The following is a 63,501-nucleotide window of genomic DNA, read 5'->3' as shown; positions in this document are numbered from 1 at the left end:
CTACCTTTTTTCGAATACCGTTTTATTATCTATTGAATAACGGCACGTAGTAGCTGGGCTAAATTATATATTGTCTGTGATTTTTTTTGTTTTTCTTGCTTCAGAGAATTGTATTGCGATTCATTGGACAGGTAGCTTGTCGTTATATATTTTCTATGGATTCTGGTTTCTTGGTACATTAATCGGGTTTTTATCTTTATTTAAATAGTTTCTTTGGCTTCATTTTCAAACTAGTCACCTGAAAATAATTGATGTGACTTGATCTATGCAATTTTAGACTCAATCTATGCCGTGTCAAATGTGCCCTATATTGCTCTCCACTGGGTAACTGTCTTCCAAAAGTTTTTAAGTACCTATATATGAAAACTATATCACAACTTCATTTATAATTTTAAAATCGATATTAATTTTCGCATTTTGGAGCAAAATACGAGTAGGAACATTATAGTAGTATGATAAAAGTAGGTAAGTAACTAGGTGTACATATTGTAAAGAAAAGAACACATTTTTTTAACTTAGCCTATATATTTTAAATTAAAGCCTGTGCATCAATATCTGGGTAGGTATATGTATTTTTTTACACGTAGATAATTTCAACTCACTGCCAGATCTACTTGCCTTCAGAATCGGTTAGAAAATATAACTACATAAATTAGTAAAAAAAATAACATTAGGTAAATAAATAAAGTTTATTGGGAACATTTGAGAATAGATTTGTGGGAACTGAAGTTTTAATTTCCGAATGCGGGCCATATATCAGCGGGGATGTAGGACCCGCCTGCCGAATGTACGCAATGCCGTGGCACGGTGCCCGGGATAAAGAGTGGGTCACTGGCCTGCGTACTCGACACATACCTACATGCACGGCTTAATACATAGTTTTACCCTACAACGGAAGATAATGTCGTGTTTCCGACAACGTGATGTAGAGGAAGATAATGTCGTGTTTATCAGTCTATATATATTTGTACTCGTACCTATATGTAAATATGTTTGTACACTTTGTTCCTAAGTGGCACTCTAGAGATCAAATGCGTGGGCTAATTTTGATGACTCTTTGTCTTGATTGTCAGAGTGTCACTAAAAACACCACAATAACAACTAAACAATATGGTGAATCAGGCTATAATTTTGTTAAAAAATAGGTAAATAAGTTCACGTGCTATGTCGAGAATATGTAGTTAAGCATCATTATTCATTTTGATTGACCGTTACCACCTAACCTATACCATATAAATAGGAACAAAATATTTAAGGTAGACGTCCACAGGGCCGCATCGCACGCATCGGACGCATCGCACGCATCGGTAGCCAGAGGCGTATTTACAAAGTTCACGTGCTATGTCGAGAATATGTAGTTAAGCATCATTATTCATTTTGATTGACCGTTACCACCTAACCTATACCATATAAATAGGAACAAAATATTTAAGGTAGACGTCCACAGGGCCGCATCGCACGCATCGGACGCATCGCACGCATCGGTAGCCAGAGGCGTATTTACAAAGTTCACGTGCTATGTCGAGAATATGTAGTTAAGCATCATTATTCATTTTGATTGACCGTTACCACCTAACCTATACCATATAAATAGGAACAAAATATTTAAGGTAGACGTCCACAGGGCCGCATCGCACGCATCGGACGCATCGCACGCATCGGTAGCCAGAGGCGTATTTACAAATTTGGCGCCCCGGGCCATTTTGATTTGCCGCCCCACTTCATCAGTGACGATAAAGTATTTTATTTAAGAAAAAAAAAACCTGCAACAAGTATCTTTGGGATGTGAAATAAAAAAAAAACTAAACATTTACCATTTACTCACATAGGCATTTACATTGTTTTCCTATGTACAAATTGGTTGACAAAATCATCAATGACGCTGTCGTAATTTAAAACGTTTGTCAGCTCAGCTTCTATATTAAGAAGAACTAAGCTATTCAGGCGCTATTCGCTGATAGTGGAACGTAGATAATTTTTTATTCTTTTGAGTGCAGAAAGGTGACGTCATCGTCACTAATGTCACCTTTCTGCTACAGTTTTATATGGGCCGTTTTTGTCACTCAATGACGATGCAACCTCATTATATTTGCCTGATCTGATCGGTGACCGGTGGGTACTGGTGGGTTTTGGCCATTGAGAATCAATGCATCATTGGCAGTCAGGCTGGATATAGCTAAGGAGTTCGGTCGGGTCTTGGCATCGAGTCTGCTCGAGGGACTATGTTATACAAATGGATCGCTAGCTTTTTTTCCGGTAGACGCACATGAGCCGTATAGTAGACGGAAGCTGCTCCGATAGTGTGGACATTACCGCTGGCGTTGCACTAGGTTCTGTGCTGTCATGATAATCATTGCTATGCAGACGACAGTAGTAGGGATGCGTATTACACAGGCCGTACCATTATCCCTCATTCTGTGGTGCTGGAAAGTCATGAAAAGTATTGTATTGAGAGCACTCTATCTGTACTGAGTTTCGGCATGGGATCGGAACAATTTAGTGAGATTCAATACCACGAAGACACAAAGAACCGCCCAATGTGACTACATGGGTCACAAATAATGTATACGTACGTGAGTGAAAACGCGAGCGTAGCGAGCGCGAAATTTTTTCGAGAAAATAGTAGGTAAATTTTTAGGGTTCCGTACTTCAAAAGGAAAAAAACGGAACCCATATAGGATCACTTTGTTGTCCGTCCGGCCGTCTGTCTGTCTCAATATAAAGGGTCTTGACATGACAGAGGGCGGCAAAATCGACAAATAATGCTTGTTATTTAAATTTTACAAATCAATAGGGGAGCGACAAAATTCTGGTCGACCCTATCTGAACAGCAAATAAAATATTTTTTTGACCCAAATTTGCCGCCCCCTACTCAGCCTAGTGGTAAATCCGGCACTGCGCCGTACGAATACTTTTTGAACGAAAATGTTGCTTAATTTAGGTACTTGTTGGTACATATTTTAAGCAATTGGTGGGGTTTGAAGCGTTCGTTTGTTTATTAATTTAAATGTCAATTAAAATATAATAAAAAATATAGCTAAGTTTGATTATAAAAGGCGCCCAAAAAACCGCGAGGCGGCTTCGATAGAAAGTCCACTGATCGATCCGTTAAAGTTAGTTAGCAACTATAGACACTTTTTTCCTAGGTAAGTACTTTGTTTCACTGTCGTGTTTTTTTTTTATAAATGTACGTACCTACTACTGTTGGCTACTGTTCTTGAATTCATCATTAACGCATTCACTGCAACGTTTTCGTAGCGCTACACGCGTAGCCTATTCTAGGGTTTTCCCGCTTTATAGAGGAAAACTAAAGAACACAGCGCCTCCCGAACGGGTTCCCGGCATTCAAAGTGTAGCAAGCGCTTCGATTAATTTAGCAAATATTTCATTGTAGGTCTAGCCTGTTTCTGACGTGAAATCATAGTGAAGCGCATGTCAGAGTTTTCCATACAAATTCAGCTTCAAGATTCAGCTGTAATATTGTATTAAATATTTTCACCAAGCAACAGAACTGAGTGCAAAACTTGTACCTACCTATCTTTTGATATGGCTGAAGATTATTTTACTTTAAGAGACTAACCTAATATGAAATTACTATTAAATTTTATATTTGTTAGGTACGTAAGTAATTGTTGTTTTAGAAACTAAATTAGAATTTACCAAATCCACAATCTCAATCAATCAATATTGTGAATATATTCATACAGTTAAGTATTGTAGACGGTAGGTACAGTCAGCAGCAGAAGTTGCTAGGCGGGCGAGGTGTTCAAAATTACCTTGACACTCTCTTATTCTCTTAAGAATAAAGTCGCGTCAAGATCATTTTGAACACCTGGCCCGCTTAGCAACTTCTGCTGCTGACTGTACATTTTCTAGCAGAAAAAAACATTTCCTGCATAATAATACGTACCTATACTCGCAACAGACATGTAAAATTTTATTGAATCGTAACCATATCGTTGCATAAAACAACAATGTTATGTTTTGAATTCCTCGCGTTAACATCTCAGGTACGAATAAAACACACGTTTCAGCTACATCTTACATGGAACAAAAGCTCGAGACAACCCATATAAACTTGTTGATTATTCATTCCATTATTCAAATAAAGTTCATGCTTCTGTCAAAATACTTCCTGCACTTAGGCTCTTGTGGTTTGTTCGAGTTGAACACCTGGAGGGTTTAATTCGAAAAGTCGGTCTAAGCCGGTTCTACGTACAGTAGGCAACTACATTTAATTGAGAGTTGAAGTTGTATGCTTACTCGTTACAATTGTAGGTATTTGATTAGGACTAATTTCTTATTTCATCTCTTTAGGAATTTCAGCAAATATCCGTCATGCCAAAGCACTCTATTACTTTAGCTTTGAAGCTAGCATTTAGATCATATAGACAAAGCCTAGGTTGGTTTGTTACTTTGGCATACTGACCTATTATTTTACTACCTATCTGAAAACTAAAAACAGGATTTCACAGGAGGAGAAAAAAAGGAAGTCTCGAGAAGAATTTTTAGTTTTTTGCTAATTCATGTTGTTTAGTGTAATCTAGCCAGCTTATTATGCAGTGTGTGAACTAACGTGGAAGTTTGCAGGTAATTATTTGAATTTGAATTTGAATGAAGAATTTTATTAATCTTGAAACCGGTATTTGTAAAGTCCAGCTATCACTTTACTAAAAGCAACTACCGAGCAACGTCACGAGCACATTTTTGACATCATCATAAATTTGATTAAAGCTATTTATTAGAAGAAGAAGACCTAAAAACAGATTCTAAGATAATTATGTAAGTAATCCTACTGATCAAATTCCATTAGACTGGTTGGGCTTGGCGCCGACGCGACGCACCCTAACTGTCGGTTTGATACATAGCGCATTGCATTGCGTCGCTGCAACAGAACTTTATCACCTAGTTCTTCCCAGAAATTGCACAGCCAACGACATGAATTATATGTTATGATGTTGTATATTGTAGTAGGTAGAAAATGTTTAAATATAGGTAGCGGTATTTATTTTTAGAAAAAGGTAACCTAACCTAATATTAAGCTAATTTTACGGTTTAGCCTAGGTCTTCATTTTCCAACACTACTGCAAGAGCAGCAGTCAAGATTTTTTTTATTGAAAAACTACCTAATGCCAATACTTTCACTGTCTCAATTGGTAAGTTGTTTTATTGTCTGTGTCTCACACCGATACATATTGACTTGAAGGCGCTAACAAGAAATAAGTGATAAAAAAATACAAAATCACTACTTATGGTGTGGTGTGTCCACAATAAGTAAGTACGCGAATGTGTAGGTTAGTAGATAGTTGAGTTGAGATCGAAGCGCCGGTCAACCAAAAACGACTTTTTTCCCATTTTACACAGCTAAAATACTCTCTAATTGTTCGCGCCCCTTTTCATTCATTATCATTCACATTCATCCATATCGCTCACTCTTTCTTTCATTAATATACTCGACCTCATTTCTCATGTCACTCGCCTTTTGCCGACCTCCTTTTAACCGCCAATAAATAAAAACGTAATAGAATTCAAATTTAAGTCAGTTCTGGCAGTCATAAAATATACGTCAATAGTAAAAATACGTTTTCGCGAGTTTTTGAATATAAACAGAACATAAAAGGTGAAATATAAGTGGAAATAGAAGGAGAAGGAAACGAACCGTACAACACATTATTTTGGCGGCCGCCAAAACCCACCGAAGATTACATCCAGGTAAGGTCGGCCCCATTACTCCCACAATCGTAATCACACATAGCCATAGCCCCCTCCTACTTTCGGGTTGCGCTACTTCAAGGTCCTTCGAAATTTATATTCCGCCCCATTTTCTGGTCTTCGAACCGGATTCTATTCTCTTCTTTTCCCGTTTCTCACCTTATACATTCATTGCGAATCGTTCTCCTCCCGCACCGCCCTTATAAATATTACCTAAATTATTCTTTATTTACGCTCCCGCAGTTTAGGTATTTATTTATTTGAGTATTATTTTTCACCGCGCCGCCCTTATAAACTAGTTACCTAAACATAATTTATTAACCGCACCCGCAATTTAGGTATACTTATGTTTATAAGAGTGTATCCTTATATAGGAACATAAATTGTTTTACCGCATATTTAACCCGTCTCCTGCACTATGGCGAAAGATACAAAAAATATCGAAAGCGTCGACAGCGCGTATTATGAAGATGAATTGTTGATGCTTGAAGCAAAACGCAACATCTTCTTTGAACTCGTCCAGAGCATTTACAATAAGTCGCTAGTTGTTGATACAGATGTAGCGAGTCGCGAGAGTTTCCTCGACGCTGCTGACAATATCGACGAACTTCGCTCGGAGTTCAAAGAGGTTGTTAATGAGTATAATCGCACGTTGCTAAGGGCTAAGGAGGCTGCTGTACCTAATTATCAGCCGATTATAGCCTTCGAAGATTTGTACTGCCGCATCAGGAGAGCGGTTAAGCGGCTGCAACCAGCCGCACCGCCGGCCTCTTCGCTGCCTTCTATAGTGGAGAGAGCCAGACCTTCTTTGCCAACGATGGAACTGATAGCGTTCGATGGAGACATACGTAACTGGCCGCTGTTCTACGCTAGTTTTAAATCTAGAGTGCACGACAATCTGTCGCTTACCAACGAAGAGAAGCTTTTCTACCTTATTGGGAAATTGTCACCAAAAGCTCAAGCTGTCTTCGCGGGTATAACTCCGGGCGCTGAAAATTATCAGCTTATCCTCGATAGTTTAATTGACAGATTTCAAGACAAGCGCACTCTTGCCTCGACCTACATGGATCAAATGCTCAATTTAAAGGTTAATTCTAACTTTCAGACATTCATCGATAAATTTGTCACAGCTGCGAATGCGCTTAAAGCGCTTAAGCTTGATGACTTAAGCGACTTTATGCTTCTGCATATAGCATTAAAAAAGTTAGACCAGGAATCTCTACGAGCATTTGAAATGCTACACCGCAATACGAAGTTGCCTACCTTTCGTGATCTGTCAGATTTTATGAAGAGTCAGTTTAGGATTTGTCAAAATGTGCAACCATGTACCGCCGTCTCCGCCGCCGTAAATCCATCGCGCGAAAAAGGTGTTAAGTCGTCTCAACCGCGTTGTGCCGCACCAAAACTACAAAGTTATGTTGCTTGCGCGAGCACTACTAAATGTTTGTGTGACAATATTGTCCATGAACATTTATTTAAATGTCCGTCCCTCAACAACTTAACGCCTTCCGAACGCTTCAAACGCGCTAAAGAGCTTAAGGCATGTGTTAACTGCCTTAGTATCAAACACCGCACCCGCGAGTGCAATTCCGAGGTGAAATGTCGAGTTTGCCATCAAAAGCATCATACTCTGTTGCATTTTGACAACGTCAAGGATGAAAAAGCTACGACGTCTGATGTGTCAAATACATCTGCGAGCGCCGCGGCTAAGTCGTCTTCACCGCCGGAGAGCACATCTTGCAACACGTCTATCGTGACTCAAGCACTAGCGGCCTCTAACAATAAGATGTCAAATCAAAACTCAATATCTTCGTGTGATACGGTTTTGCTGTCCACCGCAAAGGTTATCGTTCGCGATAATAAGGGTGGTACACAAGTCATCAAATGTTTACTTGACACCGCGTCACAAAGTAACTTCATTACTGAGGAGTGTTGTAAGCGATTAGGTCTGAATTTTAATAAAAGACCAAGCGCTGTATTTGGCATTGGAAAAACTAAAAAAATTGTTAAGGGTAACGCAGATATTAAAATATTTTCGCGGTTTGACGAAAACGTCAACTTTGACGTTTCGAGTCTTGTGGTAGATCGCATTACCGACGACTTGCCGTCAGTGCCCGTGGACATGTCGACCCTCACGCATGTTCATGGACTTCCTCTGGCTGACGACACGTTGGATACGCCCGTCGCAATTGATGTCCTGGTGGGTGCAACTATATTCCCGCATTTGTTGCTACCGCACATTGTCAAAAGCGACGTGGACCATATGCCACCGGCTATTCAGACGGTATTGGGGTATATTTTGATGGGTTCGGTCCCTGCTCTACAGGCACCGCGTAAATATACTTCGGCATGTTGTACTTCCGTTCAGGACTCCATGGACCACCTCCTCAAAAGGTTCTGGGAGCTTGAGGAAGTATCCGCTCCGCCCGCTCAAAGTCAAGATGACCTTGAATGCGAAGATTACTTTCGTGCTACCACCACGCGCAACGCTAGTGGCAGATATACTGTCGCATTGCCTTTCCGAGATGACGTATTCAAGCTCGGAGAGTCGCATTCTGCTGCTAAGAGGCGCTTTCTTTGCCTTGAAAGGAAGCTAGAATTATCGAGTATGTTACGTGCCGCCTATGACGATATCATTCGGGAATACGTCAGTAAGGGTTACATATCGGAGGTAACTAACTCCATGAACGCCTCACCAGCTATCGCGTACATAATTCCTCATATGGCTGTCGTGCGCGAGGACAAGGCAACGACCAAAGTGCGCATGGTCCTGGACTCGAGTAGCAAGACAAGCACAGGCCTGTCGCTGAATGATGTATTACACTCAGGGCCCAACCTTCAAGGGGATTTGTTTTCAATCCTTCTGAACTTTCGCTTATTCAGAATAGCGCTTTCGGCCGATTGCCGTCAAATGTTTTTGCAGATTGGTGTTCGCGAAGCGGACCGCCAGTTTCAGCGAATCTTGTATAGATTCCGCCCGGCAGATCCCATTACCACGTACGAATTTCATCGTGTGTGTTTTGGCATGAAGTCGAGTCCCTATCACGCGCTCCGCGTCGTCCGTCAGCTGATTGCAGACGACGGACATAAGTATCCCAAGGCCGCAGCGATTGCGTCCTCCTGTACTTACATGGATGACGTATGTTTTAGCATTATGTCAGATGACTCGCTACAGCAGGATGAGTCTGTTGCTATTAACGCGGCTAAGGAGCTGATTGATCTATTCAAATGCGGTCAATTTGATCTTGTGAAATGGACCTGCAATTCAGACGCCGTGCTACGCGAAATACCTGCTTCGCACCGGGCTTCCGTAGACATTGAAATCGACCCAGGGATCTCCCAAAAGGTTCTGGGCTTATGTTGGAATAAATCTGGTGATTATTTCCATTTCAAAGTGACAGAGCCAGACTCAACGTGCACTAAAAGGACGATCTTGTCCGCAGTGGCACGTCTATGGGATAACGTGGGCTTAGTAGCTCCAGTTGTCTTATATGCAAAACTCCTCATCCAGGAGCTTTGGTTGATCAAATGCGACTGGGATGAGACTCCCCCGCCCCATATTGTGGATTTATGGGAACGATTCTGTTCAGAGTTGCCAAAACTAAATGAAATCCACATACCGCGCCATCTTGGAGTAGTACAGGGTTGTACTATAAACCTTTTAGGCTTCGGTGATGCATCCGAGCGTGCATATGGAGGTGTAGTATACCTTCAGGTTCTAAAGGGAGACGAAGTGACAACTCGGCTGGTGTGTTCCAAGTCGAAGGTCAGTCCCCTTAAAACAGTATCCGTTGCGAGATTGGAATTGTGTGCTGCAGTCCTCCTGGCGAAGCTCATGCGGAAGGTGCAAGATAACTTCGAACCTCGTTATACGATCAACGAGATCTACGCGTTTACTGACTCGAAGGTTGCCCTCTGCTGGATTCAGTCATCACCACACCGCTGGCAAACGTTTGTTGCCAACCGGGTAGTTAAGATTATTGAAACTATTCCGGCCAACTGCTTCCATCATGTGGCGGGCTTGGAAAATCCCGCGGATTGCCTGTCCCGTGGACTGACGCCTGCAAAGCTAGTGGATCATCCTTTGTGGTTCACGGGACCAGCTTGGGCTAACAAGCATCCATCAGAGTGGCCTTTAAGGGAACTCGATCGAGAGTCCATCGGTGAAGTGCCGGAGCTTAAGCCTCTTGCACACGCTACAACTACGGATGTGTCAGAGTCACCACTTTATTCGCTCGCTCAGCGGATATCATCGTGGTCACGATTATTGCGCATCATCGTATACGTGTACCGCATTCTAAAACCGAAACCGCGATCCACGGCACTTACTCGGTCTGACCTAGAGTTCGCTGAAGGCAAAATTCTTTCATCGTTACAAAGTCAACACTTCAGTGACGATATTGATAAAATTAAAAGCAAGAAGTGTTGTTCGCCTGCCTTACAAAAGCTTAAACCGTTCATGGATAAAGACGGTCTGATTCGTGTTGGAGGCCGACTGTCAAATGCTGACTTGGAATATACACAGAAACACCCAATTGTGCTTCCCCGACGTGATCATGTAGTTAATCTGATTGTTGATTACTTCCACAGAAAGCATTTGCATGCCGGTCCTGAGGCATTGATGTCTATACTTAGGCTTCAGTATTGGATACTATCGGCTCGTCGTGTCATTCGTGACCGCGTTGCCAAATGCAACACGTGTTTCCGAGCGAATCCACAATCGTCTTTCCCGCTCATGGCAGACTTGCCGAGCTGTCGCGTGAATCAGGTAGATAAACCTTTTACGCATACGGGGTGTGATTATGCAGGCCCCTTGCAGTACACACCTACTCATGGCAGAGGAGTCAAGAGTCGCAAGGCTTGGTTATGTATTTTCACTTGCCTCACGACGCGCTGCCTTCATATCGAGATAGCGATGGAATTGAGTACTGCTAACTTCTTGGCCGCTTTAAAGCGCTTCTTGGCGCGGCGTGGCCCCGTCCAATGCATGTATTCGGACAATGGGACTAATTTTACCGGCGCCAACTCTTATATGCGAGACCTCTACAAGTTTTTGGACGATCATCGTCCACATCTTGAAATAGAGCTCGCGGAGAACCGCATCGATTGGAAGTTTATTCCTCCCGCTTCTCCACACTTTGGAGGCGCATGGGAAAGTATGGTGAAAATAGTCAAAAATCACCTTTTCAAGGTAATCGGTACGCAAATACTGTCATACGAGGAACTTCTGACTACGCTTGCGCAGATAGAGGCTCTGGTAAATTCACGACCACTGACAGCCCTGAGCAGTGATCCCGCTGAGCCGTCGGCTCTCACTCCGGCTCATTTTCTCAACACTGCTCCGCTGTTGTCTTTACCTGTTCCATTGGTGGAGTCAGGCAATTTACGTGACCGACATGCCCTCCTGGATAAAATAGTGCAGTCTTTCTGGCAGCGATGGCGTGCCGAGTATCTCCATCAGTTGCAGTCTCGAGCTAAATGGACCACGCCATCAGTTCCCATCGTAATTGGCACAGTGGTTGTTATAAAGGTAGATAATGCGCCGCCATTTTCATGGCCTTTAGGCGTTGTGGAGGCAGTGCATCCTTCTAAGGACGGCTCAACCCGCGTTGTCACTGTCAGAACAAATAAAGGAAGTTTTGTCCGTCCTGTCGTGCGATTGTGCCCACTGCCTAACCAATAATATGTGTATAGTATAATTCGTTAGGATAATACTTTTCTTTTAGTTTATTATTTCGCTATTGTTGTGAATGGTCGTTTAGTTTGATGAGAAGGGTTATCTCTGACTTTATTTAGTTTTGTTTCCTTTAAAGGAACCCTTTAAAGCCGGGGGGGAATGTTCGCGCCCCTTTTCATTCATTATCATTCACATTCATCCATATCGCTCACTCTTTCTTTCATTAATATACTCGACCTCATTTCTCATGTCACTCGCCTTTTGCCGACCTCCTTTTAACCGCCAATAAATAAAAACGTAATAGAATTCAAATTTAAGTCAGTTCTGGCAGTCATAAAATATACGTCAATAGTAAAAATACGTTTTCGCGAGTTTTTGAATATAAACAGAACATAAAAGGTGAAATATAAGTGGAAATAGAAGGAGAAGGAAACGAACCGTACAACACATTATTTTGGCGGCCGCCAAAACCCACCGAAGATTACATCCAGGTAAGGTCGGCCCCATTACTCCCACAATCGTAATCACACATAGCCATAGCCCCCTCCTACTTTCGGGTTGCGCTACTTCAAGGTCCTTCGAAATTTATATTCCGCCCCACTAATATTTTTACTCCCAAATCCAGTGGCAGATTTGTACTGTTGGCCGCCCTGGGCCCCGGGCCCTGTAGTAACTATTAGCCGCCCCTTTCTCAGCATGCATCACATAGACTGCCGCGTTGCTGCCGCCCCTAATGTCTTGCCGCCCTAGGCCCGGCCCTACAGGGGCCTATATCCACCACTGCTCAAATCTAAACAGGCCAAATCTTACCTACTTCAGATTTTATTTCTAATATACGTATTTACAAGTGCCATAATAGTTCCGGAGGTCGTGGGTTCAAACCCCGGCTCGTACCAATGAGTTTTTCGGAACTTATACGAGGGCTGATCCGAAAGTTGTTAGTTGCTCCGGCTCTACTCATGCGATAGCAATATGATTTATACCATTGTGAGGAATATTTCAATGCTACTTATGTCCATGATTTTATTTAAACTGATGCGTTTTTATTTTTATATTATATATTTTTTACTGAAAGCTCTTTTGTATGGAGTTATAAATTACTAAGAAAAAAAGGTCATTTTTTTCACAATTAAATGATTTTCGTATTGAAATCTTTAAAAATCGGACTTATATTTACCCGGGTCTAATTATTCGGTTCCTTCTGCCATTTTCGATATATAATTGATAAATAATGTTATATGATAAAGCACATTTTTGAATTAGTATCTGAAATTAAGTACTACTTTTGATGAAATGAGTAATTTTTACTGACACCTATTAAGTCATAATTACGTTTAATCAATCAAAATGATTTATACCTAAAAAAATTAATATGATTTTAAACCAATAATGTTTATTAAATGTTACCACATAATGGAGTCTCAATTACTGATCATCGTGGGTGATGGTTAGTCTTCGGCACGTCGAAATAAAAAAATAAAAACTATGCGTTTTCTAAAAATGAATTGACGTCACCTCTTTACGTAGGTACTGAAATATCCCTCACAATGGTATAAATCATATTGCAATCGCATGAGTAGAGCCGGAGCTGCTAACAACTTTCGGATCAGCCCTCGTATGTAAGAAATATCATTTGATATTTACCAGTCGCTTTTCGGTCAAGGAAAACATCATGAGGAAACCGGACTAATCCCAATAAGATCTAGTTTACCCTCCGGGTTAGAAGGTCAGATGGCAGTCGCTTCCGTAAAAACTAGTAACTACGCCAATTCTCGGGATTAGTTGCCAAGCGGACCCCAGGCTCCCATGAGCCGTGGCAGAATGCTGGGATAACGCAAGGACTCTGATGATGATGATACGTATTTACAAGTGTGCGAAACAGGTTGATATAAAAAAAAACCTTATCCACACATCAATCATTCAGATACATACCTACAAAAAATATACTGTAGGTAAATTCGGTTCGGTCTCTCTTAAATTTGGTTAGGTAATGTGAAAAAAATATCCCTCAATAGAACCTTTTCGGGTGACTTCCATCAAAGTAAAGTAAAGTAAACATACATTCCCTCGTACTTGTGTAACCTATTGTAAAAATTAATAAACGTAATAAATTTATACACCTGCCCGAATAAAACTGCTTCTCATACAGGTGAATTATATTTTTAAGTCCGTCTACCTCAGCCTTTTCAGTAAGTATTTAAGCTTTTTCAAAAAGTTAAAACCCGTTAAGTTTGACTGATATTAGCGACACGTCATAATAATTATAGTTTGTCAAAGGACTGTCTCATTTCAATCATAGACAGAGAGAAATATACTATCTTTGTCTTATACTAGTACTAGCACCCAAAAGAAAAGGACGAGTATAGTTTTCCTGGTTGTTACTGACTGACAAATTGGTTTAACCAACTATAGGTAGGCACAGATATATGTACCTATAGGTTTTAAATTTTTAAACATGTAGTTAAGTACATAACTACCTATCTTAGAATTTTGTATGGTTTTGGATGTTGGTTATTATTAGGTGTTTTATATTTTGTGTAATTATTTATATTTTATTAATTATATTTGGATGGCTTTAATTTTATAAATTATAATATAATAAAATTGTCCCAACAATGATGTCACTAAAATCAGTAATTCCTTTTGGATTTGTTGTAGTCGAATTTAGTAGAATTTCGTCACAGAATTTATATTGCACATAGTCCGCACAGATTGGACTAGCTCAAAAATGTATTATAACAGATTATTTACAGTTTGCAAGAAATGTTGGTCCTTCGAGCCGGATATTTCTCGCCCGCCTCGGGGCATTATGCATGCATTCATGTATCTGATGCATCTGGCCGCAACGCTAAAGTGAAAAGCTCCAAATCTGGGGAATGTATTCCAAGAAATGTGTAGTAAAAGGAAGAAAGGGGAACTTTAAAGAGGTAACGTGTTTTGTACGTAACATCTCTATATTTTGATGGAAGGCAATTTTGATCCATAGGTAGTGAATATTGAGTTTCCTATCTCAAGCACTCTTGTCGTCATTTGATTAGAAGTTAGAAGGCTAAAGAATACATCATTTTTTTAGGCAGAGTGTTTGTTAGGGTTCCGTAGTCAACTAGCTTAATAGATTTAGGTAGATTAGCAGTGTTTGTTAAGGTTCCGTGGTCAGTTCTAGCTTAATAGATAAATAAGCACCAAACTATAATGTGCGTCCATTAAATTTCGCACTATTTTTAGCGGAATTTGTGATATTTTAAAGTCTCATAATATTTTGATATCTTTTTAACCTCCTTTGGTTTATTACACTTTTAATACCTATCTACGCTACGCGGCAAAAGTTTTAGTACGACTTTATTACTTAGGTACTTACCTACTCGTAAGTGATGTTCAACCAAGTTCTATTTAGGTTGGAATATTAAAACCTACTTGTTTTTGAAATAAACGTGTTTTCCTAAAATTATAACGGGCAAATGGCTCAATTTTGTAGCTGTTAAATTAATGAGTCATAAAGAGGTGTAATGTTCAGACAGACTTTATGACGGGAATTTATAAAAGATTTGGAATTTCCTGACCCGAATACCGTAAATTATGATGAAATGTGTAATAAATTACACTTGTGCCCAATTTATAACCAAAGCACTTTTACCGACGTGGGGACATAAAATGGGATTATTTTCACAGGCATAATAAACCCAATACATTGATATACGTATGTAGGGCACCATGGTATAATAATATACTCCGCCTGGTACTCCATTCCCGTCTTTTCTAGGTCACCTAACTGACACGGGCCTACGTCATCATGCGACAGCGCTATATGATAATATGCGATAGCGCTATATATAGCGGCCATGTTGTTGTGACGTAGGCCCGTGTCACTCTGGGAATGGAAGACCATGTTTTATTAGACTATGGTAGGGCACATGGTTACCTACCTGTTAAAAATAAAATAATACTTAAAAGTGTAGGTAGATATGAGTGACGGATTGAACGACAGCAACGCAAATAACGCAATACCATAGTCTAATAAAACATGGTCTTCCATTCCCAGAGTGACACGGGCCTACGTCACAACAACATGGCCGCTATATATAGCGCTATCGCATATTATCATATAGCGCTGTCGCATGATGACGTAGGCCCGTGTCAGTTAGGTGACCTAGAAAAGACGGGAATGGAGTACCAGGCGGAGTATATTATTATACCATGCGCAATACAATACCGGAACTTCGACAGCAACAATAACGCTACTGCGGTCGTACTCCGAATGTCACATTTAATGTTAAATTCATATTGCGACCGGTATGTCTACCTACATATTTCTGCTAGCTGCATATAAATACTTATTATACACAGCAAAACGTCCATAATTCAGGAACAAATATTTGTGATAAACACACAGATAAGTGCCCTTGCCAGTATTCGAACCCGGGACTTCCTGCTTTGCAGGCAGGGTCACTACCGACTAGGCTAGTAGACCGTTGAGTATATGAAACGAACGTCGTACGGCAGAATTCAACACACATTATTTTTTATTTGAGCTTATTAATTTTATTTTCACCGTATCTAATGTTGAATAATATGTTATTATGCCGACAAAAAATTCTCTTCTGATTTTATCAAGACCTAGGTACCAAAAATCCATCCTCTCTGTCTCCGTAAAATCTAATGGTTACATCTGCAAACTGCCTATTTAATATTCCTAATTAAATTCTCTGCCAGCAGTTAACGCACCCACCCCAAAAAAGGTAATTTATATAAAACCGTAAATTTTCGCGGTTAAGTAAGTTATATTATGTAATAAAGTGAATTATTTATAGCACTATTAAACTCTGACAAGATTGCGGGATACAAAGTATCCGTATAGAGGATCGTGGGTTATTATGGGGCTTGGAACGTAGCTTAAATAGCTATACCTATGTACAGAGAGTTCCATAAAGTTTAAGAATAACGGCTTAAATAGTGTGCTATTACCTACATCACGTGAAAAGTTACCTACCTTTTTACAATACAACACAATACCATTAATTTATCTCATATAAGCTTAGTTTACCAATTCGCTTACACGGTAAAATAGAAGATAAGAGACATATTAACAATTATAATATTTTTTTTTACTTCATCTCACTCAGTCTGTTTTATTCTTCCATACCATCGTGCCGTCCCGTTTGTAATGAAAATTCTATAATATCCAAAAGTATGCGCGAGCGCTGCAAAGAATTTTCAGCTGATTCGAGGACCTCTAAAATTCGTGGACCTGTAATAGTTATTTGTTTTACAAGGGGGCAAAGTTGTTGTTTAACCGCTCGTCCTAATATTGATACCCGAGCAAGCGAAAGATTCTAAAATTGAACCACGAGCGTAGCGAGTGGTTCGAAAAATGGAATCTTGAGCGTTGCGAGTGTTTCAAAGCACGAGGGTTAAACAAAATTTGTCCCCGAGTGAAACACAAAAATTTTCACCACACCAACCAGAAGGAAATATTAAATCTAAAATATCAAACAAAATCAAACCAAATCAAATTCAAATGAATGTGATAAATATTTATCATCCAAAATCATCATTTAAAAGTCAATTCTACCAGCAAACATAAGAAAACAACTCAAAATTTGCATTTGATTAATTTTGCCTCACATGTGAATATTGTGAATTACTGATAGCAAAGTGTATCCGTTTTTGAAGTGCAAAGTGTAAGCCTTTCCGAGATGGTGTGGTGAAAATAAACTTACCTGTTTCTAAGCAGATAATCGCCGCATAAACAGAACTTTTTGTTCTACCTCGATTCACATACCCGTGTATGGTCGTTAACACAAACGACTATTGGAGACGCTCCGTAACAAATCCTAGTTTACGACGTGGCGCCCTTTTTCTGTTGGTCCGTAAAACACCCGTAGAAACTTCTGGAAACTTCGCTAGTTTCTACCAGTACCCGATGGTTCTTTGCTGCAAATTAAAACTTGAGTTCAAATAATGAAGAAGTATAATTAATTGCTTCCTTCGTTCTAATTTTTGTTTAACTCGCACTTTTTAACGACTAGATAGAAGTTACGAGAGATGAGTGCAAACAAACTTGCTTTTTTTCAAGTTGGTACTAAGAATAAGTACCTATATATACCTACATTTGAAATTGAAATGAAATGTACTTAACATGAGCTTATTAAAAACTATAGCTTTTGCCCGCAACCACCCGCAACTTTGCGTGGAATAGCGATGGATATACTACCCTATGTTAGGCCTCAAACGATCTCGGTAGGTACCTACGAAATTTGTTCTAGTCGGTTTTAACCGGTTTAAGTCTTACTTTCGCATTTATAGTACATATTAGTAGAGATTCTCATAGTTTTCCCAGTTAGGTACATCCGGGCATCCTTACCAAAGCAGCTAACAGTTCATTTGACTACTTAGATCAATCCTTTCTACAAAGAAGTGATTCAGTCCTCAAGTTAGTCCTTAGTTAAAAATGAAATGAGATTTTTCTTACCTAAGTAACTCAGATACGTCTACACCTAACCACTATTTCCGGATTGCTATTGGTAATAAATATTTACACCCTCAAAAAGTATGTCTATGTCTACCTAGGAAGGGAAACCTGGTCCAGTAGGTAAGTATCGCACTCCAAATTCGAGCATGAATTATTCAAGTTTTATTAATCTCTTCAAAAGCTTGTAAGCAAAAAGAAAACTTTAGCAATTAAAAGTTAAAAGTATAACCCCTTCCCCCTCTGTGGTTTGATATTAATTCTACAAGTTATGTAGGTACTAATTCATTCCTAAGTGAACACTAGAATCAGTTGGAGATCGATTTGTATGAATACTTAAAAGTAGAGTTTGACGAACATGAAATTAATTTCTACAAATGATTTCGTAATGTTACAAATGCGCCACTGGGTATTTCTGAAATCACCTAGTTGGATATGCACCTTCAGAAATCCGATTACAAACACGGTAACGTTTCCAGAAAACGTTCTCGTTGTTAAGTATATATCTGAGCAGTATTCAGATTTTAAAATCTGTATGTATAATTATACGATCGATGGGGCATTTCAACAATACAGACTGCCTATCTATGACCTGACTTTGCAGGTTTATAATAATTAAATAATTATGGCGACATTTAGAGGTGTCATTCCTCTTACAATTTTTACATTCAGTGGCACACTGCGATCATATATAACCATGGATACCGCCTTTAGGAACATTACCGTTCAAATTCTCGGGCCAAATTAGCACACATACACAATTACGCCTACATTCAAATAAGACGACGCGTTTACAGAGCCTGTAATCAAAGCTGGTAAACAAAATAAGAGTCATCTTTATTACACTAATGGTACATAGCTAAGTGTAGGTGAAATGCATATAATGTCAATAACTACCAATCAGCGACATTAATCCGCTAATAACCTTCTTGCTGTACGTACTGGCCGCTGATATTTCGCGGTTCATATTTGATTAGAATATGACTTGGACAGGGATAGGTTTATGCCATACAGTGAAGAACCAGTCAAATAATTCACGTATAATAATTTAATGCAGATTAAAAGATAACTAGTTAAAATGTTGTTATGACATGACAGACTAACTCAACATAAGTAAATATGTCATTGTTGTATAAATGTATTCCGCTATAATAAGTATTTTGTATATTTTATTATCAATCTGCATGGCTGTGCGAAGTCACGTTCAGGTATAGTCTGTCCGTTTTTCTAAGATCAAGTACGCCATAGTAAATGTATGGCGAACTTGATCTTAGAAATCGGACTGGCTATACAGTCTGCAAAATTTACATGGGTACACGAATCGGGTCAAAAATATTTGAACAGGCGGAGTCACAATAAATCCCCACTTTCAGTTCAGAATATTTTATATGTATATAGCCGGTCAAGCAAGTTTGTCAGTAGAAAAAGGTGCAAAATTAAAATTTTGTACAAGACCACAGCCACATAATATTTTAAACTTTCGCGTTTTGAACACATATTAACTCACATTATACGAAACGAAACTGATTTACGTCGGTAAATCAAGGTAATTGAATATAATTCGCGTTAGACCCGTCTATAATGTGAGTTAATATGTTTGCCGCTCTTTTCTACTGACGGAAATGGCTTGAGAGAGAACCTACATATATGTGACAGTAGAGGGTGGATTCAAATGATCAACATTTTCAGATAATGTGTGTATTTGTTAAATTAATTCAGTGAAAGCATGATAGGAAAAATGTATCTACATATAGGAGACCGGGTATGATTATCTCACGGGTTATATCTCATGAATAGAACATATTCTAGATATCTTGCCAGGCATCCACTCAATTTCATGTCTCTCTAATTGGACAGCTTTTTTCCATAGTTCTCTGCGAATAGCATCTTGTGGGAATCTGAATGGAAAGTAATGTAAAATGACAATACCAAATTTGATTATTAATTTGAAATAACTAGGTAGTTTTTTTATAGCTCCATCTCATGAAATAAAAAAGGAAAATACAAATCTGTAAGAAGGAATTTATTATTACATTTATAATTATATACAAAATACCTAAACCAAACACAAGTTAATAAAATAGTCTACTTCATTTAGCATAACACCATCCCTATTATCCTCGCAATTTAAAAAGTCGTATGTTGTTATGAAAGTCGTATGCAGTTGTTACGTTTTAGCTTAGCACGGTAGTATTGAAAACAAATCGTCATGATTTTTCCAAATTCTACTGAAGTTATCTGTTTACTACAAGTGAAAAGTGATTCCACTGTCCTTGGTATGTACTAAAATAACTTCTGCACCACTTCACGACACATGAATATATTTTTAATTACAAAAAAACGTTGTTTTTATAAATCAATTTAGCCATTTGTCACTGACTGTCATCTCGGTGGTACTGAGATTGCCAATCGAGCAGTTTGTAAGTACCGCCTATCGCGGGGTAGTTTGCGTTGGGTCATAATTGAGCGGACAGAATACTTCCATGTATAGCATTTCGCTGGTGGCACACCGTCCAGCAGAAGTTATTTAAATTATAGCGTTCCGATTTTCACCTTTCGAATACGGAACCGAAAAAACCGGCCAAGTGCGAGTCGGACTCGCGCACGAAGGGTTCCGTGCCATTACGCAAAAAACGGCAAAAAAATCACGTTTGAGGTATGGGAGCCCTTGCACTTAAATATTTATTTTATTGTTTTTAGTATTTGTTGCTATAGCGGCAACAGAATTACACCAAATTTCAACTGTCTAGCTATCACGATTCATGAGATACAGCCTGGTGACAGACAGACGGACGGACTGACGGACAGACAGACGGACAGCGGAGTCTTAGTAATAGAGTCCCGTTTTTACCCTTTGGGTACGGAATCCTAAAAACCAAGTAAAATACCTACTGCACCACTCGTCGAGATTATAAATCTCTGTAACTGCGGGTCCAGCCAGCCCCTCCTACATTAATCAGGTACGTTTTGCTTCATAATTAGGCACTTAAATGTATCTTCTTTAACATAAACCAAGCATTAACGGCGTTTTATAAGACATTAAGCAAATTTCCACAGTTATCTTTCTTTCTGGAAGAAAAATAGGTCACCGCTAAAAGGACGGTACAGTCGAGGACATAAATATGTATACATTTTTTCACCTTATTTCAATGGGTTAAGGCATTGGTCTAATAAAACATGGTCTTCTATTCCCAGAGTGACACGGGCCTACGTCACAATAACATTGCCACTTTATTTCAACATAACATGTTACATGGGTACATTATACCTATGGTTAATAAGTTAAAATATTTCTTTATAATTATATAATTTTCATTTATATGTATTTTATCTTAGATTTTACAATAACACGTCATTTTTAATTATTCGTTAGCATTATCTTCCGATTCACGAAAGGAATTTCAGACGTTCGGGTAATTCTGTTTACATTACTGGCAGCACAGGATAGCGCTGTCACATTTGACAATTCGGATCTAGATAACTTCATGCCCTGACCGTCATCCTTGTCGAACGCGTGTTAATTGTTATTTCCTTCTCGCTCAGTGTCAGCAGTCGCAGTGTTTTCCAAACTTTTCACATCGTAAGCTTGGTAATTAATGTGTAACTGTGAATTAGTTTTTCAAACGTTTGTCTTGTATAGATAAATAAAGTTTAATTCAATACATTAGATTTGTTTTATTTTACTATGTTTCTACATGAATAACTTAAAATTAATGCAGTTAAAATAATTTTCACCGTTGGTTAAAATTCTCCCACATTTTAAAGTTTGAGAACCTGTAAACAGCATGATGACGTCGGCCCGTGTCAGTTAGGTCATACGCGAATCTCGGAATAGAGTACCAGGCGGAGTATATTATTATACCATGGGTTAAGGTGAAGAAATGTATACATATTTATGTCCTCGACTGTACCTACTATGTATTTTAAATAAGAAAGTGTCAAAAACGTATTTACAACGAAAAGTAGAATGTTATACTTACCTACCTATACTCTATCCCCCTTATTCATAAACGTTTACTAAAGTTGACAAGCCGATAATAATCGTTTGTCCCTTTTCGACGTATTGGTATGATGGAAAGGGACAAACGATTATTATCGGCTTGTCAACTTTAGTAAACGTTTATGAATAAGGGGGTATATCTTTAGGTATTTAAATAAAAGTAAACAAAATCTACCCTCAAATGGCTCCTTAAGCCAGTTGAGGGTAGATGAAAACATTACACGATTAAATAATGTAGGTTAAAGGCAGGTCGTTCAGTAACTGATCCAGGCGGTTTTGTAATTGGTCGGTTAACCAATAAAACTACCCGAAAATTTACAAATTGTTTGTTTACTTTTATTTAAACACCTAAAGCTACAGACTATAGGCACTATAGTTACGCCACCAACAAGGAAAATTCATAATCAACTACTCGGGTTATTCCCACTAGTTACCACCAAGTTTTTACCAGTGGTAACTACTGGGAATTTTTTTCCCACCTTTTACCACTGGTAACTACTGGGAATAAAAATTCCCAGTAGTTACCACCAACTCGGGTTAGTGGTAACTACTGGGAATTTTTATTCCCAGTAGTTACCACCAAAACTTTGTTAGTGTTAAATACTAATAAAAACAGTAGGTATGAATAGTATAAATAGAGTTATTTTGAATTACCTAATAAAATCACTTGAAAAATCATCTAAATGGATTATTAAATTTATCCTTAAGTACATATATTATAGTTTTTGTACTAGTACCGGTTAAACTGTTTCAATATTTTTGGCACTTTTAAGGGAGTTTACTAAAACACTAATCGACTTATAATTATTTATTAAATTACTCTATATATTTATACTACACTATTTATAGTGATTTTATTAGTATTTACCTCTAACAGAATTTTGGTGGTAATACTGGGAATAAAAATTCCCAGTAGTTACCACTAATCCGAGTTGGTGGTAACTACTGGGAATTTTTATTCCCAGTAGTTACCAGTGGTAAAAGGTGGGAAAAAATATCCCAGTAGTTACCACTGGTAACAACTTGGTGGTAACTAGTGGGAATAACCCAACTACTCATGTCTGTCGAAAGCTGACCTTGCCACACATCTATAGTCTGTATCTATAGTCTAGGTCTTAAAGTTCGCCGAATGTATTATTTTATCGAGTATATAGCTGATATAGGGGGCGTTGTGGAGGGATGAAACTATTTTTAAATTTGGTAAATAAAATAAACTAGACACATGGTAGAAATTTGCATTTTTTTAATAAAAAAATAAATAAATATACAATATGCGAAAAATCTCTGCTACCTTCCGTTGACGTACGTATAATTTGTCACTGCCTTTATAATTTGTTCATAACTCGTCGTTACTACTATTGTATTTGCAAATGGCCGCATGGTCGCAGTTATGTATGGTATCGTGGAACACTTGCTTCAAATGATCGAGGGGGCACAGCTCATTTTCGCAAGCTGGGAGTTTCACCACACGCTCTTGGTGAAGTGTCAGGATATGATCGCCGTCTTTGCATCTGTGGAAATAAATATGAAACAACACTTATACTCTGTATCTTTAGGTATTTAAATAAAAGTAAACAAAATCTACCCTCAAATGGCTCCTTAAGCCAGTTGAGGGTAGATGAAAACATTACATGATCAAATAATGTAGGTTAAAGTCAGGTCGTTCAGTGACTGATCCAGGCGGTTTTGTATTTGGTTGGTTAACCAATAAATGTTATAACTACCCGAAAATATACAACTTGTTTGTTTACTTTTTTTAAATACCTAAAGATACAGACTATAGTGTTATAAACAATTACAAAACAATTGACGACCGGTCTGGCCTAGTGGGTAGTGACCCTGCCTATGAAGCCGATGGTCCCGGGTTCGAATCCTGGTAAGGGCATTTATTTGTATGATGATACAGATATTTGTTCCTGAGTCATGGTTGTTTCTATGTATTTAAGTATTTATATATTATATATATCGTTGTCTGAGTACCCACAACACAAGCTTTCTTGAGCTTACCGTGGGACTTAGTCAATTTGTGTAAGAATGTCCCTATAATATTTATTTATTTATTTATTTATTTATAAACAATTACAAAACAATCTACAGGGTATTAGTGCTACCAAAAATGATTAAATTGTTACGCTCACTGCCTGTAAACAGTCAACTTTATTACTCGGCCTGCTTTTGGCCTATTTGGTCACTCATTCATGATCATCGTTTTCGAGTAAGCGCTTCTATTGGGATGCGGATGTATTTTTGCGCGGAATGTTAATGTCAAATTTGAGTTTCCGATTTAGGCAACTAGGTGGAAGACGATACGATCTAACACGCAAAGGAGCGCGCTTGAACAGTAGAGGGCAGTACCTACTTACTTAGAGTCTTTGCTTACAGGCATGTTAAATGTCAATGTCAAGTTTAAGTTTTCGATTCAGGCCACTAGGTAGCAGACCCGCCAACAGTAACGGCAAGAAAACTTATAAAATGTTATTATTTCTCTGTTGTCGCAATCTGCTCTGTGTAGAAGAAAATTACGGTATTATTTGACAAATAAATATAGACTTACTCAAACAAAACAAACGCTAAGTTAGAAGCGAAGCAATCAATTTCCGACAGTCTCCAAACACTGTCTTCCGGGATAAAGTCTCCAGTCAACGGCGACTCCGGCTTGTATAAGCCCATATGCGTCAGGAGCTTTAGCAAAGTCCCGGAATGGGCGAACAGGAATGAAGCGTTTGGTCCGGTTTTCGATCTGGAAACAAAAAATCCTCGTTCATCCTTCTAATTTTCATAGTAACCAAACTTCCGATAAAGGTCCGGCTAATCATCTACGAAGCTCTCGACACTCTAGATTTAATTACGCCTTTTACATTTTGTCTAAGCCGAGATAGACGAGAGATATCATAATCTATAGACTAATAGATTTAATATAAGGATATATGGGCGCACTGCGAATTTTTTCGCAGATTCAAGTCTCTTCCTTAGTTCGATCCCCAAGAAGCTGAATGATAAATTTATATTAAATAGAATACAATTACAAGGACTTACGTTAAATGTTCAAACATATTCTTCACAGACTCGCAAGCTGTCTGACTGGTAAGTTCGTTTCCGTAACCATCCATCAAATAATGTTTCAGATCATGATAATACTCCAGTACCTGCAAAACACTGTTATTTCAAGCATTTTTTCAATTTCACGAGACAGATGAAAGCAACATATTTATATTAAAAAAAAAACTTAACATGCACGCCAATTTTCCCACACACAGGTAGGTAATGATAAAACTTAAGTAGGTACATGAAAACATAAAGATTACTGGTAAGACAAGTTGTTCTTGTGGCCTCTAGTCTAGGTATAAAAAATAGTACTAGGTACAGAAGACTCACTCTCTAACAAAACGCGTCTGTTACGATCAGTACAGATATGGCCGCTAGGTGGCGACAGCGCCACGCGCGGCTTATGGCAAAGCCCAAAATTGGGGCCGAACGGATGTACTTTTAGCTACCTGTAGCAAAGCGACGAAATCGCGGAGTGAGCCACGCCGCACAAAACTTGCGACCAAATCTAATTAACTACTTATGGTACTTAACACCACTTGCACCAACCCACTAACCCGCGGTTACTGGTAAAACCTGGAGTTACAATGGTTACCAGTACAATTTGACACTGAGTTAACAATTTAACCGGTTAATCCCGGGTTAGTGGGATGGTGCAGGTGGCGCTTAAGAGTTAGAAATAGCAACAAACCTCTCGTCTTTAATATAAGGGAAACTCACCTTTATAGTGTCCTTATCAAACGCAAAGCACCAAGGCGCAACATAGCCTTTCCACCACGCAGTCTCGAACGCACAGGTCTTGTACATCAAATCTGCTTCAGCTAAACAGACAATTACAAGATAACCAAAATAAAACATGAGCATTCAAATGTAAACCCAAAATCTGAAGGAATAAGGTCCAACATGTCGCAAATAGCATAGCAAGCGTCTACAAACCTAAATCAATAGTGTTATCGAGACCCAATTTCTGTGTAATTTTTTCCAAAGTTTGGTTCATTAGCAGACTATTCCCCAATTTCTTTTGCTCTGCGTATGTATTTGGGTTTTTCTTAACTTGCTTTTGCCAGTTGTCACAGTGTTTGTAAAACTGGAAAATTGCAACTAAGTATAGGAAAGCCGTTTCGCTATCCCACTTAAATAAAATAGATCGTGAAATAGCGTGTTTTTACTAAAATTATCTAAGACGAACAAATTTATCAAAAAGAAAAAAGTGTAGGAATAGTTTGGCCAAGGATTGTCTCATTTCAAACATAAACTGAGAGAATCATACTGTCTTTGTCTTACGATATGGGTCCTAGTAACCCAAAAGAAAGCTATGAGTATAGTTTTCTTTGTTCATAATAACTCTACAAATGTGGTTTGCGGCAAACCGTTTGCCAGACTATAGTTATAAATTTAAATCACGAAAGATGATCATCTTAAATAATTTAACTATTTTACTTAAGAGGGATAGTGATTAGTTGGGGTACAAACATACCATTCATGCAACCCATGCAGCCTTGCATGCAGGTTGTTTAAATAACCCAAAATATTGAGAGAGACAAAATTAGGTGTTTCAATATTATGTATATCACATACTGATTCTGATGATGAGTCTGATTTCATTTTCTGCTTATGCCGCCACAAGAATTAAGCTAGATTACCAATCATTAGACATTGCCAAAAATGACATTTACATACCAACATTGCCCAAAATGTCACTTACATGCCAACATTGCCAACATTATTGGTATTTAAACGGTTGTATTGGTAGTAAGCCATTTAAGGCCAAGGCCAAGTCAAACAATATAAAGTACATAATATAAACCTTACTCAAAAGAGTATGTCTTCCAGTCTAGATAAGTCTATAATTTAGTCATTCTCTGTACTGAGGGCACAGTAACTAGTGACACCTTTAGATTTTTTTTTATCATTTTGGAGGCAAACAAGCAGAAAATTCGCCTGATGGTAAGCAATTAACGTCGCCCCCATGGGCCTGCAACACCAGAGACGCTGCAAGTGCGTTGCCAGGCTTTATGATGGGAGTATGCTCTTAGTATGCTTTTGTTGTCATTGGAAAACTTAAGATTTTTCATCACTTTTAAACCTCAATCAAAATATTAAATGGTATAGAATATCATGCTTGGATTTGGGTAAAAGGGCACACAAAACTTTTCCAATAGTGACAGCATCATACTCGTAACACAGGGTCTCCTTTGCTGGTCTTTCTTATAATAACTTTTGGCGCATGCTTGTCAAACAGTCCAATTGCAAAACTCTTGGCACTTTCCTCTGCTCTTTCTGTTGGAGTGGCATGAAACTGAAAAACATGTCAAAGCAATTAGACTTGGGCAAGCATCACAATATTATGACAAATGGATGTAATAAAATTTTATAGAGTTAACACATTCAGTGGCACAGTTCATATTGACATTATGGTTAACTATGACTACAAGACTTGCAGATTCTTCAACCTCCTGCAAAGTTGAAATAACAGGTGGGTATAATGGGTATATTTAATAATTATAATTTATAATATCTCTAGGATAAAGGTCAGGTAGTTCATTTACCAAACAATTATTAAGGCATAACTGTACAGACAGACAATTTATTATCATTCAGTGACTTAGATGTTATAAACAAACCTGAAAATCTGAAAACATGGTTAAAGTATTACTCAAAATGTGATAAAATAATTTAATAAGTTGATCTTACCTCAAAAGTATCACTGTTGTATTTACTCTTAATAATACTGGGAAATCTTTTATGCATCCTCTTAGCCAACTGGGTCATTTCATCCCTGCCTTCATCTACTAGGTATTTTTCTTTGGTTATATCTATACTGCTTGACCAATTTTCAAATCTTGACAACTGCTCTTTGGTTAATTGACCTGTATAATATCAAATCACACATTTGGTATGAAGTATTAATCTGTTGGTTGTAAAAATAAGAATATAAGCACCTTTTACAGTTTTTAGTTGTTTTGTAGCCAGCGGAAATCTATTATTTACTTGTATAATCTTGGTATAATAGGCAAGTACCAAGGCTAAATCAAAATTCGCGTTTAACACACTAAGGAAGATGGTGAACTAAAATAATTCTTCCTTACATACTTTGCTCATCGGTATGCAATATTTCAGCTTATTGGAAACTAAAAAGTGGCTCCAATTGTAACATATGCTGACAAACAGACACCAGGACAGTTGAAACTGAAAAAAAAGCTTGTAGATTTCATACTAACCTTTCCCAACCTTGTGTCCTGATAAAATCTGTTCAGAGAACTCCTTTAAAGTAGTGTTCATTCCTGCTATATCTTCGTCACTTGGCAACCTAGATCCGTGCCGTATAACCATCCACATTTTAGTACTTTCACATCCTAAAAAGAATGGCATAATGACGGATATTTCAAGTAGAAAATTAAAAAAAATATATAAATTTTTCATTGAAGCAAACAGCAGTCAGAATTTTATTCATAGTATGTACTTACCGGGAAACTTGATCTTGGAGTCATCTTTAAGGTATTTAAACCTGTATGGGGTTTTAGAGCCCAAATGATTACGTATATCATCTGAAATTGATTCAGAAACTGCATCGTCAAAAATAATCAAAACAGCTACAGTGATTACATATAACTTAATACCCATTTTGATAATTACGCTACACTTATTTGTTCTATGAATACTTCTGTGGAATAATATTATGCTGATGTTTTAATACTGTAATTTCGTATCTCATTGTTTGTGTATTTTGGATTTAAATAATTTTGACAAAAGCGTGTCTGTCCATGTCACTTCACTTTGACAATATTGTCATCTTTCAGATTTCATATTGTCGTTGTATTGAGAGTTTTTTTAAAGGTCCCGAATAGCGCAGTGTAAAGGGAGCATCACATACTCTTTATTGGTCGATTGTTTGAATTTTAAAGCCGTTACAGACAGGCGTACCGGACCGCGACCTTGGTGCTGTTAAAATATAGCCGGGTCCTTATTGGACGTACGGCGGACACCTTACACACGATCAGCAGACTGTAAGTGTAAATACTACCTATTAAGTAATTTGTCTCGCTCCGACGGCTAATCAACACGATTGTCTGAGGGCCTACCATAGAAAAAGCATAGTCTAATAAAACATGGTCTTCTATTCCCATAGTGACACAGGCCTACGTCACAATAACATGGCCGCTATATATAGCGCTATCGCATATTATCATATAGCGCTGTCGCATGATGACGTAGGCTTGTGTCAGTTAGGTGACCTAGAAAAGACGGGAATGGAGTACCAGGCGGAGTATATTATTATACCATGAGAAAAAGGAAAAAATCAAGATTTCTTTATCTACCTCTTTATCGCTCGAATATGCACGAGCGATAGATGAGAGTAGAGGCGGATGACGAAGGCAGATGTACGAATTCTTATATGAATGATGCATCCATGATAATGATAATATTGATAATAAAATACCAGCAATTAGAAAAATAACTCTGTACCATACATTAAAATTAAATTAATAAAAAGCATTATTATTTTTTAAATAAATGTTTATTACATATAAGGTATGTTTACAAAAAAGTTAAAAACTCAAGTCATTTCCAACTCATTCAACTTGTAGAACAATTTTTGAGTGTTGTAATGTAGCTTTTAAGGTAAATGGTTTACATAGCTTCTCAATGTCAAAGGTTTCTGTAGCGAATTGTTCCTCATCAGGATTTTCGTGCAGAGTGAAGTCAATTGTCTTCACATCTTTGCCCACATCAACATTGCAAACATTTTGGGAAAATGGTGGAGAACCTTCTTTGAAAATCTTAACAGTTTGATCCAGGTATTTTAGGTAGACATCCTTGCCTAGAAACTCAACTTCAGTGTTAGGTTCATTGAGTGTAATCTCTGGTAGATCCAGTAAGAGCCCTGCTTGTCGAGCACAGCCAACGGCAATCACCTCATCAGGGTTGATACCGGATAGTAGCTCAGCTTCTGGCAACAAGTTAGCAATTGCAGATTGCAACTTCGGTATTTTCATACTTCCACCACAAAGTACAATTTTGCTAATTTTTCCATTAAATTCTTCAATTACTTTCTGCGCTGGCTCTATGTATGAAGGGATTTTAGATGAAATGGCATTCTCAAATCTGGCTCTAGACACATTCTGGTTCCAATCCACACCGTCTAATAAAGACTCAATGTGAACATGAGCAGAGTTAAGAGTTGACAAAATGTTCTTACAGTTGTCAGCATGATTGAGTAATTTCGTCATTGCTCGCCTGCTTTCTTGTGGGTCCAGCTTCCACTTCTGTTTAAATTCCTGTGCAATATAGTTGGCCAAATCTTTCGTCAAACATTGGCCACCCAAATCAGATCGGAATATGTTTTTCTCAACACTGATGAAGCCTCCGCTAATTTTGACAATTGAAGCATCACAAGATGATCCACCTAGCCTGTAGACAAGTACATTGATATCTTCAACAGTATCTTCTAGGTTATAAGCCATGATTGCAGCTGCTGGTTCACAGATTACTTGAAGCACATCAAATCCAGCCAACTCCGCACATTTTACAATGCGCTGCCTGCTTGCATCCGACCAATGCAATGGTGCAGCAAGTACCAACTTCAGATCACCGTCATCTCGCATAGAATGGCTAGCAATAGTGAACAGTTTGTCATACATCTTAGTAGCAATGTTATCAGGGTTTGAATACAGCTTTGTCTCACTTGTTTCAAATTCATACACTAGCTTTTCGTCATTCTGAATGCGGCATGACGAGGAAGACTCGACGTAGGTCAAATCATCTTCGCTAAAGTCACAATTCACTAATCTTTTATTATGTTTAATGATAGCTTTAGAAGCAGCCTGTCCGGACTTGGCGGGCAAGCCTATCTCCCATTCTGCACCATTAAGGGCGATTACGGCAGGAGTCACTCGATCACCGGCATCGTTAGCGATTACTGAAGGTGCACCATTTGTGTAGGATGCTAAACATGCTGAACTGTTGCCCAAATGTATTCCGTACGCTGCAGCCATTGTGAAAATTTGTTAAGAGTTCATGAACTTGTTGGCAAAGACAATTTTCGGTTTAAAGACGCTGTCTGTAACACTGGAAAATGCAAATGGTTACTGTAACATTAATAAATCAAAATGCAAGATAATAAAACCGCGAGGATTCTAACCTAATCTCACAAAAAATTTTCATCGATGATCGAAATTCACGAATGACAACTGTCAGCTGTCAGCTTTTTTTTGCTATTCATACGTCAGAAGTTTAAATTCCATTTCAAAGAGTAAAGTATTATGATATGATAAATTACATTGTAATAATGCCCAATTGTCCAAATCAATTTAAAATAGTTATGTATTTTTATGATAACAGGATAGCAATGTGGTTGTAAAGTACAGGGTCGCGTTTTATGACGCTACAAGCTGTGGCTACAAGTTTCAAATCAAAATATGTCGGAATGACCGTGTATCGGAATGTTGCGAAAGCGTAAAAATATCTTGCTGGCTAAAGACCTTCTATAGACCTTGCAACAAATTTCCGCGTTTTAAATCGTGTCTCAAATAGTAAATCGCCTCAAAGCAAAAAGGCGGGAACGGTAAGAAAAAATGTATATTTTGAAACTTTTTGTAAAAAAATGTGTATGTATGTGACATTATGACACTGACACTCTTGTGATTTGCACTTGGGTTAGAATGAAAAAGTTGTATTATTATTTATGTTGTGAAATAAAACTGATTTGAATGCATGATAATTGATAAATGATGGAACTTAAACAAGAGACTATTTCATCTAATGATCGGCTACAAACCATTTTGCAGAGTTTATCAAAATGTAAAATTGTGCGTCCCCTAATACTTTAGATTAGACTAGTAGAATCAAATTAGTAAAAATACTATTCAGTGTAATAAAATAAAGCTATAAGTTAGTCTGTGGGGAAAGAGAAGAGTCGTGGAATGTATGGGGCCCAATACACTACGACTTTTTTCTTTCCGAACAGACTCTACAACCTTTTTTCTGAATGCAATTCAATAAAATATTTTTTATAACGTTCAAGGAATTCAAAAACGAGAAAGAAGAAATTAAAATGCTACGAGAAAATAACGTGAAACTGGAATTAGAACTGAAAGAGTCTCGTGAAACAGAAAAATCACATCGTTGCCATTTAGCGACTTCACGAGAAATGATAGGAAATCTTCAGGAAACTGTTTCGCAACTTGTATATCTCAAAAGGGACATCAAGAAGTTAAATGATGATATTGTATCTAAAGATGCTACCATATTGGGACTGGAAAAAGTAAGTCAAACTAAGCTACACCATTTTTAAGCAGCGCGCCTGCCCATCGCACCTACTCTCACATCTATTGGCTTCTAAAGGCCCCAGTACACAATGGGCCATCGCCGGCTACTCCAAGGGACGCATTTATGCGTTAGAGGGAGCAAGTGATATTGCTATCTCATTCTACCGCATGGCTGCGTCCCTTCAAGTGGCCGGCGATGGCCCATTGTGTACTGGGGCCTTAATACGAACGAACGTCACCGAGAATCGCATGCAATTTGCAATACATTGCGGCATTTGGTCGATCGTTTGAATTCGTTGCTCCATACTTAGACAGCAATGATCTAAAGTCGCATGTCGTTTGTTGCAAGGTCTGTAAAAATCTTAAAGACGCATTAGGTACTTACCCCCTTATTCATAAAACTTTACGGGCCTGATTTAATTAAATTATGGTTTATCCATTTCTTACAAATACATAAAGTTAAAATGACAGATAAAGACAAAAGATTATTAGCTAATTGAGGTTTGTAGCGCGTTTATGAATAAGGGCGGGGGTTAGATGTTAGCGTAGGGCTTCACTCTGGCCCCGCAACGGCGGTACGGTGATGGCGTGCAAGCGAGACAGTGCTATGCATGTCTATGGTGAATATGGCACAGCGTTGTCTCGCTCGCACACCGTCGCTGCATCCGGTTGAGGATGGGATGGGAGGGACGCGCAGTTTGAAATATTTTTTTTTTACTCAGGACAAGGAAAGCATTATGCAGAAGCACAATGCAAGCATTCAGGAATTACGTACCGCGCATGAGAAGCACATCGAGGGAGTAACAATAGCTAATGAAAGAAAAAGTTGGTATCACTACTTACTGCCTTATCTTGGTCGATAATTTGCATGCTCACAATAAGTACAAATTACGTTTTTTAAAACATCACTTCCGCTGATTTTAAATCTTAAACAACTGTCTCGGAAAATTTGGATGCGAAATCTGTATTTAGTAACTACTTAATTATAAAGTACTTGAAATCTAAATTCTCATTGACTTGTATTACTTTATAAATACCCAGATACAGCTGACTTTAGACAAGAAAGCAACCTACCTAAATTGATTACGGGATACATGGGTATAGTGCCTCGTATTGATAAGTGATAACTTTAGTACTTACACGATAAAATGTACTTACCTACATGGAAGTTATGAATTAAGTAAACAGGTGTTACACATACATACCTTCTGTCATGGGCTTCGTTAGTTATATAATTGTTAGGTACTTGCTGTTTACTAAGTTATATCGTAGGTACATGTAATGAGCTGAACTTCTTAAGTAAGTTTTTGACAAATACTTACCGTAAATTGCGTAATTTGTAAGCCAACATAAGTATTTGTCAATCTCGTAGCATCATGATGGCAGCGTATTTGAGTTAAAAGAATCGGTATGTAGGTACAGATAATTTCCTGGGAGATGATTAATTAAGATTCATATAAACGTTATTATAATATTACCCACCATATCATATCCATGTTACCTAAAGTAAGGAAGCTAGGCATGAAGACTTTCGAACATTGAATGTACGGAAGTCCTTGTGTCTAGCGTCCTTAGATGGGACTTTACTGTAATTAAGGTTACTTCGACTTACCTGCACTGCCATCAAAATGACTGAGGTCGGCAAACCGCGGCTCCTAAGCCGGCCAAGCAGTATTACGGCTCTTCGGAGATACAATAATTGCGGCTCTTCAAAATATTATAAAGGCCTGTCCAGACGGGAACAATTTTCCGCCATTCTGATTAAATTGTCCGATAAAATCAAGTAGTGCGGACGCAAACGCTTTTGGCCACTCTCAACAATTTTAAATTTATGGTGATATTTGAGCGCTCTAAATTAAAAAATGCCCCCAAACGCGAATACTAGCGTCACAAATTGGTATTCTCGCGTCCGCACCCCATTTTAACGGTAATATTGTAGGTTATGTGTATAGGCTAGCTAGGCCACAATATCGGTCATAATCGGCGAGCTAAATTGGCGTTTGCGTCCGCACGGCCTAATTTGATCGGATTAGCGAAAAATTGTCCCCGTCTGGCTTTAACATTCGATTTCCAGAACTGGTGATTACTGGCTTTCTTCTCGAAGGTTTGCCAACCCCTGTGCTACGAAACACATGTTACAATTTCTATAAAGTGTCCGTTATAGAAATTGTAACATGTGTGATTTAGTTCAGCAGATCCAACAAGACTTCGATACATCGGCCGCACAAATGTCTTGCGCCCTTGAAGAGTTACGAGCCAAGAACAAGGACCAAGAAGCATCTTATAAGGACAAGGTGATGTGTTGCACATATATAAATAAAATAGACAAAAATGTAAATAAAAAAACCGGGCAAGTGCGAGTCGGACTCGCGCACGAAGGGTTCCGTACCATAATACAAAAAAAAAAAAACAAAAAAAAAGCAAAAAAAAAAACGGTCACCCATCCAAATACTGACCACTCCCGACGTTGCTTAACTTTGGTCAAAAATCACGTTTGTTGTATGGGAGCCCCATTTAAATCTTTATTTTATTCTGTTTTTAGTATTTGTTGTTATAGCGGCAACAGAAATACATCATCTGTAAAAATTTCAACTGTCTAGCTATCACGGTTCGTGAGATACAGCCTGGTGACAGACGGACGGACGGACGGACGGACGGACAGCGAAGTCTTAGTAATAGGGTCCCGTTTTACCCTTTGGGTACGGAACCCTAAAAATTAATCTTGTTTATTTGGCTTTCAGGCAAAACTTCATTCCGATCGTAATTATTACATTAACCGCCCTATGCCGGACAAAGCTCCGGGGCCCGTAAATCTTTGTTAAGACTTAAAACGGCATTAAAAAAATTAATGCCGTGGTTTCAATAATTCTGCATGTTACCGATTCCTGACCCACTGATACAATTTTAGATGAACGAAGTGGTATTGGAATATGAAGAGAAAATTCAACGCAGCGCAGCACTAGTGGCGCAATTGCAGGAGCAGTTGTCGCGACAAGCAGCAAGGACTGAAGCCAACATCGACGCGTATCGAAGGGTAAGGTATTAGTATATTAATTATGGGACAGGTAGGTACTAGAAAAGGTTCAGCCACGTGTTGCCTATCCGTCGCACTGGTAAATTCGTACGTAAGTGTGACAGGGAAGCGATACGTCGAGAGTGGTTCGCGGTAGGCCTCAGGTTCAGCGCAGCGCTATAATGCAGGAGCAGGGTGCGTAGCCAACATACATATAGGTACTATTAATCGTCTCCGCTCCGTAGCGAACGAAACGCAACTGTCACTGTAACACTTATATGGAAGTGTGAGAGATGACTACGCTACGGAGCGTTAACGATTGGCATGTTGGCTAAGCTCCCAGATGTCGCTTCATTGGACGAAGTCCGGTAGCTATAATATTGTTACGATAAGTTTGTGGAGTACCCTGACCGTACCTGGTAGACACACCAAGGGCGATTCCATCTGGCATTTATACCTACAACTACTAGTACATATACGAAGAGGAAATGCAGCGCATTGTGACATTAAGCCCCCTCCAGACTATGTGCGTGAATCGCGGGCGAAGCCGCGAACGCGAGTGTGGAGTCGATTTCGCTGTCTGCGAAAATCGACGCAACACTCGCGTTCGGGGCTTCGCCCACGATTCACGCGCATAGTCTGGAGGGGGCTTTAGACGCAAAGCCGCGAGAACTAAAGTCAACGCGTTTTCGTCGCGACGCATTTAGCAATACATTGCAAATATTAATCATTATGGTACTAGCAGTGCCTAGTTAGGTACTAATTGTAGTAATTGCTAAATTAAAACCAATAATTGGTTGCAATTTAAATGTTAACGTACCCTTACCATCTACGCACGCATTGGCTCTAAATATATGAATCTAGGACATGGACTGCGTGCACATAAAAGAATTTCTCTAAAATTCCGATGGAAATCTAAAAATGAGCTACAATTATGTTGCTTCTTCAAGTACCTAGTCTTGATTAAAATCAGTAGCGTAGCGTCATTTCAAAGTCAGTATAATATTTCTGACTCGCACCAGTTCGCCAAAAGCATGTCAATTATCTTCTTAATCTGGTTCAGTTACGTCTAAAGTAAACTCAACAAACTTAAGTAGCCTACTAACGCTTTTGCCCATAAAAAGGAGATCTAACTTAATTGTTAGAGACTTTCACTAAATAATTGCCAACGTTTACAGAGGCTTGAGGAATTAGAGGAGAAACTAAAACAAAGTCAATTTAAGAACTACTTAGCACAGAGCTCGTATCCTTCAGAATCCCAAGTTGAAAGACCGTACTCGATGGATAGAGATCCGTATGAACAGTGCTCAGTTGATTTGAGTCCAGTACTCGAAGCACCGAAGAAAGTGATTCCGGCGACGCAGAAAACTAAACCCAATACTTTACAAGTTACGTATTATGGGAATAAAACGCCAAATGCACAACGAAATGAGAAGAAAGGACAATTTAATATTACGAAAAAAAGGAAGCTTTACAATGATAAAGAGTTTCTAGATTTCTAATTATTCCCTATTAGGGCAGTCAAACTTTTTTTTTTAAGACACTTCCCTTACAGATAGGGAAAGTACGCCACCAAAAACGGAAGAACTTCTACTGAGACCTGAGCGGCTACCGCGAAAACCGAAATTTGTAAATTGCGGGGATCTTTCTCTTTTACTCCAATGAAGGCGTAATTAGAGTGACAGAGAAAAATCCCCGCAATTTGCGAACTTCGATTTTCGCGGTTATAGCCCTGTTTCTATCCTCCATGGGCGCATTAGCCCCAGCTGACTTATTATTTCTAATTCTTCTCGGACCGTTTCATATATGTGCTAATGTTAGTTTTAACTAGTTTGATAAAATGTTTTTTCTAATAAAATAGTTCTTAGCTTCTGTTCAAGCTTTTTCTTACCTCTTTATAGAACTCGATTAATTATACAAACGTAGTGTATTTTTAGGAAACGAATGCCAAGTTTCTTTATCATACAACCGGTAAACATGCCTTTATAATTAAGTTCCCTACAGCTGCATTCAGAGATATTTACAATACTATGTTGTTTCATCATACTTTATAAAAACTGGATAAAAAATAATTATGGCAAGTTTAACGATCACCGCAAATGAGCGTTACTATTCATATAACAGAAGTATTTCCTATTTAGATATGTAGAACGGTCAAAACTATGGCAATTAAAATCAAGCATGACGCAACAAACCAACACAAGTCAAAAATAATTACTTATTTCAACAATTCGTAGGAGCATCTGCGTAATGTTTGTTATCTTGTATTATATCGCACTGCTGTATGAATAAGAATGCGATTATGAAAATTACTTGACTATTCGTATGTTACGTCATGTGGCCTACATTTGACCAGTCCAGTGTGCGCTTGCATATTTGGGCGCATAGTTCCTCTGGAGCGTGAACTGCTTAATTATTGGTGGGACGACTTTTACATCGCTGAGGCCACTGGACACAGCACACATACAACCAGCAATTGTGTTCCGCACTAAATATGAATGAGTTAAAACTAATAATTAAAAATTACCTAATAGCACAATGTATCCATTAATTAATTCGGATAGATTTGCCGTTGGACACCACGTGGCCGAACTACATGTCTAACTACATTTTGAACTTTGCTAGATTGTGCTCAACATTTTCGTAGGCCCTAAATACAATTTTCCGTAGAGAGATCACAACATTCACAACCCCCTATAAGTACTTAGTCACTTTATTGTAAGCCAACCTAATACAATACAAATTGGCTTATTTACTTCGTGTAAAGTTTCATCAAGGATATTAACTAGAGAAATAAATGTACAACATCAAGACAAATGGTGAAAGCTAAGTCGTTCAGCCGATGATTATCTTAGCTCAATCTAATGAAGTATCGAAAGCTAACCACAGCGACATAATAAATGGCAATTCTGTTCAATAAAGTCTGAAGGAAAGTAAAGTGCAGCGTAATCGAGACGAGATAACTATAATGTTTGTAACAGTGAAACAGATGTAAGTAGGCACATTCTATGAGTTTTCTTTTCGTAAATCATGTCTCATGTTTGGTCATGTTAGGTTTGCAAAAAAAAAAGACAAATATAATTATATTTAGTATAATGTTTATTATCTTTGGCCGTATCGTTTTTAGCAACTCTTTTTCTTAACAATAGTGCTTTATACATATATACCTATACTCGTAGTACAACTAGTTAGGTATTTTTTCCAATAGGTTTTTGGAAACTTAAAATAAACGATTTATTTAAAAAAAAAACTAGGGAACATAAAAATAGTACCATCATCAATTGAATAAAAGGCACTTTGTGTAAATAAACCAATGATTAAAAAAAAACTAGGGAACATAAAAATAGTACCATTCATCAATTGAATAAAAGGAACTTTGTGTAAACAATGAGAACCCAATATTTACATAGGTTAGATAAATTGGTACCTATATAGCTATATACATATAGTACACTCTAAACTGTAGCTCACGAGTCTGACGCAGCTCCTTCGAGTATGTACTTAAAAGTACACTTACGGCTCTTCTAGTTTCCAAAAACAATTGACTACCTATACATGCATATTAGACTCTAGAATTTCTGAAATTTTAGCTACAATTAGCTCTTTTTCTTAAAAGTTTGCCGTCCCCTGCGCTAGACTAAGAGTAGGTACTCGAATTCTGAAGACAGTGTTACTAAAAGCCTACGTTTACTGTTTTCATACAGGTCTGTCGAACAAGTTCCAGCTACTAATTAATCGTTGTCCAGCTGACAGGTGCCGTGTCGGGTCGGGGAGGTGCGGCTTTCCTAGTATTTAGGTTCAACCGTTCTTTGGCAGGCCTAACTTATTAGTTGACAACCCATTGCTTAAATATTATTTACTGGTTCCTGATGAGGTGATGAGCCTGTCGAGCGAGTTCGAGCTTACTACAAGAATAGTCGAAGTCCAGATGACAGGATGCCGTGTCGGGGAGGTGAGCCTGTCCTAGTATTTAGTCAACCATTCGTTGGAAGGCCTTGCTTATTTACTGGTTCCTGATGAGTCTGTCGAGCGAGTTCCAACTACAAGAGTAGTCGATCTGCAGATGTCCGTAGCGAGAGAGATGGAAGTTGTCAGGCGCAGTTTTGGGGAAGGGACGGGCCCAGTCTTCGTATTCTGGAGACAGCCTCTCGTTGGCGAAGTGCTCGTAGGCGTCCGTTAACCTTAAAAACATAATAATAATGTTATTATGTATTACAAAGATAATGTTTTTAGCATAACGAAAATACCACTGCGGTAACTAACGGCGCTGGAAATATTTTGCACGCTCTAACTGTGTGATATATACGTCTTAAGTATGTAGGTACATACTTAAATCTTTCAGGTGGCAGTAAAAACTTTAGTACCTACCGAAAGTGAATTATAGAAACGTGGGAAACGTAGGTAACAGACCCTAGTGTGTGGTCTCTCTTAGGAAGTTTATAATAATATTGCGGTAATAATAAAACACTCACACCAGTCACACCTATTACAAATAGTCCAATATCGCGCAACTAGGCCGTTCAATTAATACGTAACCGTACCGTCTTCAGCAACGATTACGATCTATCATCCATGTCAATAGATCATGGCGGTTAGATAACCGACGAACTTCCTACCGTACGTGCGAGTATTCACACCAATTTGCAAACGATATTACTAGAAGTGCAAAGTCATAGGCTGTGAGATCGTTCAAGTACGAGTAGGTATGTATATATGTTATGTTCTCGTCATATGTACCTACTGTACAAGGACCAAGCTAGTAGGTATTTCGCCATATAGATACCTATGTAACATATGGTGTTAGTTTAAATAAAAATATTGTGTCTTACTTATAAGAAAAAAACTTTTTACAAAAAAAAATAAACCGACTTCAAAAAGGATGAAATAAAATATTATCCTTTTTGATGTCTATGCGTTACCAACTGATATGTTTGAAGTCGGTGCCAAGCCAGATTTTGAAGCATACCATGACTTTGGTGCGATTCGATAAGGATTTACCTACGTTGGATTGCCTTACACGACGACAATGAACGTACTTTCTGTAGGTACAGTCGACGTTAAAAATACGTTTACACTTTTCGCCTTATTACAAAGGAGTAAGGTGCAAAAGTGTAAACATATCTTTGACGTCGACTGACCTAAAAACACACCTCAGAACACACGATCAAACCTTCTTGGCGCAGTCCGTACCATGTTTGTCGGCACATTAGTGTAAATATAAATGCATTTTTTTGCCGTCGTATTTTTTAAAGAGCATTTCTTACTAATGCTCGAACAGTCTATATCACGCAAGTGTGGGATTGGGACTGAGTTATTTCCCTTATCCAGAGGACTACATTTCAAAATATAAAACAATTCAAGGAATTTACCTTCTTGACAAATTTCACCTTCTTGACAAAGTACAGTTCTAATAGGATTTATAGCCATAAAGCTGATTATTTTTGACTGGTATTGTTACTACTTGGCTTGGCACCGACTTCAAACTTATCAGTTGGTAACGCATAGACATCAAAAAGGATAATATTTTATTACATCCTTTTTGAAGTCGGTTTATTTTTTTTTTGTAAAAAGTTTTTATTTTACCATTTTTAGTTTTAACGCATTGTTAAGAGCGCGACGCATGAATAAAAAACAAGATCATGTTTAACACTAAATTCGTGTACCTATTACTTTAATAAATATGTAATCAGGAATTTTCTCGAGTCCGTCTGGGAAATTATAATTCCTGTCAACGAAATCCATCCGCCCGCCCCGCCACTGACCCAATCCCTCAGCCCCCCGATCACTCAACCTCACAGCACATCAACCCCTGATCCAGGAACCCCTCGATCCTGAACCAGCAACCCTTCAACCGCCATTCCCCGACCCCTTAATCCCTGACCCCTTAACTCCTAACCCTAACCCCGGATCAGTAGCCTTACCAGCTTACCACGAGTTTGACATTGATATATTCGCTAGCATGTGTGTAACTTACTTCCTATGCATCTCGCTCGTACTAACCTTAGTGTGAGCGAGCGATGCATAAAAAGTTACATTTTAGATGCATAAGATCTCCGAACAGCTGGAGCTACCTGTTACCACCGCCCTCCATCAAGCCACAGACCGAAACAGTTGGAGGCAATTTATAAAGCGCAAGTGGAGTCACGATCCTCAGCAATGGGGGAGCGATTAGAAAAAAGATGCATAAGACGTTAGCGAATATGTCAATGTCAAACTCGTGGTAAGGCTACAGTTGCAGTACATCAAATTGGTGGTATTCGGAAGCAAATGCTCGAGTTACCTTAGAAAACCCCGAAATCACTTAACACGTGCCTTTAATAATTGAGGAGCTCCCTCAATTCCTCATGGATTCCATCATCAGACCAGAACCAAAAATAATACGGAAACACCTTGGAGGTAACTTCTTCCAAACAAAAAAAGAATTACTCAAATCGGATCACAGGTGCCGGAGTAATCGCTGAACATACTTACATTTAAAGAAATCATCATCATTATCATCTAAATAATCATCATCATCAGGTCTACTTCATCAAATTGGTGGTTTTCGGGAGAAAATGCTCGAGTTGCTTAAGAAAACGCCCAAAACACCATGCATGTGCCTTTAAAAATTGAGGAGTTCCCTCAATTCCTCATGGATCCCATCATCAGAACAGAACCAAATTAAAATGAGACCAACTCGGGGGTAGCTCCTTTCAAATAAAAAAAGAATTACTCAAATCGGACTACGGATGTCGGAGTAATCGGTGAACGTACATAGAAAAAAAAAAAAAATAGCCACAACCGAATACAGAACCTCCTCCTTCTATGAAATTGAAGTTGGTTAAAAATATAGGCCAGGGGGCCGATTTTTTAATTGCGACCGCTCGATTTCGTGTATTTCGTTAAATAATATCTCCACTACTAGGCATTTAAATTCTACTAATAGAATTGAAATAGAGTGGTCAATACCAATAGATTTCAAATTTCGATCGTTCGTATTTCAAAAATTAGGATTTCGCCGTTTTCCACCGATTTTCGAGTAACGAAATCGAACGATCGAAATTCAAAAATCGGCCCCCTGGCTGAAATAATATATTCCGGTAAATGCAGGCAGGATATCTAGTAGTTGCCAAATTGTCTTTGGAGCATTATTTATTGGCTGCTATTTAACTGATCACCAGATTTAGTAAAATTTAATACCAAAAAAATCTATTTTACCACCCTAAAATCATGAATGATCACCAAAATTATAACACCATTTTAATGTGAAATGATTACCAATTTTATTACATTTCACGATCCTTTTAAAGGAAATGACACCAAACTAATCATTATTAACCCAAAAATAGTCAATGATTACCAAATTTCAAACCCCATTTTAATGTGAAATGATAACCAAATTTTTACATCTTGCTATCCTATTAAAGAAAATGACACCAAAATAATCATTGTAAACCCAAGAATAGTAAATGACCACCAAAATTAAAACTCTATTATAATGTAAAATGATAACCAAATTTTTAAATCTTGCTATCCTACTAAAGCAAATGACTCCAAAATAATCATTGTTAACGCAAAAATAGTAAATGATCACAAAAATTGTAACCACATTTTAATTAAAAATGTGCAAATATTTAATATATCGTTATCCTATTAAATTAATTAATCCACTTCGTCACCTTTTTCTAGTAGCATTTTATTTCTGTAACAGTCGCAGTTCTAACCTAACCTAACCCACTTTTCTAGTAGCATTTTGCTTCTGTAAGGGTCGCAGTTCAAACCTAACCTAACCCACTTTTCTAGTAGCATTTCTTTTCTCCAAGGGTCGCAGTTCAAACCTAACCTAACCCACTTTTCTAGTAGCATTTCGTTTCTGTATGGGTCGCAGTTCAAACCTAACCTAACCCACTTTTCTAGTAGCATTTCTTTTCTGTAAGGGTCGCAGTTCAAACCTAACCTAACCCACTTTTCTAGTAGCGTTTCGTATCTGTATGGGTAGCAGTTGAAACTTAACCTAACCTACTTTTCTAGTACCATTTCGTTTCTGTAAGGGTCGCAGTGCCTAACCCACTTAACTGATAGCAGTTTAACTTGCTTTTCTAGTAGCATAACGAAATGCTACTAGAAAAGTAGATTAGGTTAGGTAGGTATGCGGTGCGAGCTACGGGGGGTTGAGCGGGAGGGGCTAGTAATTTTGGCATCAGTTTACTTTATTTGGTAATATGTATACATTTGGTAATCATGGTGGTTTATTTAGGTGAAAATATCGCATTAATTTGGTCTTCAAGATTTGGTGATCATTAATGATTTTTGGTGATCATTCAATATATTTGGTATTTGAATATAATTTGAAGTGCAGTCGTAATTTAAATGGTGGTACTTTTGTATTTTTAGGCCTTATTTTTTTGGTGTTCAGTATTTTTTTTTGGTAAGCATGATTTTTTTATTTAGGGTACCAAAGTATTTTTTGGTGGTCATTATATTTGTAGCCTTATTTATTTCTAGGATTAAATAGGTAAGTACATGGACTTTAGGCTCGCCGGGGAGACCGGAGTGATCTAATAAAGTCAAACCTTCGAATTATGACTGTTTTAATAATCAAACCTGTACCAACTCATAACCTTACCAATCTGTCGACTTTGAAGTTAAAGTATATTAAATTGAAACTAAAACTGGGCACTTACTACCTTAACTGTTCTGTAAACGGGGTACTATTAAGGTATCTGAAGTATTATAATCAGAGGGGCAGCAAACTCCAGTTACTTTAAACCCATATGGATGCCATTTATAATTCCGTACCTAGCGTGCTTTCAAGGAAACATGCGGCCATCTGACGCGCCGTTTTTGAGACAATTATTAAATGAGCATGGTCGGCAATGTCGGTATGAGTGGCTTTCTCGCTATCCGAATTTACCTCAACAATGCTGGTTCACGTAATCCGTGACTAGAAAGTGGGTGTGCCAGGTAATTGCTCTTATGCTACATTATTTCCGGTGCACTTCTAGTAAAATGACAATTAATATCTTGAACGGGTTACTTCATAGATCACATAGTCGCATTAAGACCATCTAAGATCATAAATAATCATAATTAACTAGAGTTAGCTAAGTAGGTACCTTACTTAGCTACATGTATACTGGACCATTTATAATTAACCATTAGGTATTTAAATACGTAGGTATACGATTTACGTTTAACGACAAACCACAGTAAATATAAGGCAAACATAAAAATATACAGCAATACACGTTGGTTTTTATAAACGTGAACGTGGGGTTCTAGGCTGGTTAGGGCTGCCCCATCGTCAAAGCCAAGGAAATTTTTATTGATCTAAATCTGTGTCATATGTCCCACGGATGCACAATGCACATTGCACATGCTTGTGGCATGTCCGATCTTAGCGAGTAGTAGTACTAGTGACTAGTGATTATATTCTCTTTGCACTGGACACCCAAGGAACTGCTCCAGCGCTCGGCGATATCTTTACCAGTACCTATGTTTGATGAATGCAAACATTTGAAGAGCGAAGACTCTAGGTATAAAACCATGTTCTGTTTTTTCCTTAAGTAGCAATAACCGGAAAAAAGCCTCTTCTTCAATTAATTTGCTACTATTACATAAGTTTAATGAATTTAATGATACAATAAATACTTATAATTAATCATCCTGAACGTCTACCAAGACAGGCTACCACTTCGCTCATTAGGTACATTTAATACCATAATTTATTGATTAGTCTAACCGTGTAAGTATCTATAGTTAAGAATTAATTAGCAACCATCGGAGAAAGTGTCTTCCATTCACATTCCATGATTACTACTCAATGGAGATCACAAGAAAACGAACACATTGTCATGCAAGTTTTTCTGAGACTGCATTGATGCTTCTTAGTAATCGGAGGCAAATGGCTTGCTAATATTAAATGAATAAGTTAAACCAAGTTAGCCGCATACTTGGAATTGATACCAATAATATAAAATAAATCGACTATCACCATTTTAATGTTTCCCACAACACTTTCGCTTACGAAGTAGGAAAGAGTCGTTGTTGTAATAGATTATGTATTGCCCATTTCTGTCATTCCACATTTCTGAACGTTGCTATTATTACAATAATTGAGATTATCTAACACTGAGAGCGACTAAAAATTATTTTAGTCGTTATTGTAAATTATTCTTTAAGTATCAGTCAGTACGAAATTTCGGAATAAATAAAAAAAACTGATGTTTTTCTATTTAATGATTAGGAGTAGGCCTTTCTAATTGTTTCGGAAGCGGTTCTGGTTCAAGAAAATGTCACTTTTGATACTGACCATGAAGTTATACTGACAGATCATATACATAACTAATCCAGATCAATACCATAACATGTTCTTCTTTCTTCTTTATATTTAAGAACTGTGCTCTTGTCGGTGGAGCAATCTCCAACTCGTCCGGTCCTTAACCTTCTGGTATGACACGACCTGAACCTTTTCCTTTATTTGGTACCATAACATGTTACTGCAATCAAAATGCGCCTCAAGGATTTGGGACCAATACTTTAATGCAAAATCTTTTTGAAGCAAATTTTCACTCCAAACAATTTTAAAGCTCAGTCCCTTCAACCAGATTATCCAAACACAATAAGCAAACATATCGCAAATTACGATGTCATATGACGCAACGCAGTGGTCACGGGGAGGTCAATGTCGGCAGTTTCTCTCCAAATAAGAAACGAGCCAGATTCACACAGGTGCAACTTTCATTTGTAGGAAGCAAAAAGCGGCGCGCATTCACACGAGCCCGAGGTTCACAGTGAGGCGTCGTTATAATGATAATAGACCGTAGGGCTGTAATTTGTAGGAGCATCAACATGGGGGGAATTAAATCATTATTGCAATTACTGTTTTAGAATCTGGAGATTATCGAAAGGCATTGTTTTTTCCTGTGTAATAATGCCTGCATGAATGAGAGTTTTTATTGAATTTAAAAGATTAAAGTCGCATACCTACTTATTAAGTAAAAAGATAATACTTGAAAACTAAAAGTAAAGCACGGCAGACAATATTTAAAACGATTCAGTTTAAGGATATGACTCACGCTAGACCGGGCCGGGGTCGGGTAGGAGCTTCCAGCGCTTCGTTTTCTATGGAAAGCACCACGTGATCACCGATCAGCCGTCAGAAAATGACATGTCGGACGCCTCGGCCTTGGCACGGCCCGGTCTAGCGTGTCATCCTTAATACTCAATTCTCTTAATTATTTTTCTAAAATGTTAGTTCATTTTAACCTTTTTCAGATAGCCAGCCGGATTCCATAACCATTAGCTTAATGGTTGTAGGTGGTGGACGTTGTTATCTTTAGTTGACAACCCTGTTAGGAACTTACAATACCTACATGCTACATGGTGCACCGAGCAACGTGCGTTTTTGTCGTTAATGCTTTCCGTGGAAGTCGTCACGCGCTTTGGCGATGAGAATGGGAACTCACAGTAGGTAAATGTCTATTTAAGTAGTTGAATTTATTTTAAGGTTTACGATGGCACTGGATATTATTCAAATGCATTTCTAGAGCAGGCGTAAATGCTATACCCCAGCTTAAGACTCATGATGCTAATAGAAACGTAATTAGCAAAATTTGGTACCTACAACATAGGTAAGGTACATTCGTTATAATATGTGATTAGGTGATAACAATTTTTTCACCTCAGCAGCTCGAACAAGGGTACTTTGCTTCTTAAAAATAGTGAGCAAAATGCGATTTTGCTCACTGAGTGAGACAAAATGACATTCAAGTGACCTTTATAGTCAAATGTCATTTCAACATGCGGGGTCTAATACAAGTTCGAAATACTTGGGTTCTATTATCTCTGTCCCTTTCACACTGTTAGCAAAAAGAAACAGACGAAAAAAAGTTCAAACGACATTCAACGGTATATTGACTGTTTATAATAGACCCCCGAAAAACTTCAGAACGCATCGTTCCAAACCACGTACGAGCTCCGTACGAGTATGAATTCTAAATAATTATTTAATTAATATAAAGTTTAAGATTTGATAAAAATACTATATTTTAGGTATTTTATTGTACAAATAAAATAATGAACTCAAAAAATACACAGATTATCACGCAAAATTAATTATTTTACTTTTAAGAATTTCTACTATAGTTGACAAATAGTACGTATCCGCAATTCGGACCGTATCTTACAAAGTTCTTTTTTTACAAAAAAAAGTTGTTGGTTGAAGTGTCAGTTGATGTTTCTTTATTTCCATATTATTTTACTGAAATTTATTATTACGTTTTGTTTTTGTGTTAGATTGCGGTAATTAAACTTAATTGTTTGTATATCTTAAGAAAACATGAGTGCATAGGTATTAAGAAACGAAGAAGGATTACATTTTTCAAGTTGTTTAATAGGTATGTTTGTCGTGCCATCTATACCCATCTAAGTATAATACACTTGCCTGAATCCAATCGGGTATAGATTCGCTTGGGCGACAAAATATCATATGATGAGTACACATAACACCAGGCTACACGAGAGTAGGAGAAGGGGGTCACCTACGACCACACTGTTACATGTACAAGTACATTTACTTCCGAGTTGGCATCGCATGTTTCGTATCAATATGAGAGTGCAGTCTACTGGCCTTATCCAGAGTGACTCTCCCGTCCTGTACGATCGGTTCGCCTCCAGACTAGGTACTACCATCTAGTACCCTGGTGTCCTACACACCACCTGGACGAGGGGGCGGTGCCCCCTCGGGATCCTCCATATGCCTGCCCCCTAGATCCGGCCCTTATACTCCAACTCATAACCGACCGTACTACATGCGTTATTGCCTGTGTGCTTCCGATACACACTCCGGAAAGCCCCGCCCGGGCTTCCCAGTCCAATATCGAGATTGGACTATGTCTTAGTGAAACTACGTTAACCAAGGACCGTTGGTTAACCCCTTGTTCCACTCCCATGTAGCTAGGATGTCGATTATACAAGCATAAATATGTGTGTAAACACTCACCGGGGCAGGCTCCCGTTACCGCGTGGAGGCGCACCATGCACCGACTCAGTACACCCAGCGCCGTCCTACGCTTCCTGCACGTACCTTCATTTCTTCTCTAATGGCGCCATCGTGCTTTTCCCGCCATCGGAACTGTCAGCTGTCAGTGTGGCAGTGTTGCCACATGACAAAGTAGTCCTGGTTGATACCACTTACCAACTTACATCGCGCTTGGCGCGACACTCCGGACAACAATGAAGGTTAATGCAGCAGGGCGAGCAGGTGTCGCGTCCACTCCAGGATTTTATCCCTGGCACGAATGGCTGCGATCCGCTTGCTTCTGCCAACGCCTCTTTCCTCTGGCTGTTCCTCTGGTGGTGGGACTTCATTGTGACTGGTCATGTCACACTCTGCCAGATCATCCGCGTCGACCTCCGGTTGTTCAACGAGCACAGGTACGTGATGATCATTCACTCTGTTTGGAACTCCCAACTCCCTGCTGTCCTCTCCAATCTCAGCCGAACCTCCCGCTACAGGTTCTACCTCAGGCGTCTCGTCATCTACCTCCAGAGGGTAGAGATGGCCAATGGAACGTGTTAAAGTAGAATCGTCAACCTTGACCCTCGCTACTCTACATTCACCATCACTTCCCTTGATCAGCTCGTGGATCTTCCCCACTTTCCAGAGGTTTCTGTTCTTGAGATCCGATTTAACCTGTACAACGTCGCCTACTTGTGGTGATCGATGAGATTTAACTCTAGGCTGCTTGGGTGAGTTGTTGTACCTCTCTCTCAGACTAGCAAGATACTGCATGACGAACATTCTCTTAAATTCTGCTAGAATATTGTATCCTCTCTTCCAGCTCTCAAACAGGTCACTCTTTGTAACAGTGTTACAAGTCGGAATATCAGCAGCAGATGGTCTCATAGTCAAACATTGTCCTAGGCTTAAGAAATCTGCCGGGCAGAGAACATGTTCCACATCTGTACCGACACTGGTCAGTGGTCTTGAATTCAGCACTGTTTCCACTTCCTTTATCACCGTCAGTAACCTGGTATCATTGAGAAGGTGTTTTTCTAGGGTTCTTTTAAGACAATGCTTCACCAAGGCCACAAGCCGCTCGTAAAACCCTCCATGCCACGGTGCTAGTTGACATATGAATTTCCACTGTATGTCATTCTTAACGCAGTATGGCTGTTGTACCATTGCAGCGACCAACTTAAAACAAGTCGCATTATCTGAGTACATCCGTTGTGGTTTGTTTCTACCAGCTATAAACCGTCGCAATGCTAGGAGACATTCTTCAGCCGAGAGGTCCTTCACGATCTCGAGATGCTCTTACTGTCAAACAAGTGAATAAGGCTACCCAACGTTTCTCTTTACCAGTCTGGGTACTGACAAATAACGGTCCTAGATAATCAACACCAGTGTAAGTAAAGGGTCTGTTGTAATTTACTCGTTCTGGAGGCAGCGCCGGTGTGGCTGGTAAACGATACGGACCGCCGCCGTGTTTGACACACTGGGTACATCGCTTTAACACCATCACCTGGGCTTTCCCTTGGGGTATCCAATACCGTTCCCTGATGATACTCAATGTATGTGGAGCACCAACGTGGTAGTTACTCTCATGAGTCTCCTTTATGATTCTGTCAGTGAACTCTGAATTCTTTGGCAATAGTATCGGATACTTCATGTCATAGCTCCAGGTGGTGTTCGCCATACGCCCACGGCACCTAAGAAGGCCGTCCACATCAACAAAGAGATCTAGGTTTCGTGCTAAATGAGTCCTTTTACCATCTAGTTCTTCTTGGAAGTGCTTTCTTTGTAGATATTTTATCTCGGACACTATTTTGGCAACAATGGTCTGCTGCTGGATGTCTCCTTCGCTATGATTTTCAGGATTGTCAAGTTCCATGTTTCCATCAGTAGGATATTCACCACTCTCTGTAGGCATGCTCAAATCCTGGGTATCCATTAGTTCAACGGGATCACTGGGACTTCCTTGCTCTAGGTCCTCACTCTGGTCAGCGTCATCACCAATGGGTACTACCTGTGTCGGCTCACCTGGGTCGTCACCCAGGACCTCCCCAACAGAAAGAAGGTTCTGATGTGCCTCATAGAGTCTATTTTGGGGCCAGCATGATTCTTCCTTGGCAAGAAACTGCGGTCCGTTAAACCAAAGTTGCCTTTTCTCTCCAAACAGCTCGGGACGCGTAGCAATATCAGCAGGATTTGCTTTTGTGTGGACGTAGAACATCTCTGTGTTAGGATGGTCACGCTTGATTTCGTTTACCCTGTTGGCAACAAAGGGTGGAAGCAGTTTGTTTGACCTCATCCAACTAAGTACAACCAAACTATCTGACCACAAATATTCTTTCTCAATGTCAAGATCAAGGTTGTTCCTTACATATTTCAGGAGTCTGCTTCCAATCAGAAATCCTAGTAATTCTAATTTGGGAATTTTTAATTCATCCTTGTCTTTGGTCTGTGACACGTGTGATTTTGCCATCAAAAGCGAGACTGATTTTCCTTGTCCATCTTCAATCACTTTAAGGTAGATAACGGCAGCATATGCGTCTTTGGAGGCATCTGTGAAGCAGTGTAAGTGATATTTAAGATCACTCCTTGAGATATCTGTCCCGATATACCTAGGCACCTCTGTGTCCACTATGGATTTCAGACTTTCCATGACTTTCTTCACAGACTGTGTCATCTCCGTAGGTAGTTCTGTATCCCATTTACATTTCTTTTCACAGATATTCTGGAAGATCAGCTTCATTGACAACATTAATGGGCATACAAAACCACATGGGTCATACACACGTGCTAGAGCCCGAAGAACTTTTCTTTTTGTGTCAATAGGAGGATTTGTGCTGAAGTGGTTCTCAGTCAAATTCAGTTTCAGCGTATCTTCTTCGACATTCCACATAAGTCCAAGCACTTTGACCTGTCCATGTTTGACTGACCTATGACATTCTGGTATCATGTCCATAAAGCTCTGGTTGTTTGAGATCCAGTCCCTCATATTCATAGACAGCTGTTCAAACACTGTTCTGGTTTGCTCATAGATCTGCTTAGCCTCCTGCAGGCCATCGGCTCCAGTCACTAGGTTATCCACATAGCATTTGTCAGCGACTTGTTTCAGCAAGGCCTTGTTTGACTGGCTTATGTAATGTCGGATCGTTGCTGTCAGTAAGAATGGACTCGCGACAACTCCGAATGGTACTCTGCAGAACCTCAGATATAGCAGGTTATCCTCCGTCGCTTCCTTGGTTGTGTCCTTTAACCAGAGGAATCTTGTGACATCGCGATCATCCTCTTGAAGTGCTACTTGTAGGAACGCCTTTTCTACATCAGCCAGTATGCCATACCTCTTCGTGCGGAACTTCAAAAGTAACGCCGTTAGGTCTTCTAACATAGAAGGTCCGCTGTAAAGGCACTCATTGAGGCTTTTCTGTCCAGTACTTTTGGCACTAGCGTCGTATACTATCCTCCCCTTGCCGCCGCCATCTTGTTTCACCATATGGTGGGCGAGGTAGTGAATTGGGTGGTCCCCGTTCAAGTCTGACCCTCTAGTAACGACTTCTATAATTCCGAGGTCAAGTTGTTCCTTCAAGATCAAGTCATATTCCTTAATCAACTGCAAGTCTAGTCTTTTCAGGTTACTCTTCAGTCGACCTAAGGCCAACCCAAAATTTGATGGCAAATCTGGTGGGTACTCAATCCAGGGCCATTTCACTAAGTACCGGCCTTCCTGATGTTGCACTGTCTCATTGAAGTGACGAACTGCTTCTTCTTGTCTCGTAGCTTTTGGAGAGTCCGTAATCCCTAGGTTCTCTAATGACCATAAGAACCTTACATCTATGTTTCTTAAAGGCAGATCTGGCTCGCTGAAATATGGGCAGCTAGGAGTATGACATTGACAGTATGTGACCACTGAGAGTACTCCGCTTCTTTCTTCAGGAGCAAGCTTCCCTGAAGGCACCCATCCAAAATCCGTATCCAATAACCAAAAGTCTTCGGACACCTGGATCTTTCTTCCTGTGAGGATAGCGCCAAAGTAGTCATTCCCAATGAGCACATCAACAACCTCTCCAACTGTATCATCATCAGCAACAATGTCGACTCCAGGATACTTGAAGGATGTCACCGGAACCCTGTCTGTAATTCTTGGTACGACGTTCACAGTAAACTGCCTGGTAACATCACGTTTTGTCTGGATGTCAACCGTTGTTGAGGGGGTCGATGTCTCCATAGGTTCAGAAGCTCCGAAGGTAAAAATTAGTAGAAGGTCTTCCTGAAGGGTAGGCAGGCCTAACTTTTTTGCAGCTGCCAGAGTAATGTAACTCCGCTGACTACCGCAGTCTATGAAGATTCTGCCTTTGTTGCTTTTCTTAGTTAGAGGGTTTTGAAGAGTTGCCACTGCGGTCTGTAAAAGGGTATGTTTGTTAGAAGTAGCACACAAGGATTTTAAAGAGAATTTCTCTAAAATGTCACGTTGCTCACCATCTGAGGCCGGATTGGGACAGAATATGAGTAGATGGTCCCCTTTACAGCGGAAACAAGCAATCTTGCGCTTGCAAGATGATGTCACATGATTGCGTCGGAGGCAGTGTAGACACCTTCCCATTACTTGCTTCTGTCGAGCTTCGACTGTACTGTACTTGCGACAGTCCCTGCTAGCATGTCCTTTCAGGTTGCAGAACAAGCATGCTCTCCCCTAGTAGCATTTTCGTTGGGGCCCACGGTGCCAACGGTAGGGAAAACGTTGGGATGAGGTTTGTTCCGTAGCCAACATTAATTTTGTATTGGCCCACCATCGCATTTACCAACATTCGCTGTGGCACAGATGCCCAACAATGGGCCTTTGTGTATTTTGGTACCGTTGGCTAAACAACGATAATATTCGTTGGCCCAATGATGACATATATCGCATTTACCAACATTGGCTGTGGCACGGATGCCCAACAATGGGCCTTTGTGTATTTTGGTAACGTTGGCTAGTCAAGGATATCATCCGATGGCCCAATGATGACAAATATCGCATTTACCAACATTGGCTGTGGCACTGATACCCAACAATGGGCCTTTGTTTATTTTGGTAACGTTGGCTAATCGACGATATCATCCGATGGCCCAATGACGACAAATATCGCATTTACCAACATTGGCTGTAGCATTGATGCCCAACAATGGGCCTTTGTGTATTTTGGTAACGTTGGCTAATCAACGATATCATCCGATGGCCCAATGATGACAAAAATCGCATTTACCAACATTGGCTGTGGCACTGATGCCCAACAATGGGCCTTTGTTTATTTTGGTAACGTTGGCTAATCAACGATATCATCCGATGGCCCAATGACGACAAATATCGCATTTACCAACATTGACTGTAGCATTGATGCCCAAGAATAGGCCTTTGTGTATTTTGGTAACGTTGGCTAATCAACGATATCATCCGATGGCCCAATGATGACAAATATCGCATTTACCAACATTGACTGTGGCACGGATGCCCAACAATGGGCCTTTGTTTATTTTGGTAACGTTGGCTAATCAACTATATCATACGATGGCCCAATGACGACAAATATCGCATTTACCAACATTGGCTGTAGCATTGAAGCCCAACAATGGGCCCTTGTGTATTTTGCTACCATTCGCTAAACAACGATAACTTTCGTTGGCCCAATGGTGACGAATACCGCATTTACCAACATTGTATGTGGCACGGATGCCCAACAATGGGCCTTTGTGTATTTTGGTAACGTTGGCTAGTCAAAGATATCATCCGATGGCCCAATGATGACAAATATCGTATTTACCAACATTGGCTGTGGCACTGACGCCTAACAATGGGCCTTTGTGTATTTTGGTACCGGTGGCTAAACAACGATAACATTCGTTGGCCCAGTGAGCACAAATATCGCATTAACCAACATTGGCTGTGGTACTGATGCCCAACAATACCAGTTGAGTTTGCTTGTGGCGTCACTAGATGGCGTTACTGTCTCCAAACATCGAAGTTATAGTTATTTTCTCGATTATTCCGGATATAATCATAATATTTTTTAAAAGTAACTTATAAATCTAATAGCTATAACTATAAAATTTATACATAAATTTAAAAAATTGTATTTTACCAACATTTTCTCAATTTAAATCTCAAAAAACATTAATCTCGCTTACGAAGTTTCGAAGTGCGGTTAGTATATATACAAATTAGAGTGTATAGTAAGTGTACTTGCTTCGGCAGTACATATACTAAAATTGGAACGATACAGAGAAGATTAACAACAACTGCTGCCTAGCCTAGGGCCTTCATGTGGATACAACCAATGCCTACCGTAGTGTAATTGTAATATTTATCAGCAAAGGCCCAACGTCGTATTACACAACCACTTACTTAACGTAGGGTAACTGTAGGACTCGTAAACAAAAGCCCATTACATAATTAGACTGTAGGCACACTATAAATTACACAACTATTTACCTACGGTAGTATTGTAAGAATCTTACACAAGGCCCAACGTTAAAGTTACTATGTTGGCCCTTTGTGGGACAAGCTGTGTTGGGCCTTCAACCTGGTGCACGACTACCTACCGACCTACCTGACTTGCCGTTGGGTAATTGTTGAATTTGCAAACAGAAGCACAACGAAAAAATTGCCCTTTTTTATTTTTTTGCAGTTGGCCCTACAGCAAGCCATACGGCCAAATGTAACAATTAACCAACCATCAAACAAATGTGTATAGGCCCAACCACGGCCCAACCAAAACCACCACCGTTGAATAATTGTATGATTTATTTAAATAGGCCCAACGAAAAAATTACTCTAATGGCCCTCTGTTGGGAATCTTCGGGAGGGCCTTTGTCGAGGGCCCTCCAGCAAATCGTACGGCCAAATGTAACAATTAACCAACCATCAAACAAATGTGTATAGGCCCAACCACGGCCCAACCAAAACCACCACCGTTGAATAATTGTATGATTTATTTAAATAGGCCCAACGAAAAAATTACTCTTATGGCCCTCTGTTGGGAATCTTCGGGAGGGCCTTTGTCGAGGGCCCTCCAGCAAATCGTACGGCCAAATATAACGGTTGCCCAACTAATACGTAAACAAAGGCCCAACAAAATCCCTACAAGAAAATGCTATTAGGGTCTTAGCTCGCTTTGAAGGTGGTGCTCCAGCATTTCCAGCAAGTTTCCTCTTCCGGCCTGTCTGAGGCCTCACCTCTGTGCGGACTTGCAACGCCTCAGTTGTGCTACTGCCAGGCACGGCAATGTACTCTGTACTTGGTGTTGACTTTTCCATTGCCGTTATAATTCTATCTAGACTGTTTCTGATGGCCATCAAGTCAGTACCTTCACCGATGAGGTGGTGCTCACGTATAACCTGTTCCGGGAATTTTGACAGTACTAATGCCCTTAAATGGTTGCCTCCAACTGGTTCCCCGAGCTTCTCTAACACCCTGATATTCCGTTCAACACTGTCTAGGACACTCCGACAGCTGGCACTAGTATAGTCTGCCTTTTGGAGGTTGTTGAGGGCCGTATAATGTGCGTCAATCAGAGTGTTAGTTGACCCATATCTTCGCTTCAAAGTTTCCACTGCAACGGAGTAGTTTGCATTGGTCGCCGCTATTCCCGAAACCGTTTCAAGTGCTGAACCCTTTAGGCAGCTCAGGAGGTACATTAGTTTCTCAGATTCCTGTAACTCTCTATGGTGTACATTAGCTGCAAACCGGTCCCAAAATTCGCACCATTTCAATTTGTCCCCCGAAAAGGAGGGAAGGCTTAGTTCGGGCAGTTTGGATTTCTTCACGGTTTCCTTCTGTCTTTTGGAGATCTGCCACGCAACTTCCAACTCCGTCAACAGATCTTCAGCCACTAATTGATTCTGAGTTAATTCAATAACATCCGCATCTGGTACCGCGTTTAAGTATTGGAATAACTCCTTCTCAAAACTCCCCAAGCATTGCTTCAATTTTAAGCGGATTGCCGTGAACTCCTCTTCACTGACAGCTCCTTCCGCTTGCAACTGCTCCCAGAGAGCTTGAGATTCCGCAGTCACCTTTTGTAATTTATCATGGCGCAGCTGAACCCGGGTGTACAAACTTGCCATGATGACAGCCTGAAAACCGTGCTGCCGTACAATAGTTTTCTTTCTTTTTTCGCTCCGGACGGTGGAATTGAATACGCGTAGCGTACGTATCACAAAACTCGTCTCAAACTGGCCAGGTACATTCCCTACTTCTTTGTGCAGCTGTAATGTATACAGAATACCTCAATTACCACATTTTACAAAAGAATATAACATATTTGCTGATAATTCGAAGATAAACTTTGTCGCCGGGAACCTGGCAGCGTCATGGCTACTCAACCAAGTACATTACAACTTATCCGTACCTGCAATTTTGCTGCAACTCGCTTTGGTAATGATCCCTTTACCAGAACTGAGATCGCAATCCTCACAACACTGTGATATATCCAGGAACACACAAAATGATACACTTAAACAAGAAACTTCAAGACGCCACTCGTTCAAGTAACTTTGAATACCGCGAATATTCCGTTTTTTTTCCTCGTTGTTTTTTTTCTTAACTTGTTGGGTCTTGCAAGAGTTGCCAGCGCGCAGTGGTGCGTTCCAATTCTCATTCACGTCCGGAAGATTTTTTGACTTATCGGTAAATTTACCAAATAGTAAATCTATTTAAACGCGAATAAGAAATATACATTATCATAAGTAATTGAATTAATGAAAAGTAATTATAAAATGCCCTTCATCTGACATTCTTTACCACGCTCGATCATATATTACTGAAAATAAAAAGTTGAAATCCGAACGTACCCTTAAGGACATAGATAAGAAAAAACCATTCTGTTACAATCATATAAAAGGTATGATGGCCAACATAACGCAAAAATACCTTATGACTAAATTCTTAAAACTAATTATTACACATTATACAAGAACGAATGTATAATTATAACAATTATGTAATATTTCGTTATACTTAATCTAGCCTAGGGTGCACCCTTTTACCTCTAAAATGAAAAAAGGTTAACTTAGTACTTTAGAATTAAAACAACATCCAGTTTTTATTTCTTTAATAAACTCCGTTGAATGCTGTGAAAGAAATAATGATTAATTACGTACATATTTTCAAAAGAAAATACGTCAACCGGTACCTTGAGCTCAACCAATTCAAAACTTAATTTGACAACCTCGGCTTCAAGGCCCTTCGAGAGGGATCTACAGATGGAATAGCCAAACCTAATCTGGCTTCCCATCATCAGAAATCCCAGCATCTCCACCATTTTTGTCGTGCCATCTATACCCATCTAAGTATAATACACTTGCCTGAATCCAATCGGGTATAGATTCGCTTGGGCGACAAAATATCATATGATGAGTACACATAACACCAGGCTACACGAGAGTAGGAGAAGGGGGTCACCTACGACCACACTGTTACATGTACAAGTACATTTACTTCCGAGTTGGCATCGCATGTTTCGTATCAATATGAGAGTGCAGTCTACTGGCCTTATCCAGAGTGACTCTCCCGTCCTGTACGATCGGTTCGCCTCCAGACTAGGTACTACCATCTAGTACCCTGGTGTCCTACACACCACCTGGACGAGGGGGCGGTGCCCCCTCGGGATCCTCCATATGCCTGCCCCCTAGATCCGGCCCTTATACTCCAACTCATAACCGACCGTACTACATGCGTTATTGCCTGTGTGCTTCCGATACACACTCCGGAAAGCCCCGCCCGGGCTTCCCAGTCCAATATCGAGATTGGACTATGTCTTAGTGAAACTACGTTAACCAAGGACCGTTGGTTAACCCCTTGTTCCACTCCCATGTAGCTAGGATGTCGATTATACAAGCATAAATATGTGTGTAAACACTCACCGGGGCAGGCTCCCGTTACCGCGTGGAGGCGCACCATGCACCGACTCAGTACACCCAGCGCCGTCCTACGCTTCCTGCACGTACCTTCATTTCTTCTCTAATGGCGCCATCGTGCTTTTCCCGCCATCGGAACTGTCAGCTGTCAGTGTGGCAGTGTTGCCACATGACAAAGTAGTCCTGGTTGATACCACTTACCAACTTACATCGCGCTTGGCGCGACAATGTTCTCACTGCTAAGGTGTGAAAAATTTTGTGTACTACACGAGATCAAAGTTATTTACATCTCGTGCGCTTTTGAGTCCCTTACTACGCTCAAGATTCTAAATTAGATTCACTCGCTACGCTCGTGAATCTATTATAGAATCTTTCGCTTGCACGGGACTCAAAATAAGCACTCGCAGAAATATCAAACTTTGATCTCTTGTTGTACAAATAACTATTTTTTACTCTGAAAAACATAATTACTGGCATCTATTTAAGCTGCACCTGTTTTTAACTGTGAAACTTTTAAAGTCCAAATCAATCAGATTTCAGCTTCATCTTTCGTCTTAAATTTTCGATTATCATGACTATAAAAGTGCATCGGTGTGGCCTTACCTTTACTTGAAGATAAACAAACTTGGTAACAGCTTCCACCTCCAATAACCAGGAACTATCGACCTCTTATGCGAACGGACGCAATATACGCACTCAATACCTACGCAACGATACTTGCATCAACTTTCGCTGCAACGCAAAAACAACACAACCCATCATAATGTCCGGTAGCGTTAGCTGTCGAGTGTTAGAAATCCGCAGATGGTTCCCGTGAGCGTTTCTATTAATCGTCTCATTAGCGTGAAACGTCTGCGTTTTGTGGTGCTCCGAGTTTTTAATATAACTTCGAGAACTGTCGAGTATTGCTCGGGAAAACCAGTATAAGTATTGTTTGATTATGCTTAGTTGTTAAAGAACTCGAGGTCACCTTAGTCTGGTTCTCCAAAGAATTAATATCGCCTGTGCTCGCGCATTAAAAGAATGCACGATCTGGCGCAGGCATTTGTGATCAGCGTGCGGAACGCCGCTGTGCTTATATGCGGTTAACGCTATGAAATGGTGTTTGAGCATGGTTATTGACTTATTTTTGGTGCTTTTTGCAGTTTTAGGTGCTACAACCGACGTCATAAGTATTATGCCGCATATATCTTGACGGGAAAACGCTCTAACTACACTAACAATCTAGGTATTTTGAATTACCCTAAATCCCTCCTACATAAAACTCCTAAAACACACACTTAACTTGACTTTAGATCATCCTCATACATTTCCTTTCTAAACTAAGTGTAGGTGCTAACTGACCACTGTTATGGTATTGAACAGTATAAATGAATTAGGACTTGCTCTAAATGATAATGATAAGTGTCATACCTATGTTTTTGCACTATTGAGACATTGTTTGTTTCTAAACAGTGTTTGTTTGCTGTCCATTCAATTTACATCATTACTAAGAAACAAAGGAACTACATACTAATAGGAACAAAGAAAAAGCACCTATGTAAGGCACTTGTCCCACCAAGAGCGAGTAAGCGATTAACTATCGGCGATTTTCTCGCCCAAGAAACGAACAAAAGATTTGGATCCTGTGTTAGTAAAAGAGACACATATATTAATAGTTCATCGCTGGCTGTTCACACTGCCGGCGAGAACACTCGCTCTACTAGTTTGTCGCCGCGATAATAAAACTAGCTCAGCGGTAGGTACTCGCTCGGCGGTGCTCGCTTCGTAGTTAGAACTCAAGCTGCGAGACCAATCAGTCTGCGTGTTCGGCTACGCTGCACCGCCCGAGCGAGTGACGCGAGTAATAGCCCGTCGCACTCGAACACTCGCCTATAGCCGAGCGACAAAACTATTGGAGCTAACACTCGCTTCTCGCCGCTCGCCCACTCGTTTCTAGTTTATCGTTCTACTCCCTTATCGCTCATCGTCGGCGGTGGGACAAGTGCCTAAGACAAGAAAATCAAATATTATGACAAGAAAGTAGTAGGTAATAGGTCATCGTGTTCCATAAGCTGAGTCACGAACAAAAAAGTCTTCACAAGAATTTGGGGTTTACTTAATCGTTACAGACAATACCTTCATCTTGAATTACTGCCCGTGTAGATATGTCATAACTGGCATAAAGTGGTATCCAGACGGGACTGATCAAATCAGTCGATTTGATCAGAAATTACTTTGGCGTCAATCTCCAATTTAAGATTGATGGTGATATTAGAGCCCTCTAAATTGAAAAAATGCCCCAGAACGAAAATACTGGCCTCATAAATTGGTATTCTTGCGTCCGCACCTCATTTTATCGGTAATATCGGTCATTATCGGCGGTTGAATTCGGCGAGCCAAATTGGTATTTGCATCCGCACCTCCTGATTCGGTCGGGCAATTGAATCAGATTGGCGAAAAATTGACTAATCTGGATACGCCTTAAGCCTAAAATTAGAAATGGAAATCTACCGGGTCCAGGAAGAACGTTCCTGATTTAACGTATTGTTAGAAGTGCCTTAAGCGATTTTGTTATGCTTCAAGAAAAAAATACCTAGTAAATAGTTGTTTAGAGTACAACAATAGTACCAGGCTCTCATAGGGAGGATGGAGTCAATTGGGCAACCACAAGTTCAGGATATATGACACTTATTAGTTGGTCCCGGTATCAAATTATGGTCATTGGTCGATTTGCTCACCCAATGTCCTTAAATTTCAGGAATAGAAAAGACAAGCCTAATAGCACAAAGAGTAACCTGGAATGTCTCCTATGTTTCCCGTAACCGAGGTTCGCCATCATGTATTCGGGTTGGTGCGGCAGCGACATCCTGGAGCGCGGCGGCGGGGGCAGGTAGCCGGGGGGCGGGGGCAGCACATGGCCGTAAAGGGGCTCGTAGATCATCGGGTGAGGCGCGTATACGGGCTCTTCGATGTACATGGATCTTCTGCGGTCTCCTGGATTGAGAATATCCTCTGATTAAAATTTAATTAATGGTCAGTTGCGGAGGGGTTTCCTTGCGTTTCAATTGCGTGGACATATTGAAAGTTCCATTCCATGCGGCAAAAGGAAAAAACATGACCTTTGTAGGATCACTTGTCTCGGTCTGCATGTCCTTCGGTCACAGGCAAATTTCTCCAAAACTACGGGACGGGGTGTTTGGTACACATATATTAATGAGATACTGAGTAAGGAGTGAGCCAAAGATGGACGTGCCGACATAGGTATATCAAAATAGTTATTTTACATTTCTGAATAGGTATCTACATATTTACAACCCGTATACATTTTTGTCATTTTTATTCAAATTCGATTTATGAATGGTTCGGCGTCGAAAGTTGTAAACCACATTACCTACCTACCAGTGGCGGCGCCTGAATATCAGACAAGCCGATGGGAATCGAGTTCTATGGACGCTCCGCCACTGCTACCCACTCCATAAGGAATCTGCTATGTAGGTACTTTAGTCAATAAATTCTAAAGTTACAAACCTTCCAACTCCTTAAGATGTTACGAGGTTTGCGACTTTAGCCGACGATACCTAGCTAGGTAAATCTCTACCTGAACTGATCATTTTTTTTACCTATTAATATGTAGGTTTTATTTCTTTAAACTTTATTTGCAACATGATTTTTTATAGATTTGGGAGAATTTTTTGCCATACTACAGCTGATATGCTGTGTCATAAACATTTCATTTTAGTCGGTAAGTAACCTATAGTGAAGCACAAAGAGACTAAAACACCTGGCCATAATTACCCAGGTGTTATCAATTAGGTAACATTACGTTCCTCGAATGTGGCTTAACTAGAAACAAAACAGATACAGTCTCCTTAGTTTTATTGACTAACTAGGTAGGTAACTGAGCGTATACTTACGCATCGGTCTCTCATTGTATATCATTTCTGGTATTACTCTCGACATCTTCCTCCCGTACACAGCATATTCGCATGGAATAATCTCTGGTGGCGTCACGTTCCTCCTCGGCGGCGGGGGCGCCGGCGCTTCTTCCTCAGAGTCATAGTTTTTAGTCGGAACGTAGTAAAAACTAGCACTGACTGGCTCGCCAGCAAACGAATGCAAATTCTCCCCCTGACTTGCGTCCGTATCCTGAATGATCCCGTAAGCTTCGTTATCCCAAGGGTCCAAGTACACACGGTGGTTTGGAGAGTCCTGTTGCTCCTCACCCTCGCTATCAAAGTCCACAGCGGCCCAATACGGGCTCCCGGCGTGTCCCGGCATCGTCACCGAACTGTCACTAGAGCTCACTGAATCCAAGTTTGGGGACAAACATTACCGCACAGCACGTCCCATCCGAATATGGTATGTTTTATTATGTGCGAGTGATTGTTATGCTTGACACGGAATAGTCATTCGACAAGCGAACGATGCAACAGGCGGGGAAATTATGGCCGTGTACGCGCGCCGGCACCTGTCTTCGGACTTTGAATGCGAGACGTGAGGACCGCGCGCGTTCCACTAGATTACTAGATGTTGCTAATATTTGTAAACTGTGGATTCACACGCGAACTTTGAAAGCAGTTTTTGTAAACTGTGCAAATAGCACCTATTTATCAGAATAATTATACAATCTTCTTCATATAGGTAATTGTTGCTTGTTGGCGTTGAATAGGCGCACGACTTATGTTAACTAATAATTAAGTAGGAACAACTTATGTTTTAATCGCTTGGATATCAAGAGTTTTTGTCAGTAAAAGTTACTTAGTGTTTAATTAGTAACTTTCATTGTAGTGCAAGTATGTACAATAAGTACATAGTTGTAGTGTTTTCGGTTTCTGCTCTACTGCCATAATAACCTATTGTTTAATTAGGTTGGATGTACAGCAAAACGTTGAAGCGTGAGTGCTCCTCATAGTTTAGTAGGTAGTTATTGTAATAGGTATTATGTAGGTAATTGTAGGTAAACATCTTATTTATGAAATAGGTATATAATGTAAATATGTTATGAGCAGTGTTATGGGCACAAAATACTAAGAAGACACAAACTACTAAGAAGATACTATGTATGAGGTAGGTACTCGTCGACGCAGAGCAGAGGGCCTACCGGACGCGAACACCGAAAATCAAATAGGTACCTCCTACCGATTTGCGGAAGGCCCTCTGGCGAAATTCTCAGAAGAAAAAGACGAGGTATTCAAAATCACTAAACTTACGCGTCTACATCTTTCAGATTTGGCGCATATTTTCCAAACAAATTGGTTTTCCAGACTGTCATTAAACTCATTAGGTACTTAAGTTTCCTTAAGTACATAAGCTTCCATTAGCACGAGATCTTTTTCAACGCGCGTTAAAAAAGCGCTTGAATCTGTCCGCACTCTAAATTCGATTTAACGACCAAGGCTTAAACTCGAAAATCCAACAACGCTTGATAAAAAGCGCCACCGCTGTCGTGTGAATAA

The 63,501-nt window shown here is 39.5% G+C and overlaps 6 protein-coding genes across 7 annotated transcripts; 2 read left to right on the top strand and 4 right to left on the bottom strand.

Annotated features, from left to right (window-relative positions):
- Positions 1 to 6,130: 6,130 nt before the first annotated feature.
- On the top strand, positions 6,131 to 12,139 carry LOC134793095 (uncharacterized). Its single transcript, XM_063764620.1, has 4 exons — positions 6,131 to 6,686; positions 7,797 to 7,996; positions 8,081 to 10,868; positions 12,015 to 12,139. Exons 1-4 carry the CDS (start codon positions 6,131 to 6,133, stop codon positions 12,137 to 12,139), a joined length of 3,669 nt encoding a protein of 1,222 aa, XP_063620690.1.
- Positions 12,140 to 23,080: 10,941 nt separating this feature from the next.
- Positions 23,081 to 28,640, bottom strand: LOC134792894 (multiple inositol polyphosphate phosphatase 1-like). Its single transcript, XM_063764334.1, has 9 exons — positions 28,368 to 28,640; positions 28,122 to 28,256; positions 27,595 to 27,770; positions 27,077 to 27,199; positions 25,837 to 25,987; positions 25,621 to 25,721; positions 24,892 to 25,001; positions 24,410 to 24,595; positions 23,081 to 23,366 (listed from the first exon to the last, which is right to left on the bottom strand). Exons 1-9 carry the CDS (start codon positions 28,522 to 28,524, stop codon positions 23,192 to 23,194), a joined length of 1,314 nt encoding a protein of 437 aa, XP_063620404.1. The 5' UTR covers positions 28,525 to 28,640; the 3' UTR covers positions 23,081 to 23,191.
- Positions 28,641 to 29,419: 779 nt separating this feature from the next.
- Positions 29,420 to 31,073, bottom strand: LOC134793148 (heat shock 70 kDa protein 14). Its single transcript, XM_063764728.1, has one exon. It carries the CDS (start codon positions 30,894 to 30,896, stop codon positions 29,475 to 29,477), a length of 1,422 nt encoding a protein of 473 aa, XP_063620798.1. The 5' UTR covers positions 30,897 to 31,073; the 3' UTR covers positions 29,420 to 29,474.
- A 487-nt stretch (positions 31,074 to 31,560) lies between these two features.
- Positions 31,561 to 36,979, top strand: LOC134793255 (lamin-A-like). The gene is made up of 6 exons (XM_063764819.1): positions 31,561 to 31,709; positions 31,925 to 32,164; positions 32,891 to 32,993; positions 34,356 to 34,462; positions 35,077 to 35,202; positions 36,360 to 36,979. The coding sequence occupies exons 1-6, from the start codon at positions 31,629 to 31,631 to the stop codon at positions 36,681 to 36,683; spliced, it is 981 nt and encodes a 326-aa protein (XP_063620889.1). The 5' UTR covers positions 31,561 to 31,628; the 3' UTR covers positions 36,684 to 36,979.
- Positions 36,980 to 39,018: 2,039 nt separating this feature from the next.
- On the bottom strand, positions 39,019 to 62,558 carry LOC134793254 (uncharacterized). Of its 2 annotated transcripts, XM_063764817.1 has the most exons (4): positions 61,960 to 62,558; positions 60,841 to 61,039; positions 39,226 to 39,362; positions 39,019 to 39,086 (listed from the first exon to the last, which is right to left on the bottom strand). In XM_063764817.1, exons 1-4 carry the CDS (start codon positions 62,321 to 62,323, stop codon positions 39,034 to 39,036), a joined length of 753 nt encoding a protein of 250 aa, XP_063620887.1. In that variant the 5' UTR covers positions 62,324 to 62,558; the 3' UTR covers positions 39,019 to 39,033. The 2 variants fall into 2 exon arrangements, with proteins under 2 accessions (XP_063620887.1, XP_063620888.1); XM_063764818.1 differs by lacking the exon at positions 39,019 to 39,086 and having other exon boundaries at positions 39,153 to 39,362; positions 61,960 to 62,557.
- LOC134793053 (uncharacterized) lies at positions 49,446 to 52,687 on the bottom strand. The gene is made up of 2 exons (XM_063764576.1): positions 52,649 to 52,687; positions 49,446 to 52,571 (listed from the first exon to the last, which is right to left on the bottom strand). Exons 1-2 carry the CDS (start codon positions 52,649 to 52,651, stop codon positions 49,446 to 49,448), a joined length of 3,129 nt encoding a protein of 1,042 aa, XP_063620646.1. The 5' UTR covers positions 52,652 to 52,687.
- Positions 62,559 to 63,501: the final 943 nt, after the last annotated feature.

The sequence above is a fragment of the Cydia splendana genome, chromosome 8 (assembly GCF_910591565.1).
Source record: "Cydia splendana chromosome 8, ilCydSple1.2, whole genome shotgun sequence".
Taxonomy (NCBI): domain Eukaryota; kingdom Metazoa; phylum Arthropoda; class Insecta; order Lepidoptera; family Tortricidae; genus Cydia; species Cydia splendana.
Note: the sequence above shows the minus strand (reverse complement) of the source record. Positions and strands in the feature narration are given on the sequence as shown.

Excerpts from the sequence above, each read along its gene's own strand:
- LOC134792894 (XM_063764334.1), bottom strand. The coding sequence starts at position 28,524 with ATGGGTATTAAGTTATATGTAATCACTGTAGCTGTTTTGATTATTTTT. Across the intron at positions 25,988-27,076 it reads AAGGAGACCCTGTGTTACGA|TTTTACAAACACTGTGACAA; the intron begins GTATGATGCTGT and ends GCAATTTTCCAG. Across the intron at positions 25,722-25,836 it reads CGATAACACTATTGATTTAG|CTGAAGCAGATTTGATGTAC; the intron begins GTTTGTAGACGC and ends TTGTCTGTTTAG.
- LOC134793095 (XM_063764620.1), top strand. The coding sequence starts at position 6,131 with ATGGCGAAAGATACAAAAAATATCGAAAGCGTCGACAGCGCGTATTAT. Across the intron at positions 6,687-7,796 it reads AGCTCAAGCTGTCTTCGCGG|ATCGCATTACCGACGACTTG; the intron begins GTATAACTCCGG and ends GTCTTGTGGTAG. Across the intron at positions 10,869-12,014 it reads CTTTGGAGGCGCATGGGAAA|TGGCAGATTTGTACTGTTGG; the intron begins GTATGGTGAAAA and ends TCCCAAATCCAG.
- LOC134793255 (XM_063764819.1), top strand. The coding sequence starts at position 31,629 with ATGATGGAACTTAAACAAGAGACTATTTCATCTAATGATCGGCTACAA. Across the intron at positions 31,710-31,924 it reads GTTTATCAAAATGTAAAATT|GAATTCAAAAACGAGAAAGA; the intron begins GTGCGTCCCCTA and ends ATAACGTTCAAG. Across the intron at positions 35,203-36,359 it reads ACATCGACGCGTATCGAAGG|AGGCTTGAGGAATTAGAGGA; the intron begins GTAAGGTATTAG and ends CAACGTTTACAG.
- LOC134793148 (XM_063764728.1), bottom strand. The coding sequence starts at position 30,896 with ATGGCTGCAGCGTACGGAATACATTTGGGCAACAGTTCAGCATGTTTA.
- LOC134793254 (XM_063764817.1), bottom strand. The coding sequence starts at position 62,323 with ATGCCGGGACACGCCGGGAGCCCGTATTGGGCCGCTGTGGACTTTGAT. Across the intron at positions 39,363-60,840 it reads AAACATAGGAGACATTCCAG|GTTAACGGACGCCTACGAGC; the intron begins GTTACTCTTTGT and ends TATGTTTTTAAG. Across the intron at positions 39,087-39,225 it reads TCTGCAGATCGACTACTCTT|TAAGCTCGAACTCGCTCGAC; the intron begins GTAGTTGGAACT and ends CTATTCTTGTAG.